The sequence below is a fragment of the Budorcas taxicolor genome, chromosome 18 (genome assembly GCF_023091745.1).
Source record: "Budorcas taxicolor isolate Tak-1 chromosome 18, Takin1.1, whole genome shotgun sequence".
In the NCBI taxonomy this organism is placed as follows: domain Eukaryota; kingdom Metazoa; phylum Chordata; class Mammalia; order Artiodactyla; family Bovidae; genus Budorcas; species Budorcas taxicolor.
Window position 1 is genome coordinate 63,743,293 of NC_068927.1, and position 71,738 is coordinate 63,815,030.

At 46.3% G+C, this 71,738-nt stretch overlaps 2 protein-coding genes across 2 annotated transcripts; both read left to right on the plus strand.

The window, feature by feature from the left end:
- The first annotated feature begins 12,000 nt into the window (after positions 1 to 12,000).
- Positions 12,001 to 17,362, plus strand: LOC128062918 (cationic amino acid transporter 3-like). The gene is given in 12 exon segments (XM_052655384.1): positions 12,001 to 12,376; positions 12,952 to 13,110; positions 14,336 to 14,522; positions 14,928 to 15,040; positions 15,212 to 15,434; positions 15,605 to 15,744; positions 15,845 to 15,947; positions 16,140 to 16,339; positions 16,539 to 16,705; positions 16,975 to 17,083; positions 17,243 to 17,327; positions 17,329 to 17,362. Coding segments are annotated over 12 exon segments (1,896 nt in total).
- Positions 17,363 to 32,547: 15,185 nt separating this feature from the next.
- On the plus strand, positions 32,548 to 38,296 carry LOC128063004 (cationic amino acid transporter 3-like). The gene is made up of 11 exons (XM_052655530.1): positions 32,548 to 32,929; positions 33,496 to 33,654; positions 34,474 to 34,660; positions 34,858 to 34,970; positions 35,124 to 35,346; positions 35,513 to 35,652; positions 35,758 to 35,860; positions 36,983 to 37,170; positions 37,367 to 37,533; positions 37,937 to 38,045; positions 38,211 to 38,296. The coding sequence occupies exons 1-11, from the start codon at positions 32,560 to 32,562 to the stop codon at positions 38,294 to 38,296; spliced, it is 1,845 nt and encodes a 614-aa protein (XP_052511490.1). The 5' UTR covers positions 32,548 to 32,559.
- The last annotated feature ends 33,442 nt before the right edge of the window (positions 38,297 to 71,738 follow it).

The following is a 71,738-nucleotide window of genomic DNA, read 5'->3' on the forward strand; positions in this document are numbered from 1 at the left end:
GGAGGGACTTGAACTTTCCTGTAGACCACACGTGACAGTCTGTGTGGATGTGCAGCAAGGCCCACACGTGAGCGTGAACGTGTGTGCACCGTCACAAAGCAGTTGTTGGTTATCTTGTTAGGTTCCTAAGGCCCCTGTTGGGTCTAATGTGTTCGGACTCACTCGTGTATATGTAAACAACCCTGCCTCTGCTGGGTGGAATCTGCATCAATGGTTTTCTTTGAAACTTCAGAGCTCCGCCTCACCTGGCTGCCTTTCCTTGTTGGAGAGGACAGAGAGAACTCCCTAAATATTGAGACTGAGAGCAGAGGACTCACTCTCCACTCAGAGAGCAGGAGAAGACAGGAAGGAGTGTGAGACCAAGACATGAAGCCTCCTGGGTGCGCTGGAAGGGCGTCATGGGGGAGAGGGAGGCATTCTTAGGGGAACAATAAGCTGCTAGATCTGGGTGGCCAGAGGGTTTGCTGGGATGGAGGGATTACATTTACCGCAGCCCACGGCCACCTCCAGGATCATCCAGTATTTTTAGAAGTGGAGACTGGGCTCTTCATCCCTCTTTCATATGTTGTCTGATCTCCCTTTCCCTCTTTGATGCTTACATATTTCAAGCCCTTCAGTCAAACCCTCGCCTATGACAGTATTTTGGTTCTAAGTTCTCACCATTCCCTCTGGTTGCTGAGGCTTTGGGTATAAAACTCGCAGAGCCTTGGGACAGGGCTTTGCGTGACGGGGGCCTGTCCTCCAGCTGCACCTCTGCTCCGACTCCTCAGCCCAGTGGGTCGGCATTGGCGCAGCATAGAATTGTTCCCAGTTCTCAGTGACCAGGCTGTGAATAATTTCCAAATGGATTTTTTCTATTATTGTTGCTACGGTTCTTTGTTTTGAAATAAAATTCTGATTGTACATATATAACATCACAGGCTTGGTTTTGTGTGTGTGTGGTGGTGGGGGTGGGGGGAACCTTCCTCTGTAACAACAAATGAGCTTTATACACCATGTGGCTGCTCAGTGCTTGTTGTAACCTAAATAAGTTTCTTATACAATAGTTTTGTACAAATGAAAATAGTCATATTCATTTATCATGTGCAGATGAAATGAAAAAGCCTTAGTGCATTGCCTTGCAGACTTAATAAATTAATGTTGCTTGCTTTCAAAAAAAAAAGAAAGAATAGTAACGATTCTCCTTATACAGGGTTTGTGATGTAAATACTGATGTCAGTCTCCTGTATAATGTTGACCCTCTGTATTGGCAGACTCCTTCTCTGTGGACGCAGGGATGATGTAAGGGTCTTGAGGACCCCCAGATTGTTACACCTCAGGGGTGACTGTATGGTGATTTATACTCACTTACCATCAGGTTTGCTCCGACCCACAACTCTGTGAAGCTGGCTCTATTATTCACCATGGCAGCAGTTTAGGAAATGGTAGTAACATACCACAGAGCGTAAAGTTTGCCATCTTAAAAACGTCTGTGTCCGTTTCAGTAATGTGGCCCATTTTGATGCAGCATCTTCTGCTCCCCTCAATCCTCTTATACTTCCAATAACTTTGAAATGTATTAAAAGTTTCATTTGTGTCTGTAGAAACCAGAGCTCGGAGACGGAGAGCTTCCCTCACAAGGCCACTGCCCTGTGGACTTGGACTTGCAGGGCCGAGGGCAGATGGCGTTCTCCATGGCTTTGTGCCTCGTTTCCTCTGCAGAATGTAACCTCCTCATCTGTGTCTAGGATGCTGCATTAGTATGTTTGACAGTTTGCCCAGAAGCTGGTGGGCAAACTGCTTCTGGTGGCCGCTGGAACCCGTAGAGGAGTCTGAAAGTCCCGAAGCTCATCTGAACACCCTTGACCTGGTGGCCTTGGGTGTGAGCAGAACCCTGGGAGCCGGCGTGTATGTCCTCACTGGTGCAGTCGCCCTGTCTGTTGCTGGACCAGCTATTGTCATCTCCTTCTTGGTGGCTGGCCTGTCATGTGATGTCTGGGCTCTGCTATGCTGAGTTTGGGGCCCAGGTACCGTGCTCTGGTACTGCGTATCTACAGCTACATCACCGTGGGTCAATTGTGCAACTTCATTCCTGACTGGAACCTCATACTGTCCTTTGCCATCAGTGAGATGATGGATCAGGGGAAGTTGTGGGTTTAAGATCAGGAAACAAAGAGGCAGGATTTAGTTCTTCACTCTTCATTCATTCATGAGAACCTTGTTATCCACCTTGGGGGTAAAGAGGATAACAGTGGCAGGAAACTCCCACAATGTCATTCTATTCACCTCTCTCCTGCTCTCTTTAAATGATGAACCAAGAACCCAGGGGTCAGGGAACTGTACGGAGTGTGTGAGAAGAAGGTATGTCCCGTGGGCTCATCCCTTCACCATTTTGAAGTCTTTGCTCAACTGCTGCCTTCATGGAATTTTCCCTTATATCTGGTTTTAAATTTTCTAGTCTCACTTTCCAGCTCTCCTGGTCCCAATTTCCTGTGATATTTTCTTGCATAACATTGATCTCCTCCTAGCACATTAAATAGCTGACCTATTTTGTGAAGGCTTTCCAGGTGGTGCAGTGGTGAAGAATCTGCCTGCCAATGCAGAAGTCAAGAAACGTGGCTTCCATCCCTAGGTGGGAAGCTTCCCTGGAGGAGGAAATGGCAGCCCACTCAAGTATTCTTGCCTGGGGAATCCCATGGACAGAGGAGCCTGGCGGGCTACAGTCCATGGGGTCGCAATGAATCAGACAAGACTGAGCACGTGCGCACTCACACACACACACACACACACACACACACACACACACACACAATTTTGTGAATATTCCTTCTGCCACTGCAGGCACCACCAGCTTAGCCCAGGCCTGGCAGCCTCATTGGGAACCACTGTAGGGAACAAGGTATAAAGAAGGTTGAGAAGTGCTTGCAAACGAGACTCTCAACCAGGGCTGAACATTCTTGCAAACGAGATGTTCTGCCCAGTGTAGGGAACTAGGTTTAAGGAAGGTTGAGAAGTGCTTGCAAACGAGACTCTCAACCTGAGCTGAACATTCTTGCAAACGAGATGTTCAGCTAAGACTCCTGTTTGTTCCCGTGGGAAAAGAACATTTCTTGCACACAAGGATGTTTCTCTGATTCCTCAAAAGGAACAGACCCTGGGACAAAACGGATTCTAAGTTGACAAGGAAGTTCCCCAAAACAAAGTCTTAGCTGCAGTAAATAAGTCAAGGTAAAGGTTATCTCGCCCTGCGCCTGCGCACTGTATAGTCTTTGAATCATAGTGCGTGGCAGCTTGCCCTGTAGGTTGTTGTGCAAGGGATATAAAATAAAGTAGCTGTAAGAAGCAAGTGTTAAAATATAAAGATTCAAACCACTCTGCAGTGTTGGTGTTTCATTCCGTCGCCAGCAAACCACATCTCTCAGGCGTTACAGGAAACTTTCTCTCCGTGTATGCCGTTTCCTGGCCAAGTACCCAGACTTTTTTACCCTGGGCCTGGTGCTGCTGGTCACTGGTGAGTCAGGGGTCTGAGACAGAATGGGAAGAGCAGAGTGTGGAGGGGGAGCTGAGGTGGGAAGGTCTTGGGCGGCAGAATGGTGGGGGATTAGGGCTGGAGTGGTCTCTGATGTGAGAGGCAGAAAAGCAAGACACAGACCATTGTTTCCCATTCTTGGCATCATTGACAGTTTGGGTTGGATCATTCATAGGTGTAGGGGTGTGCGTTTCAACTTTTTTAGAAAATCATTGTTGGATGTTGAGTAACATCTCTGACATTTACCCACTAGATACCAGTGATACCCACCTCCTAAACTGTGAAAATCAGAATATCTGGAGACATTGTCAAATGTTCCTTACAGGACAAAATCATTCCCAGGCTGAGATTCATTTACTTGGACCTATTAGTATCTCTTCTGTATTAAGACCAAATTGTGTTTTTAATTGAGGAGAAATTAGCATAGCACAAAATTAAACATTTTATTATTTTTCCTAGGTTTATTGAGATATGAATACAACACTGCACAAATTTAAAGTATACATGTGATGATTTGGTGGATGTATATACTGTGAGATGATTGTCATGTAAGAAATTGACCATCTTAAAGTGTACAATTCAGTGGTACTTAGTACATTCACAATGTTGGGCAACCACCTCCATTGAGTTCCAAATATATTTTTAAATAAAAACATTTGATTTCAAGGCCAAGCATGTTTCAAATCTGTAAGCAAGATCATCCAACTCAAAATAGCAAAAGAGTATCCCTATCAAGTGAGTTTCCAAATATTTTTATCACCTCAAAAAGAAATCCCATACCCATTGAGCAAACATTTTCATCTGTCCAGCACCAATCCCTCAGCTCTTGGTAACTGTCTATGGATTTAATTATCTTGAATGTCTCATATTCCATCTTTCCCACAGGAGTACTGGCTCTGGGAGCTCGTGAGTCAGCCCGGGTTTACAAAGTGTTCACGGGCATCAACATTTAGGTTCTCAGCTTCATCATCCTCTCTGGCTTCATTAAGGGAGACCTGCACAGCTGGAAGCTCACGGAACAGGACTATAAGCTGAATACATCTGGATCCAGAGGGACTAAAGAGACTGGGGCTGACGGATCCAGGTGATGGGGGTCCTGGAGCCCAGCACTTGTGATATGAAGGGAAGAGTATTAAGCAGAGATGGCTGAATACAACTCAACCGTGTTCTTCCTCATCCCTTCTCTCACCATAGCTTGGGCCCTCTGGGTTCTGCAGGGTGTGTGCCCTTTGGCTTTAATGGGATTCTCCATGGAGCAGTAACATGTTTCTGTGCATTTTTTGGTTTTGATTCCATTTCCACAAGCAGTAACATGGTCATTGTGTGTCCCATTGGGGGCTTGGGCACAGTTTGGGCTGCCCTTGGCTTTAGGGGTTGGGAGAAGGTTAGCCTGCTTCTGGACATGGAGGAAGGAATTTGATTTCATGCTTCCACTGTGGTGTGTTTTCCTGATCCAATACCTCCTCCCATCTCGCAGGGGAGAGGCCCTAAATCCTCAGCGGTCCATCCCCTGCAGCATCATGATCACGATGTTCATCCGCTTTGAGGCGTATTTTGGTGTCTCAGTGGCACTCACCCTCGTGGTGCCCTACTACCTGATTCATCCTGCGAGCCCCTTGCCAGAGGCTTTTCTCCGTCTTGGGTGGGGCCCTGCCAGATATGTCTTGGCTGTTGGCACTGGAGGGTCTGCTGGCTCAACGACACTCTGAGCCTCTATGGAGTGTGAATGTGGGATGCATTTACAGCCATAAATATTTTCCCAGTGGACAAAATGACTTTGACCTTGTACTTTTTTTTTTTTTTTTTTTTTGGCATAACTTTTGGGAACTTAGTTACCAGATGAGAGAATGAACCCCCGGACCACAGCAGGGAAACTGCTAAGTCCTTACCCGTGGACCTCTAGGGAATTCCCAACGCTGTACAATTTCTATGTAATCTTTTAAAAATATAATATGCATAGAGGAAAGTGCATGCTTCGGAAGTGTACAGCAAGATCAATTTTCACCAGAAAGTACCAGAGTGTAATCAACAACCAGAGGAAGAAAGAAAAATATTAGCTTGCTCATTGCATACAGTTACTCAGCCATAAAAAAGAACTAAACTCTCCACACAGCTTCAGCCACTCTTTTACATCTTGTGTGGTTGAATTTTTTTTTTAGTTTAGACTATTTTAAATGGATTATACTTCAATTTTTTTGTCAGTTAGTGTAAAAATCAACTGGAACGTCCCAGGTGGCTCAGGGGTAAAGGGTTCCCCTGCCAATGCAGGAGACGTTGATTCAGTCCCTGGGCCAGGAGGATCCCCTAGAGAAGGAAATGGCAACCCATTCCGGTATTGCTGCCTGGAGAATTCCATGAACAGAGGAGCCTGGTGGGTTACAGTCCATTGGGTCACAAAGAGTCGGACACAACACAGCTACTAAACAATAACAAAGAGTCCACTACTACATGTCAGTCCCATTTTGAAGGTCTGTGCCCAGTGTCTTAGCATGTTTGATGCAAGTCAGAATCTAGTAAACCCTTCAGCAGTACCCCCATCCACCCTTCACCCCTCCACTTCCTGCTCCAGGTTTTCCTTCGTGAGGCGCAGAGCTCCTGACCTCTGACATCAAGTATCACTTCTCTGCCTGTGAGCTCAGCTCTCCCAGCAAACAAGGAGCTCTCCAAGAGCTCCTTGGAAAAAGGACCATCACATCCTTTTCATCCTCTTCCATCCGTTTGTACAAGATTGGACACAGGCACCTTACTTATTCAATGCTTGTGTTGCTTGATTTAACATCAGAGATTTTAAGCCCCTCTTCTGCTTGGGGTCCTGCTGGGTTGGGGACCCCCACGCTGGAGAGTGGGTGTGCTCAGTTGCTTCAGTCATGCTCAGCTCTTAGTGACCCCACGAACTGTAGCCTGCCAGGCTCCTCTGTCCATGAGATTCTCCAGGCAAGAACACTGGAGTGGGCTGCTATGCCCTCTGTAGTTTCAGTTTCAGTTCAGTCGCTCAGTTGTATCCGACTCTTTGCAACCCCATGAACCACAGAATGCCAGGCCTCCCTGTCCATCACCAACTCCCAGAGTTTACGCAAACTCAACATGTCCATTGAGTCAGTGATGTCATCCAACCATCTCATCCTCTGTCATCCTCTTCTCCTCCTGCCCTCAATCTTTCCCAGAATCAGGGTCTTTTCAAATGAGTCAGCTCTTTGCATCAGGTGGCCAAAGTACTGGAGTTTCAGCTTCAGCATCGGTCCTTCCAATGAACATCCAGGACTGATCTCCTTTAGGATGGACTGATTGGAGTTCCTTCCAGTCCAAGGGACTCTCAAGAGTCTTCTCCAACGCCACAGTTCAAAAGCATCAATCCTTCTGCACTCAGCTTTCTTTATAGTCCAACTCTCACATCCATTCATGACTACTGGAAAAATCAGCCTTGACTAGACGGACCTTTGTTGACAAAGTAATGTCTCTGCTTTTTAATATGCTGTCTAGGTTGATCATAACTTTCCTTCCAAGAAGTAAGCATCTTTTATTTTCATGGCTGCAGTCACCATCTGCAGTGATTTTGGAGCCCCAAAAAATAAAGTCTGACACTGTTTCCACTGTTTCCCCATCTATCTGCCATGAAGTGACAGGACCAGATGCCATGATCTTAGTTTTCTGAATGTTGAGCTTGAAGCCAACTTTTTCACTCTCCTCTTTCACTTTCATCTAGAGACTCTTTAGTTCTCTTTGCTTTCTGCCATCACTGTGGTGTCATCTGCATATCTGAGGTTATTGATATTTCTCCCGGCAATCTTGATTTCAGCTTGTGCTTCTTCCAGCCCAGCGTTTCTCATGATGTACTCTGCATAGAAGTTAAATAAGCAGGGTGACAATATACAGCCTTGATGTCCTCCTTTTCCTATTTGGAACTAGTCTGTTGTTCCATGTCCAGTTCTAACTGTTGCTTCCCGACCTGCATACAGGTTTCTCAAGAGGCAGGTCAGGTGGTCTGGTATTCCCATCTCTTTCAGAATCTTCCAGTTTACTGTGATCCACACAAAGGCTTTGGCATAGTCAGTAAAGCAGAAGCAGATGTTTTTCTGGGACTCTCTTGCCTTTTCGATGATGCAGAGGATGTTGGCAATTTGATCTCTGTAGGGGGCAAATTAGCCAAAACGGTGTGACCAGGCTCTTTTATCACGCAGCCTCTCACTCTTGCCCCATGTTTTATAAATAATGATTACGTAACAGCTAAGAATGCCAAAGAATGTTCAAACTACCACACAATTGCACTCAACTCACATACTAGCAAAGTAATGCTAAAAGTTTTCCAAGCTAGGCTTCAACAGTATGTGAATCAAGAACTTTCTGATGTTCAAGCTGGATTTAGAAAAGGCAGAGGAACCAAGGGGCAAATTGCCAATATCCAACGGATCATAGAAAAAGCAAGAGAGTTCCAGAAAAACAACAACTTCTGCTTTATTGACTACACTAAAGCCTTTGACTGTGTGGATCACAACAAACTCTGGAAAATTCTTAAAGAACTGGGAATACCAGACCACCTTACCTGCCTCCTAAGAAATCTGTATGCAGGTCAAGAAGCAACAGTTAGAACTGGACATAGAAAAATAGACTGGTTCCAAATTGGGAAAGCAGTATGTCAAGGCTGCATATTGTCATCCTGCTTAGTTAACTTATATGCAGAGTACATCATGTGAAATGCTGGCTGGATGAAGCACAAGCTGGAATCAAGATTGCTGGGAGAAATATAAATAACCTCAAATATGCAGATGACACCACTTTTATGACAGAAAGTGAAGAGGAACTAAAGAGCCTCTTGATGAAAGTGAAAGAAGAGAATGAAAAAGTTGGCTTCAAGCTCAACATTCAAAAAACTAAGATCATGGCATCCTATCCCATCACTTCATCGCAAATAGATGGAGAAATAATGGAAACAGTGACAGACTTTATTTTCTTGGGCTTCAAAATCTTGGCAGATGGTGACTGCAGCCAAGAAATTAAAAGACACTTGCTCCTTGAAAGAGAAGCTATGACCAACCTAGACAGCATATTAAAACGCAAACACATTACTTTGCCAACAAAGGTCCGTGTAGTCAAAGCTATGGTTTTTCCAGTAGTCATGTATAGATGTGAGAGCTGGGCCACAAAGAAAGCTGAGCAGTGAAGAAGTGGTGCTTTTGAACTGTGGTGTTGGAGACAACTCTTGAGAGTCCCTTGGACAGCAAGGAGATCCAGCCAGTCCATCCTAAAGGAGATCAGTCCTGAAAGTTCATTGGAAGGACTGATGCTGACGCTGAAGCTCCAATACTTTGGCCACCTGATGCAGAGAGCTGACTCATTGGAAAAGACTCTGATGCTGGGAAAGATTGAGGGCAAGAGAAGAGGACGACAGAGGATGAGATGGTTGGATGGCATCACCAACTCGATGGACATGAGTTTGAGTAAACTCCAGGAGCTAGTGATGGACAGGGAAGCCTGGCATGCTGCAGTCCATGAGGTCGCAAAGAGTTGGACATGACTGAGTGACCTGAACAGCTGAGATCACTTATAGCATTTATATGCATCATGATGTACTCAGCTGATCGTGGGTTACTGTGTGCAGGACACCTGTAAGAGCTTCACCCTGAAAGCCCAGCATTAGCGCCACACTGCAGCAACCTCATGGTTATATTATATGAGGTTATGTTATGGCTCCATGTTACCTACGTTATGGTTATGGCTGCTGCACCAGCCAGGAGAGAGGCTGTGTTATGGCGGCCATGCCAGCCAGGAGAGAAGAAATGTGTCTGCAGTTTCTACGACTCCTCACATCTCCTTCCAGCTTCTTAGCTTGCGCCTTATCTACCGTGGGTTCAGGGGACAGTGTGAACAGTGAGACAATTGGTGTCATGAATAGGATCAGCAGTACACCCTCCTCCAGGGGATCTTGCCGACCCAGGGAACGAACCCCGAGTCTCTTGCATCTCCTGCACTGCAGGCAGATTCTTTACCACTGAGCCACCAGGGAAGACCCCCACACACACACGCTGGAGTGTTCTCAGGTCATGTGCAGACTGTGGGAAGCTGAGTGGTGTCAGAGAACTGGGAGGGAGCAGGGTTTGAGTGGCATCCCCAGATTTACAGCCCTTTCTGCCTAAGGTCTACGATGATCAAAAGAATTCAAGTATACGTGAAAATTAACAGTCTCTAGTGGGAATAGGAATGTTTTATTTGAACCGAAACAAGTATTAGAGTCTGGGGGACAGACTCAGAAATAGCTCTAACTGCTCCATTAAAGCAGGGTTTTCAGCACATTCTTATCCTCATCCAGAGAACATACATCAACATAACAGGGTACATTCCTTCAAAGTTTCAAGAGACAGACTTAGTACGTAGGGAGACTATAGGACCCTGGCGTCTGGGCAGGGAATCTTATCTTCCAGGGGGTGTTAACATGAATGCCATAAGGAAATTATCATCCTTATCTTCAAAACAGATGCTCTTTAGCTCAGTGGTTAAAGAAGATGTGCTGTGGGGGTCCGACAGGCTGTCTTAGTTCACACACAGTTCAGACTGAACCGTGTATAAGACAAATTGAGTTCCCCATACCTCAATATGTGAACATTTTCTCTATCACAAGCAGGTAAAAATCCTAGAACTATAAGATCCAGCAATTCTACTTCTGAGGCTACACCCAAGAGAATTGAAGACACACTCTGGAAGAGATATTTTTACACTCCTGTTCATAGCAGCGTTTTTCACAATAAATAAAGCATGAAAGCAGCCCAAGTGCTGACTGATCCAAAAAAAAAAAAAATGGGTAAGCCAATGTGGTATGTGCCCACAATAGAGAATTCTTAAGCATTAAAAACGAAGGGGATATGGCAAAACCAATACAGTATTGTAAAGTAAAATAAAGTAAAAATAAAAATTTTTAAAAAAAATGAAGGGGATTCTAACACATGGTACAACATGAATGAACCTGGTGAACACTCTACCAAGTAAAATCAGCCTTCCAGGAAAGGACCAATATTGATCGATTCTACTGAAATGAAGTCCCTAGAGTGGCCGGATTCATAGAGACAGAAAGTAGAAGAGTAATTACAGGAACTGGGAAAGGAGAAAGAGGGGTTGTTGCTGAATGGGCAGAATTTCAGTTTTGCCAGAAGAAGTCCTGGTTTGTTTGCACAAAAAAACTTGACTGAGAAGTGGAAGTCGCTCAGTCCTGTCTGACTCTTTGCTATCCCATGGACTATGTCCATGGAATTCTCCAGGCCAGAATACTGGAGTGGGCAGCTGTTCCCTTCTCCAGAGAATCTTGCCAACCCAGGGATTGAACCCAGGTCTCCTGCGTTGAAGGCAGATTCTTTACCAGCTCGGCCATCAGGGAAGCCCTACATGACTGATCCTCACACTTAAAATGATTAAACTAGTCAATTTCATGTTATATGTCTTTTAACAGACACGCATACACACACACACACACACACACACACACACACACACACACGCACCCACACAAACTATCTTGGAACCACTCCCTGAGGGTTACCACAGAAGAGTCAGGGCTGGTAGCAACACGGCAGATGCTCCCCGCCCACCCAGCCCCATCTCCACCCCAACAACCCAGGGGTGAGGACTGTCTTCTATGCTCAGGACTCCCCGCTTCAGTTCTTGGAGATGTCTCAGGTCCAGCCCCGCACGGCTTACCCTCAGCCTCCCTGATTGACCCAGTGCTCCAGGCTCTGCTCCAAGGATCCAGTAAGTCTCCAGTCAGCCTCTTCTGTAGGAGACTGGGCACTGAGTTCACATCCTCCTAAAGAGACCTTTGCAACCCCAGAGTGTGGGGGGTCAGCCCAGCTCCAGCCTGAGGGTGGAGAGACCCATTTTCTAGATGAAAACAGGAGCTGGAACCTGTCTGTATTTGTGGGATTTGGGGGGTTAGATCAAGTCCGCAGGCTGTGACTCTTTTTTGACTGGTGCTCAAACAATAGTGAAGATTCCCCTTATACAAGGTTTGTGATGTGAATACTGATGTCAGTCTCCTGTATACTGCTGACCCTCTGTATCTATGGGTTAAGAATCCCCAGGTTTTGGTGACTGCAGAGATGACTGTATGGTGATTTACATTAAGTTACCATCAAGTTTGCTACAACCCTCTGTGAAGTTGGCTCTATTATTTACCATGGCAGCAATTTAGGAAAACAGAAGCGAACGCCACAGAGCATAAAATTTGCCATCTTAAAATATTTTAAGCCTCCAGTTCAGTACTGTGGCACATTTTGATGCAACATATTTCCTTCCCCTCAATCCTCTTACACTTCCAGTAACTTTGAAACATATTAAAAGTCTTCCCTGAGTTTAACAATCCAAAGCTCAGACACGGAAGACTTGCTCAATGTGTCTTTTGACCAACTGCTCCTAAACACTCCATTGCTCTGTGGAATTGGACTCCCAGGGCCAGTGGCAGATGGACCCTCTTGATGGCTTCGTGTCTTACTTTCTCAGCAGATTGGAACATGTCAGCTATGTCTCGGTATGTGCGCCAGTTTAGTCAGAAGCTGGCTCACAGGCGGCCGCTGGAGGCCAGAGCAGAGTCTGAGAGTCCCGAAGCCCATCTCAACACCCTCGACCTGGTGGCCTTGGGTGTGGGCAGAACCCTGGGAGCTGGCGTGTACATCCTGGTTGGTGCAGTGGCCAAAGTGAGAGCTGGACCAGCGACTGTCATCTGCTTCCTGGTGGCCGGCCTGTCCTGTGTGTTGTCTGGGCTCTGCTATGCAGAGTTTGGGGCCCGGGTCCCAGGCTCCAGTTCTGCATATCTCTACAGCTACATTACCATGGGACAACTCTGTGCCTTCATCACTGGCTGGAACCTCATCCTGTCTTTGGTCATCGGTGAGAGGATGGATTGGAGGAGAGTATGGGGCTTAAGATCAGGTTCTAGGAGGTGGGGTTTAGGTCTTCACTCTTTCATGAGAATTTGATTATGCACCTTGTAGGGGGAAGTGGGTAATAGTGGCAGGTAAACTCCACAACTTCATTGTTCTCAGCTCTCCCCTGCTTTCCTTAAATGATGGACCAAGAGCCCACAAGGAAAGGGGACTCTAGGCAGTGGCTAAGAGGGAGGTATGACCCACAGGCTCATCCCCTCAATACTGAAGTCTCTGCTCAACTCTTTCTTTCATGGAATTTTCCTTTACATCCAGCTTTAAAATTTCAATCCACACCTTCCAGCCCTCCTGGTCCCAACTTCCTGTTACGTTTTCTTACATAACATTAATCTCCTCCTAGCATATTAAATAGTTGATCTATTTTGTGAATTGTCTGCGTATTCCCATGCCAACCCATGAAAAGAAACTCTTTGAGGTCAGGTATTTTGTTTGGGTTCCTCCAAAACAAAATATAGGCCATGGCCCGTACTAGGCATTGGTTCATGTTTGCCAGCGATGTTCCTTCTTCTGCCACTGCAGGCACCGCCTGTATAGCCCGGGGCTGGAGCTCCGCCTTAGACAGCCTGACTGGGAACCACATCTCTCAGGGGTTACAGGGAACTCTCTCTCTGCATGTGCCCTACTTCCTGCCCACCTATGCAGACTTTGTCGCCCTGGGCCTGGTGCTGCTGCTCACAGGTGAGAGCGGGTGATAGGATGTGAAGAGTGGGGTGCAGAGCAGAAGCTGGGGTGAGAAAGCCTTGGGGTGGCAAAATGATGGAGGACTGGCAAATAGGGTCTGTGATATGAAAGACAAGAAGGCAAGACATTCCATTCTTGGTACCTCTGACTGTTGGGGCTTGATCATTCATAGGTGTGGGGGCATGCAATTTGGGTTTTTTAGAAAAGCTCATCATTCACTGGATGTTGAGTAGCAACTCTGAACTTTACTCACTAGATACCAGTCACACACACCTCCTAAACTGTGAAAATCATGATGTCCCCAGACATTGTCAAATGTCACTTGGCGTACAAAGTCAACCCCAGCTGAAAATCATTTACTGAGATCTTATTGAGAGTTGAACTATAAACAAGGCTGAGTGCTGAAGAATTGATGCTTTTGAACTGTGGTGTTGGAGAAGACTCTTGAGAGTCCCTTGGACTGCAAGGAGATCCAACCAGTCCATTCTGAAGGAGATCAGTCCTGGGTGTTCATTGGAGGACTGATGTTGAAGCTGAAACTCCAATACTTTGGCCACATGATGCAAAGAGCTGACTCATTTGAAAAGACCCTGATGCTGAGAAAAATTGAAGGTGGGAGGAGAAGGGGACAACAGAGGATGAGATGGTTGGATGGCATCCCCGACTCAATGGACATGAGTTTGGGTAAACTCCGGGAGTTGGTGATGGACAGGGAGGCCTGGCGTGCTGCGGTTCATGGGGTCGCAAAGAGTCAGACACGACTGAGTGACTGAACTGAACTGAACTGATTGAGACCTTACAAAGATGTATTATTAATTGAGAAGAAAATAACATAGCATAAAATTAAACATACTATTTTCCCCAGCTTTATTGAGCTATAAATGCAACACTGTACAAATTCAAGCTGATGTTTGGTAGATTTGGATTTAACATGACAATTCGGTAGAGGTATATGTTGTGAGATGATTGTCACAGTAAGAAATTAATGACCTTAAAGTATACAGGTCAGTGGGACTTAGTACATTCACAATGTTAGCTAACAGTCACCCTCACCTGGTTCCAAATATATTTATCACCCCGAAAGGAAACGCCGTATCCACTGAGCAGTCACTGTCCATTCGTCCACCATTGCTAACTCCATAACCCCTGACAACCACTAGTCTGCTTTCTGTGACTGTGGGTTTAGCTGTTTTGGATGTCTCGTATTCCATCTTTCCCACAGGAGTACTGGTCCTGGGAGCTCGCGAGTCGACCCTGGTTTACAAAGTGTTCACGGTCATCAACCTTTTGGTTCTCAGCTTTGTCATCCTCTCTGGCTTCGTTAAAGGAGACCTGCACAATTGGGAGCTCACAGAACAGGACTACAAACTGCACACATCTGGATCCACTGACACGTATAGTTTGGAACGGTACTCTTGGCCATAGCAACAGTTGGGGGAGGTGGTGCAGAGCTGGAAATATGAAGACTAAAAGACCAGGGCTTCCCTGGTGGCGCAGTGGTAAAGAATCTGCCTGCCAATGCCAGAGACCTGAGTTCGATCCCTGGGTTGGGAAGATCCCCTGGAGAAGGAAATGGCAACCCACTCTGGTATTCTTGCCTGGGATATCCTATGGACCAAGGAGCTTAGAGGGCTACAGTCCAGGGGGGTGCAGAAGAGTCAGACACGACTTAATGACAAAACAACCACAAAGAGACCTGGGCTGATGGATCCAAGTGATGAGGGTCCAGGATTCGTGGTATTAAGGGCGGAGTCCAGTAGAGATGGCTCAACACATCTCAGCCATGTCCTTCCTCATTCCTTCTCTCACCACAGCTTGAACCCTCTGGGTTCCGGAGGGTTCATGCCCTTTGGCTTTGAAGGAATTCTCCACGGGGCAGCTACATGTTTCTACGCATTTCTTGGTTTTGATTCCATTGCCACGAGAGGTAACGTGATCACGGTGTGTACCATCAGAGGGCTGGGCACAGTTTGGGCTTCTCTTGGGTGCAGGGGTTGGTAGTAGGTTAGCCTGTTTCTTGAAGATTCAAGAGGGAATTTGATTTTGTGCTTTCATCCCAGTATGTTTTCCTGACTCGGCATTTCCGCCCTTCCTGCAGGGGGAGAAGCCCTAAATCCTCAGCATTCCATCCCCTTCAGCATCATGACTTCTCTCTTCATCTGCTTTTTGGCATATTTTGGAGTCTCAGCGGCACTCACCCTCATGGTGCCCTACTACCAGATTCAGCCCCAGAGCCCCTTGCTGCAGGCTTTTCTCCACGTAGGCTGGGGCCCTGCCAGATACTTTGTGGCTGTTGGCACCCTCTGTGCTCTTACATCCAGGTCAGTGTTGTGGTTTTCAACCCATCTACTGTCAGATGCTAGGGTATCCCAGCCCTTGGGATTGAGAGACAAGAGAGAAAGACACCTTACCCCATATAGACCAGGGAGAGGATGCCCTGGCCTCTGCTGCTTCTCCACGTTCTCTCACACGTCCCCATTTTCTCTCCCAGCCTCCTGGGTACCATGTTCACCATGCCTCGGTTGATCTGGGCAATGGCAAAGGATGGGCTCCTTTTCCGGGGACTTGCCTGGATCTATGGTCACACAGGCACCCCCGTCACGGCCATCATGGCTTCTGGAAACATTGCAGGTGAATAAAAAGAACGTACTCCTCCTCTGAATCAGCTTCCCAAACGTGCAGCAGTTACTCACTCTCTCCCCTCCCCACCTTGTCTATGTCGTCACTCCAGCGGTCATGGCATTACTGTTCGAATTCACGGATCTTGTGGATCTCGTATCTGTTGGGACCCTGCTTGCTTATTCCCTGGTGGCTTTTTCTGTGCTTGTCCTCAGGTGAGACCCCACTACACCTTGACTGGGGGCTTTGGGCTCTTGGAGATTGATGGGGAGGTAATAAATAGTCTGCTGCCTTCTTGCTGCTTTCTAAACGTCCTGGTCCACTTAGCTGGGAATAGATAGATTAGATTGTCCAGTGTTGGATGAGTGGGTGCTGCTCTTATCATTGCTATAACACCTCTAATTCAGATACCAGCCAGATCAGATCTTAAGCAAGAAGGAGAATACAGAAGACAAAATTGAGATGAAGTCTGAGGTTGAAGGAAGTCTTTTGAACTCTGAGCCTGAAGCAGGAACTGCAAACATTCTAAAGACTCTGTGGTTCCCTACCAGCACCATCCCCACCCGGAAATCTGGGCAGATTGTCTATGGATGTGCTTCCCTGCTTGGTGAGCAGCAGGATTTCTTTTTGATGGTATTCTCATATTGGCAGGGTAGGGTGGAAATGTACCTTTTTCATTGATGAGGACACTTGGAGATACGATGGCCCTTCCTGATGTGGGCAGCCTGGGGAGGGGTGTGACCCGAGGTTCTGACATCTTTGTCTTCTGGAGTCCAGCCTGTTCTCCTCCTCCTTGACCCTTGCAGTTCTCCTGCTGAGCATCCTGAGCCTGATCCTGGCCCAGTGGCCCAGCCAGGTGTTCTCTGGAGACCCCGTGCTCACAACAGTGGCTGTGCTGCTGCTGCTGCTCATCACTGGGGTCACGGTCATCATCTGGAGGCAGCCCCAGGACCCCACTTATCTTTATTTTAAAGTAGGTGACCTTATGTGCCCAAAATGTCCACCTTTAGTTTATGAAGTCTGCATGCTTTGAGGTCTAAACAACCTTCGCTGGACCAGGGAAGAAGGGGAGTTACTGAAACCACTGAACTCTTCCCTGATCCACACTCAATGCTTTACAAATCCAGTCTAAGAGGCACTGAACACATCCCCAGTAATAATGGAATCTCCCATCCACATGGGGTAAGGTCTCCCTTTCAGACGTCTGGGCTGTGTTCAGGGATGAACTGACTCTGCCCACAGGTCCCTGCTCTGCCTATCCTCCCACTGGTGAGCATCTTTGTGAACGTTTCCCTGATGATGCAGATGACCTCTGGGACCTGGGCCCTATTTGGCATCTGGGCAGCGATTGGTAAGAGGCTTCCTTGGAAAATAGGACCTCTTGAGTGACTGAACCTAATCCTTTTCCTACCACCGCTCCCTAAACTGTGCTATGATAGGAGGCCTATTGGGCATTTATAAGGGGGGAGAGCACCTACTTTTCCTTCTCATTATCTCATTTCCCTACTAGGATCTGTCATATACTTTGGATATGGGATCCGACACAGCCTGGAGGAGAACAATGAGCAACAGCCACCAGGCCCCACCTCCCAGACTTGACAAAAACATCCCTGGTGCTGGGTCATCATAACCGCAGGAAGTAGAGGCTGTATGGAATCCCTCCATGCACTGGAGGATCTGCTCTGAGCCTCTATGGAGTATGAATGTGGGATGCATTTACAGCCATGAATTTTTCGCCAACAGACAAAGCAACTTTAAATACTGCACATTTTTTTGGCTGCAAAGCATAGCTTATGGGAGCTTAGTTCCCCGACCAGAGAATGAACCCCAGGGCCACAGGACTGAAATCACCAAGTCCTAACCACTGGGCCTCTAGGGGATTCCTAAAGTCTTGCAATTTTTATGTAAGCTTTTTAAAATATCATGTGAAGTGAAGAAGTGAAGTCGCTCAGTCGTGTCCGACTCTTTGCGACCCCATGGCTGTAGCCTACCAGGCTCGTCTGTCCATGGGATTTTCCAGGCAGTAGTCCTGGAGTGGATTGCCATTTCCTTCTCCAGGGGATCTTCCCAACCCAGGGATCGAACCCAGGTCTCCTGCATTGTAGACAGACACTTTACCGTCTGAGCCACTAGGAATATCCTAAAATATCATATGTATACAGGAAAGTGCCAGCTTCCTAAGGGTGCAGCAAGATACATTTTCACCAGGAAATTATCACAATGTAATCAGCAACCAGAGGAAGAAATAAAAATACTAACCTGCACATAGGAAACAACTACTCAGCCTAAAAAAAGACCTAAACTCTCCACTACAGCATAAGCCACTCCATTACATCTTGTGTGGCTGGCTTTTTTTAAAAAAAAAAAAACTTTCAAGTATTTTACATCAACTATTTCAATTTTTTATATAGGTTAATCTAACAGTCCACCACTACATCGAAGTTGCATTATGAAGGTGTATGCCCAGTGTTTTAGCATGTGGGTCACTCGATGCAGGTCAGAATCTAGCCAGCCCTTCACCAGTACCCCCATCCCTGCTTCACCCCTCCACTTCCTGTTCCAGGTTTTCTTTCATGAGGAGCAGAGCTCCTGACCTCCTAGATCAAGTGTCATTTCTCTGCCTCTGTGCTCAGCTCTCCCAGCAAACAGAGCTCCTTGAAGAAGGGGACCAAGTCACATCCCCTTTATCCCCTTCCATCCCTTCGTGCAAGGCTGGACGCAAGCATGATGCTCATTAAATGCTTTTGTTGCTTGAATTCACATCAGAGATGGTAAGCTCCCCTTCTCCTAGTTGGGGTCTAGCTAGGGTTGGGGTCCCCCCACACTGGAGTGTCTCAGATCATGTGAAGACTGTGGGGAGTCAAGCAGTATAAGAGAGACTGGGTGGGAGCAGGGTTTGAGTGGGTTCCCCAGATTTATAGCCCTATCTTCCCAGGGTCCTTGATGATCATATGAATTGAAGTATCTGTGAAAATAATCAATATAATGGGAATGAGCAAGAGTTTTATTTGAGCCAAAATGAGGACTATAGTCTGGGAGACAGACTCTCAGATAGCTCTGGGGAACTGCTCCATTGAAGCACAGCTTCCAGCATCATCTTATACTTCATCCAAACAAAGAACACATATCAATCTGACAGAGTGTATTCCATCAAGATTTCCAAAGAGACAGACTGAGTGCATAGACAATGAGGCAACGAACTGTATGCTGATGGCTGGGAAAGGAACCTTATCTTCCAGGAAGTGTTAACACGGACGCCATGAGAAGTGAGTTGCTCATTCTTATCTTCAAAACAGATGTTCTTTACCTCAGTGGTTAAAGAAGATGAGCTGTGAGGGTCTGACAGGCTGCTTTAATTCATACAAAGTTCCAGCTGAGCCAGGCATACGTCAAACTGACTTCCTCATATTTCAATATGTCAACATTTTCTCCATCATAAGCAGGCAAAAATCTTAGATCCACATGATCCAGCAATTCTACCTTTGAGGATGAACTCAGAAAAATTGGAACCACACTATGGAAGAGGCATTTGTACACCCATGTTCATAGCAGCATTTCTCACAATAAAACACGAAAGCTAACCAAGTGCCCATTGACCAAAGCATGGCTAAGTCCATGTGATATGTGCCCACAGTAGAGTGTTATTCAGCGTTAAAAAGGAAGGGGATTCTAACACATGCTACAGCATGGATCCTAGCGGACATTCTTCTACATAAAATAAGCCTGTCCAGAAAGGACATATACTGTCTCATTCCACTGAACTGAAGAACCTGGAGTTGTCAGACTCATAGAGACAGAGAGTAGAAGGGTGACTGCCAGAAACTGGGAATGGAATTCCCAGGAGGGAATTCTGTTGAATGGGTACAGAGTTTCAGTTTTGCCAAATGGAAAAAGTCCTGGAGTTCGGTTGCGCAAAAAGTGAATGTATTTAACGTGACTGAACTGCACACTTTAAATGATTAAACTAGTCAATTTTATGTTATGTGTATTTTGCCACACAAAAAAAAATTGTGGAACCTCCCCTGAGGGTAACCACAGAGGAGTCAAGCTGATAGCAACTCTGTAGATACTCCCTATCCACCCAGCCCCATCTCCACCCCAACAACCCAGGGGTTCAGGACTGTCTTCTGTGCTCAGGACTCCCCACTTCGGTTCTTGGAGATGTCTCAGCTCCTGCCCTGCATGGCTAAACTCGGCCTCCCTGATTGACCCAGTGCTCCAGGCTCTGCTCCAAGGATCCAGTAAGTCTTGGGTCATGCTCTCCTGTAGGGGACTGGGTGCTGAGTTCACATCCTCCCAGAGAGACCTCTGCAACCCCAGAGTGCAGGGGGGTCAGCCCAGCCCCTGACTGAGGGTGGAGAGACCCGTTTTCCAGATGAAAGCAGGAGCTGGGAGCTGTGTATGTTTGTGTTGAGGGGAAACAGGTTAGGTGTGGGAGACAGGATCAGGTCTGGATGCTCTTTTTTTGTCTGGAGTTCAAACAATATCAAAGATTGCCCACATAGAGGATTTATTATATGCGGGCCACTTCACTTCAGTCTCCTGTATGCTGTCGGCATCCCATAATTAGGGGCTCCTCCTCCTTGAATATGGAGGAGACCATCAGGGACTTGAGAACCTGCAGGTTTTGGTACCCTTGGAGGAGGCCGTCATGGTGATTTATATTAAACCACCTTGCAATACATTATACCCAGCAACTCTGTGAAGCTCTCTCTATTATTTATCACTGGCAGCAATTTTGTTAAATGGTTGTGAAAATACACATGACATAAAATTTACTACATTAACCGTTTCAGAGTGTTCAGTAAAGCGTATTTACATTGTTGAGCAACCAACCTCTAGAAACCTTTTCATCTTATAAAACTGAAACTGTGTCCCCATTTAGCAATTACTCCCCATTCTCCTCTTCACCAAAGCCCCAGACCAACTACCACCCTACTTTCTGTCTCTATGAATTTGACTACTCTGGGTACTTCATAGAAGTGATATCATATAATATTTGTGTGTGTGTGTGTGTGTGACTGTCTTATGTCACTTAGCTGATGTCCTCAAGACTCCTCAGTGTTGCAGCTTGAGTCAGAATTCCCTATTATTTCTTTTCAGGCTGCACAATATGCCACTGTACATACAGACCACACTCCTTCGTGGATGAACACTTGGTTTGCTTCCGTCTTTCAGCTATGGGGAATAATGCTGCTATGAAGATATGTGTACAAATATTGCACACTGTTTTGAGATACTATTTCCATTTGTTTTGGGTATACATCCATAGAGGGAATGCTCGATAATTGCTATGTCCAGCACAGCGGGTGAGAAAGACCAGAGTTATGAAAAGACAGACACATGTAATTTGGCAAGCGGGGAGTCAGGGGCCCTGCTGCTCTCCATGGCAGGAAGACAAAATGACTCCTTTCAGCCCTCACTTTCATTGGCAGAAGTCACATGAGAGCACTTGGAAACAGGTATAACAGGGAGTTTGATCAGCGCACCATAAAGGTGGAGGCAAGGTAAGGCCCCGCTGTTATCAGGAACATCTTGGAGACAGAGGCAGGGGCAGGCAGTGACGCGGAGCAGAGAGCATGTCCCTTCGGCTTGCTTACTAGGACAATCACGGGGTGCGGTACGCTGCACCCTCCAGTCATGGGGCAGGTTCTGGTCTCTGCTCCGCCAGGCTGCAACATCGCCCCCTTTTTGTCTTGACTGCAGGGCCATCGTGATCAATAACAGATGAGTCTCAGGGGACTCTCTCATTGATCTGAGGCTGAATCTGCAGACTATGAGAAGGAGTGAAACACAAAGAGCATTAGTACTCGGGTTCCCCATAGACTTCCTCCTCCGAAGCCTTTGATTACACTTAGAGGGTTAAGTTTTTGGAAAGAATCAATTTTAGTCAGAACTTCTGAGGCTGGGGTGGCCTGAAGGTGGGCTTGACTGGTAATAGTAACCTGTGACACATTGCTCCAAGCTCCTTGGAGGTGATTTTTTTTTTTTTTTTTTTTTTTACCAAATCCCAGGTATGTGTAGCCATTATATTTAAGAGGAGTAACACAGTAATGAGTAACATTCCAGTGGAAAACAAGCTGTTGTTGGGAAGTGTAGGCTCTGTATCTGTTCTCCCATCCCATCTCCCATAGCAGTGTGTTCTTAGTAGCAGCTAACTCAGATTCAAGTCGGGTGTCAATCCTTAACTGAGTATCCCACACATGGGGAGCATTTTGTACCCAGTCATTGACAACGTGCTGTGTCCGCACGGTCTCTACCAGGGCAGTGGTTGCAACAGCAGTAGCAGTCACTAGAACGACAAGGATATAACTCCTGCAATCAGCATCCCCAGAAAGCATTTAAGTGCAACGCACCAGGGAATCAAGTGTCTGGATAATCAAATGCATGCCGGGTGTTGCCTCCCCAGGTTCAGTTAAGTTAACTGGAAGCCAGGCAGCGGGCATGCATGGAAGGACAAGCACAGAATTGCGCTGTATTACAGCATGATTTATGCAGTGATACAGTCTGCAGGATGTACATGTTACATTCCATATATTATTTTCATTTTTAATATAAGGATTCCCTGCTAAGAACACTTGTGTGAAAGGCACACGCAGTGACTCCTAAGGTCTGACTCTCGGTCACTCTAAGAGTGTAGTTATTCTTGTTTTTAGAGTAATTGCCAGCAGAAATATGGACTGGGTAGAAGAGGAGAACTATCTTTCAAATATGCACGTGTAAAGGACCCGATTGTTTTTAGTATAGTATCAATATATTATATCTTAGGAGCAGCCTTCATGCCGATCAATGGGACCGGAACTTTGAACAAATGCTTGTGTCTTACTTTGCACAGGCACAGACTGCCATTTCAGGGTTGTACAGTTGCATCCAAGGACTCAACCGTGAGGTCCCCAATCATGAAATGTAACACGAATCTGATGAGGATGACAGACCACACTGTCCTCCCAATACAGCCTCTGTTCAGATGCATCCCATACTTTGCCTGCTAATGGGTGGATCCCGGGACAGAGGCGACAGGTCGTGTGGTCCTGCCTTTTATGACACTTCCAGCCAATATCATGTATATTTGAGCTGTTTGATTATCACATGTGGGCACAAGATTTATCCAAGTTTGAGTATGGACATGAAGGCAATTGGAGCCACTGCCTACACAAAGTGCCAAGGAGGAAGTCAATCCAGAATAATTATGCAAGGCTCCTTCTTGTACTAAATCTGGAGGTGCCATTAGGATCAGGGAACCAGTGGGAATCATTGGCCCAAACTGTGAGGGAAGGGTAAATCCAGGCTAAGGGTCAGGCTGATGGAGGGTTTGGAACACAAGTCCAAAACAAATCAGCATCTGTCCTAGTTACCACCAGAGAGACTGATGCCACCATAGCCAGCAGCACGGTCTCGGGGGTCTTCAGTGTCTGTGCAGGAGCGTCTGTTCGCTCTTCTGACTGAGTCTCTTCAGTTGTCCCCAGGACACAGGAGGTGCCTGATGAGTGCGTAGCCTCTGGACTTTCTGGGTCACCCATCGCCATGCTCACTGTGGGATCCCTCATCTCCAGTGGTGCAAATGGGGGGTTCATGGTATGGCTTGAGGCACATGCTTGGTATCCAACAAGAGCCTTGACATGGTTGAGACACAACCACATCCTCACCCGATTTGGTAGAGGGGATTGGCCCTTCCCATGGAACACCTTCTGGCGCCTTCCACCAGACCTGCGGGTGTTGCACTGAAGGCGTATGTGAATGGTGTTTCTCACACGGGGTGGATTTTTGGTCATCTCTTGTGAAAAAATTTTAAGGTTAGGAGAGCCAGATGGAGACATTCAGGTGAAGAACGATGTCCCTGCTAGTCCCCCTTTTTGTTTTAAAAGTTGATTTTTAAGAGCATAATGTGCTCTTTAAACAGTAGCCTGGCCAGTCGGGTTATATGGGATGTCTGTGGCGTGACTAATAGACTCGAGAGAGCAAAAGGTTTTAAAAGCTTTATTTATGTAAGCGGGCCTGTTGTCAGTTTTAAGTTACTTTGGAATGCCCATATGAGCAAAAGCAGCTAATAAATGGCATTGGGCCTGAATGGTGGTTTCACCAGGATGAGCAGAAGCATGTGAGAATAAGTATCGCTAGAAATATGGAGGTAGCTAAGGCATCCAAACTCAGGAAAATGGGCTACACCCATCTGCCAAATTTTATTTGGAGTAAGCCCTCCGGGGTGAACTCCAGGCGGTGGAGGTTGATAAGCACTGACTTGCTGACAGGAAGGATAGGCTTGACTAACTTGTGTTGCTTGGGATTTAGTAATGTTAAACTGCTGTCTAAGGGACTGGGCAGATTGCTGAAGAAGTTGAAGAGACTGGTCAATCTGCTTAAAAATGGGCATCGTTCAAAGATCAGCCGGAGAATTGCCAAGGGAGGGGACAGTGAGCTCGACTATGTGTAATAAAGAAAGAAAGGAAAGGAAACGAAACGAATGGGAACTAATGGCTTTTTGAAGTTGGAGAAATAGGAATAACTCCTCCGAGTTAACTTGTTTAATTTTTGTAGTCTCAAAAGATTTGGTCATTCCAACAACATTGCAGAGTCACTAACAATATTAAATAGGGGTCTTATCTTTAGATACTGCTGCTGCTGCTGCTGCTAAGTCGCTCCAGTCGTGTCCAACTTTGTGCGACCCCATAGACGGCAGGCTCCCCTGTCCCTGGGATTCTCCAGGCAAGAACACTGGAGTGGGTTGCCATTTCCTTCTCCAATGCATGAAAGTGAAAAGGGAAAGTGAAGTTGCTCAGTCATGTCTGACTCTTCGAGTCCCCATGGGCTGCAGCCCACCAGGCTCCTCCGTCCATGGGATTTTCCAGGCAAGAGCACTGGAGTGGGGTGCCATTGCCTTCTCCTCTTTAGATACAAGCATTATAATTACTGCTACTAGCTCCACCCGCTGAGCCAAGGTATGGGAAGTAACTAGAGTTTCTCGTTCGTCAGGACCAGGAATGTCTCCTTTGCCATTGTTAGAGCCATCTGTAAAGTAAGTCCTTGATGACTCTGGGCCACACGAAGGAAATTAGGGAAATAAATTGTAATAATTTATGTGCAGGAGGGTGATTGTCTAAAATGCCCACAGAATCAGCAAGGGCAACCTGCCATGATAAGCAAGTTTGCCAAAGTTGCTGCTGTTGGGTTTTGTCAAATGGAACATGGAGAGTTTGAGGATTAAAGCCAGTCAACTGGCAAGCACGTTTCCTTCCTTGCATAATTAAATTAGACCCGAGGGTAATGTATGTCAACAGGATTTTGCCCTCCTGAGAATGTGGGAACAGCCATTCTGCGATGTCAAATGTGGGCTGTTCTTGGAATAGAACTCCCATAGGGGCTTCTGGAGAAGCTACAGAAATGAAGAGAATGGGATAATCATAGTGAATACAATTAAGTTGAGCATTTTGAATGGCAATCTTTACTATATCAAGTTCTTTTTTAGTTTGTGGAGTCAGAGTTTGAGGGGGAAGAAAGGGCTGAGTCTCCTTTAAGAGTCTCAGAGAGGTATTTAAGTGAGCTGGTAGGAATGTCCAAGGCAGGGAGCAACCAATTAATATCTCCTAAAAGCTTTTGAAAATCATTTAATGTTTTGTACTTTCTGGGGTGTAATGGTGGCGTTCTGAAATCCGGTAACCTAAATAGCAAAAGGGAGCTGTTTTTTGAATTTTTTCGGGGGCTACATGTAGTCCCCGTCATATAAGGTCATGTTGAACTTGGTGAAAAAGTGGGTTTAGGAGAGACTCCTCTGGGGCAGCTAAGAGTATGTCATCCATATAGTGAATGATGTAGGCGTGAGGATAGAGAGCCTGAGCTCACTCCAGAGCGCTAACCACATATGGTTGGCAGAGCATAGGACTATTCATCATCCCAAGGCAACATTTTCCACTGGGAGCTTGTTGGTTAATACTGGGTACTGAAAATGCAAATTTCTCTCTTTCTTGTGGAGCTAAGGGGATTGTATAAAAACAATCTTTAAGATCCAGAATTACAGTGGGAACCTCAGATATACAGATGACACCACCCTTATGGCAGAAAGTGAAAAAGAACTAAAGAGCTTCTTGATGAAAGTGAAAGAGGAAAGTGAAACAGATGGCTTCAAGCTCAACATTCAGAAAAATAAGATCATGGCATCTAGTCCCACCACTTCATGGCAAATAGGTGGGGAAACAGTGGAAACAGTGGCAGACTTTATTTTGGGGGGCTCCAAAATCACTGCAGATGGTGACTGCAGGCATGAAATCAAAAGACACCTACTCCTTGGAAGAAAAGTTATGACCAACCTAGATAGCATATTAAAAAGCAGACACATTACTTTGCCAACAAAGGTCTGTCTAGTCAAGGCTATAGTTTTTCCAGTGGTCATGTATGGATGTGAGAGTTGGACTATAAAGAAAGCTGAGTGCCAAAGAACTGATGCTTTTGAACTGTGGTGTTGGAGAAGACTCTTGAGGGTCCTCTGGACTGTGAGGAGCTCCAACCAGTCCATCCTAAAGAATATCAGTCCTGAAAGTTCATTAGAAGGACTGATGCTGAAGCTGAAACTCCAATACTTTGGCTACCTGATGCGAAGAGCTGACTCATTTGAAAAGACCCTGATGCTGGGAAAGATTGAAAGTGGGAGGAGAAGGGGATGACAGACGAGATGGTTAGATGGCATCACCAACTCAATGGACATGAATTTGAGTAGACTCTGGGAGTTGGTGATGGACAGGGAAGGCTGGTGTGCTGCAGTCCATGGGGTCTCAAAGAGTCAGATACGACTGAGCAACTGAACTGAACTGAACTGATCCTGGGGTATGGCCGAAGGGGATGGGAATCCAGGTGGCAAGGCCCCCGTGGCTTGCATTTCTGCATTAATAGTTCGAAGATCATGAAGCAGTCTCCATTTGCCTGATTTTTTAGGGACTGTGAATACTGGAGTATTCCAAGTATTAGTACTCTCCTCTATATGTCCTGATTGAAACTGTTCTTCTACTAAGGCTTGTAAATGCATCAGTTTCTCCTTTGTTAGAGGCCATTAACCCACCCAAACAGGTTTAGATGTAAGCCATGTTAGAGGCATGGTGTGTGGTGGCAGAGAAACTTCAATGGCCCTCATTAAAAATTTTTCTATCCTAGCCCTTTCCTGTCCAATTTGGGCTGAATAGGTAAAGCAGAAGGGTCTCCCTGGAAATTCTTTCCTAGCCCTTTCCCTGCTTGGTACCCGATTCTCACTGTCATATGATTTGTCTTTCCCTTGTTGGAGAGAACTAGGTTCCATCTGGCAAGCAGATCTCTGCCCCATAAATTACAGGGAATATCTGCAATAAAAGGTTGGAAATGGGCGAGTTGTTTATCCAGCCTAGGCAAGGAAGAACTGCTGCACTTTGAGCAAGTTGTTGGGGTTCTCCCAAGCCTGAGATTTTTCCCTGAGGTTCAGTCAAGGGCCAGTCATCTGGCCATTGATGAGAAGTAATGATGCAAATGTCAGACCCCGGTATCTGCAAGAAGGTTTCTCCTTGAATTTTAACCTTACAGGTGGGGCCCATCTGAGAGTATTTGTTGAGTAAAGCACACTACTTGATCATCTGTGATCCCCAATCCTTGTTCTCCTCCGGTGACGGGATTAGAATTGTTAGGGGCGTGGCAAGGCAAGAGAAGGAAGTGAGCAATTCCCTGAATTTCTCCTCAATAGTCTGGGTCAAAATGGCCAGGAAGGATTTGGAGGCCCTTAAGAGTAAGGCCACTTCTGCCCAGAATGAGTCCTGCAGTCCCCGGTGGAAGGGGGCCTCTGATCCCAGTAGGGATTGCTACAGGGGCGATCCGATTCATTAATCTGAAATTACTCGGACTGAGAGGTGCAACCCAGCACTTCCGCTGGTAGAGGCTGAGAGGCTGGAGACGGGCTGAAGGGTGCGCTGGAGGTCCTCACCGGGTAGTGGGGTGGCCAGGCTGGCCGGTTCCGGCGGTAAAGGGGAACCGTTTCTACGGAATTTTGATCTCCATTGACTGGCCCAATGATTGCCTTTCTGGCACCGAGGACACAGTCTTGGGGTTCTATCGTCACTGGTAGGCGGAGGTATTGTAACACCTGTTTGGGGCCGGGAACCGCAATCGTTTTTCCTATGTCCGGGCTTCCCACCTTGAAAGCATTTGGCAGGGGAAGAGCTAAAATTATTTTTAAAAGCAGCACAGATTGTGTGAGCTAGCATGGTTTGTTTGTGAGCCTGTGTACCCATATTTAACATGCTAGGAGAAAATCAGCAAGGCTGCCATTTTGACGAACAGGGTGAAGGGCGGCCTTGCAGTCTTCACTGGCATTTTCGTAGGCTAATTGTTTTAACAATTCGTCCTCCGCTGTAGGACTAGGAATTTGACGGCAGAGAGCAGATGAGAGCCGGTCTACAAATTCAGGAACGTCTTCTCCGGGTCTCTGTAATATTTTAACAAATGAGCCGGCAGGCTCGCCGGGATCTGATCCTGTCCGCCACGCCCTTCGGCAGCATTTAGCAATCTGTTCATAAGCTCCCACCAATGTACCATCAGAAGTCAACTGGGCTAGTGGACTGCTATATTGCCCTGTGCCTGTGAGCATTTCAAAAGGAAGATTATTTCCACTGGCCAAATTAATACCGGATGGCTCTTAGCACAACTCAGTATAAGAGGCAAAATCTATAAATATCGGGGACCACTGAAAGCAGCTTTGGCTAACATTTTAACATCCTAAAGAGAGCATCTCCACGCAAACAAATTTCCAATAATTCCTGTGTATGCGGGGAATTAGCCCCATTCAACCTAACACTAGATTTTAGTTCCTTTAAAACCTTAATGTCAAAAGTGTCATCGGTTGCAATAACCTGAGTGGGATTATAGGGTCTGGCCTGTAATTGATAGGGAAACCAAGATGGTCCTCAATGACCAAAGCACCCATAGGCAGGGCAGAGGCCTGCTGAAACCGAGTCAGCGGCTAATCCTCCCGAGACATTTCTGGACCCAGTGGAGGCAGCGGTGGTGGAAAATCGCCCTAAAGCTTGGATGGTGAAGGGGCGGAAGGGTTAACGCAGCCGCCTGCGAGCACACCGCCTTCTCACGTGGTTTCTCACTCTGGAAAGGGTATAGGGCCATTCGCACTAGCCCCAGGTCGCAAATACCGTCACGGGTCTGCGGTCCCCTCTCCTGTGTGCTGGTTTTAAATTTTCTCCCACTCGATTCCAACTTTCAATGTCTAGAGTGCCTTCTTCCGGAAACCAAAAGTTATATTTAACCACCTCCCTTAGCAACTGTGTCAACGGCTGCTCTTTCACCTGCGCTCCAGCAGTCCGGAGGAGGTGCCTGAAAAGCTGGAGATAAGGTTTCTCAGCTTTCTCAAATCCTTCCCCATTGTCACCCTGACTTTGTAAGACAGCAAGGGACTTCCCACCCTTAGGAGTCTGAGGGCCTGGTCGCAATCCAGGCGTCTCACTTACCGCTCGCTGTCTTCACGTTCAGCCTTTCCCTCGGGAGGAATCCTTCCCGACTTCAAGGCCCTGTTCCAGCGCCACCTGCCGCGTCCAGCACAGCGGGTGCGAAAGACCGGCCTAATTAAAGGACAGACACGTATAATTTGGCAAGCGGGGAGTCAGGGGGCCCTCCTGCTCTGCATGCAGGAAGACAAAATGACTCCTTTCAGCCCGCACTTAATAATGCCAATGATGGCAGAAGTCCCGTGAGAGCGTGAGGGAATAGCTGTACTGGGGAGTTTGATCCGCAGCACCATAAAGAGGGAGGCAAGTTAAGGCTCTGCTGTTGATCAGGAACATCTTGTTTTGTTTCCATGGAGACGGAGGCAGAGGCAGGCAGAGAAGCGGAAGCAGAGAGGTATCCTGCCCCCAAGAATGTCCCTTCAGCTTGCTTACTAGGACAATCAGGAGGGCGCAGTTTGCCACAACCTCCAGTCATGGGGGCAGGTCCACAATATGATAGTTCTCATTATCTTAGACCTAGTTTAATACAAACCTAACTGTTCTCTCTGCTTTTTCATCTTGTCATTTCTTTTTTTTTTTTAACTTCTTATTTTATATTGGGGTATAGCCTGTTAACGATGTGGTGATAGTTTCAGGAGAATGGCAAAGGGACTCAGCCACACATACACACATATCTCTTCTCCCCCAAACTCCCCTTCACTGCCTGCCCCCACCTCCATCTCCATGGAAACAAACCAAGATGTTCCTGATCAACAGCAGGGCCTTAACTTGCCTCCCTCTTTATGGCGCGCTGATCAAACTCCCCAGTATAGCTGCTTCCAGGTGCTCTCATGTGACTTCTGCCAAAACAAGTGCAGGCTGAAAGGAGTCCATCTATCCTCCTGCCATGGCGAGCAGCAGGGGCCCCTGACCCCCTCCCATCCAGGCTCCCACATAACATCAAGCACAGTTCCCCGTGCTCTACAGTAGGACCTCGCTGGATAGCCATTTTAAAATACAGCAGTGTGTACATGTCCAGCCCAAACTCCCCAGGCATCCCTTCTCCCCCCTGAGTTCATTCTCTAAGTCTGGGAGTTTCTTTGTTTTGTAAGTTCACGAGCATCATTTCTTTTTAGATTTCACGTATGTGCGATATTATCAGAGAAGGCAATGGCACCCCACCCCAGTACTCTTGCTTGGAAAATCCCATGGACGGAGGAGCCTGGTGGGCTGCAGTCCACGGGGTCGCTAAGAGTCGGACACGACTGAGCGACTTCACTTTCACTTTTCACTTTCATGCATTGGAGAAGGAAATGGCAACCCCCTCCAGTGTTCTTGCCTGGAGAATCCCAGGGACGGGGGAGCCTGGTGGGCTGCCGTCTGTGGGGTCACACAGAGTCAGACACAACTGAAGTGACTTAGCAGCAGCAGAATATGGGATATTACATGGTATTTCTCCTTCTCTGTCTGACTTACTTCACTCAGTATGATCACCTCTAGGCCCATTTATGTTGCTGCAAATGACATTATTCCATTCTCGCTAATGGCTGAGTAGTCTTCCATCGTATACATGTACCACAGACTCTTTATCCGTTCCTCTGTCAATGGACATGTAGGTTGCTTCCAGGCATTGGCTATTGCAAACAGTGCTGAAACGAACGCTGAGGTGTATGTATCCTTTCAGACCATTTTTTTCTCTGGATGTACTCCCAGGAGTGGGATTGCTGGGTCATATGGTAGCTCTGATTTCAGTTGTTTAAGGAATTTCCATGCTGTTCTCCATAGAGGCTGAACCTATTTACATTCCCACCAGCAGTGTAGGAGAGTTCCCTTCTCTCCACACCCTCTCCAGCATTTATTATTTCTGGGGTAAATCTATTTTTAATTTTTGGAGGAACACACAATACTTTATCTGCAGCAGCTGTAACAGTTTACATTCCTGCTCACAATGCACAAAGCTTCCTCAGCAGTATTTGAGCAAGAAGGAAGCACAGGTGCAGAGAAGTACATGACTTGTTCAAAGACACGGGGGTGTTTGAGGAGCCAAGATCCTAATCAGAGTTTCTTGGCCATTTGAATGCTCGCTCTGAACCAAAATGCTAAACTTGGACTTTGGAGTATCAGGGGTGGAAGCCCCCTGATGGTGTCTTGCGTTCCCTGGGTCAGCCCAGCCCTGCAGAGCAGCGTAGTGAGGGGACACCTCAGGCCCCACAGCAGCAGGAAACAGCGTCCGGTCATTTCTGAGTCAGAATGAAGGTGAGTCCCCCCTCCCCCCAGGCAGGTGGGAGGCCACTCTGGTTTGATGCTTCGACTGAGCTGGGCTTGAGTCTGTCCCTCCCTACAAATTCCATCTCCTTCTGCCCCAAAGCAGAGTCCCTATTCCATTTTCCTCTGCAAGCAATGAAACAGAAAGCTGGGAGATTTCAGGATCCTTGGTGAAGAAATACATGTAGTCTGAGCTCTCTGATCAGCAAGCGCCTAAAAGAGTCACTTCACACATACCAAGGAAGGAAGGAAATCATGATGATAATAATTTCCCTCATTTTATACAGGAAAGAAGGACAGAGACTGCATGTAGTTTGTGCAAAACCAGACAATCAGAACTGGATATGAACCAGCAGAGCTGGTCAATTTCTATTAAAAAATCAGCATTCTTCTCCACTCAAATCACCCTGTAATAAGCGTGTAATTACCAGCGTGCCAGGCACCATTAGAAGCTTTTCATTCACTGGGGGCACAGAGCTTTTCCCTGTAGGCTCTTTGCCCAGTCTAACAAGTTGACAGAAGTCAAATGAACGAGTTTAATTTGCTGCGTATTCGAGTCTGATAAAAACTCTAAGGCCCAAAGACATTCAAGCAATTGAAGCTTATATCTAAGGAGAAGGGGGTCAGGGCCTGGGGGTTCAAAGGGGAGGAAGACAAGTCACAGGATAATGGGAAGAGCAAGTGCTTGGTGAACAAATGTTTGCTGCTCCAGGTCTTTTTGAGATAAAAATTCTCTCTGGGAATAGCTCTCTTCCTGGCATAGGTCCCCTAATCTATACTCTTTTCAGCAGTTGAGAGAGAGGCAAGGAGCTTCTCCTGAGTCTGCTGGGTCTAAATTGCCTTCAGCTCAAAGCAATCCTCATGTCAAAGTGGGACATTTTGGGCAGTCATGTTCCCCTTGCCCTCACTTCTCCTGAAACATATTAAAGGTCTTCTTTACGTTTGACGAAACCAGAGCCCAGAGGCAGAGAACTTGTCTGCTATGTCCATTTACCACCAGCTCCCCATCACTCCATTGCTTCATAGAACTGAACTCCCAGGGCCAAGAGTGGACGGACATTCCCGATGGCCTCGTGTCTTGCTTCCTCAGCAGACCGGAGCCTCCTCAGCTGTGTCTAGGATGCTGCGTCGGTATGTTCACCAGTTCGGTCGGAAGCTGGTCCGCAGGCAGCCACTGGAGCCCCAGGAGAAGTCTGAGAGCCGCAGAGCTCCTCTGAACACCCTCAACCTGGTGATCTTGGGTGTGGGCAAGATCCTGAGAGCTGCCATCTACATCCTGATCGGTAAAACGGTCAAGTACATAACTGGACCAGCGATCGTCATCTGCTTCTTGGTGGCCGCCTTGTTTTCTCTCCTGTCAGGGTTCTGCTATGCCGAGTTATGGGCCCGGGTACCACACTCCGGTTCTGTGTATCTCTACAGCTATGTCACCATGGGTCAGCTGTATGCCTTTATCACTGGCTGGAACCTCATCCTGTCCTTAGTCCTTGGTGAGATAACGGGATAAGGATGGTGTGCGGCTTGAGATTAGGTAACTAGAAGTGAGGATTGGGGTGTTTGCTCATTCATGAGCACTTTGTTATTGACCTTGCAGGGGGAGGTAACAGTGGCAAGAAAACCCCACAGGTTCGTTCCACTCAGCTCTCTCCTTCGTTTCTTAAACAATTGGACCAAGAATCCAGAAAGAAAGGGACCTGTAGGGATTGGGTGAGGGGGAGGCATGGCCCGCGGGCTCATCCCTTCGCCATATTGAAGTCTTTGCTCCGTTGTTGCCTTCACGAGATGTTCTCTTACACCTCAATTTTGAAATTCAACCCTCATCTTCCAGCCCTCCATATCCTATTGCCCGGTTTTCTTTTCTTACATAACATTGATTTCCTCTTCACATAGTAAATAGTTGACCTAAACTGTGAATCATCTGGGTCCTCTCTCCCCATCCCATGGGCAGGGGGAGTGGAAAACATTTTCAGATTAGGTGTTTTGTCTGTTTCCCAAAAATTCATCTCATGGTGCATGTTAGGAGTTCAGTTAATGCCTGTTCCTTCTGCCCCTGCAGGCACCGCCGTTTTGGCCAGGGCTTGGAGCTACATCTTTGACAGCCTCATTGGGAACCACATCTCTCAGGCGTTACAAGGAACTTTCTCTCTGCACATGCCCCACTTCCTGGCCAAGTACCCAGACTTTCTGGCCTTGGCCCTGGTGCTGCTGCTCATGGGTAAGACCGGGCCCGGTGACCAGAGGGGAAGATCGTGGGGTGGAGGGGTGGGAAAGGCCAGGGGGCTGGGGAGCAGAATGGAAGGGGATTAGAACTGAAAAGCAGTGTCTAGGATGCGAGTGACCGTAAGGCAAGTCATCGGCCAATGTCTCCTACCCTTGGCGACACTGACATTTTGGGCTGGATCATTCTTGGTGTGGGGAGATGTCCTGTACATTTTAGGTTTTTTTTAAATATCATTGTCGGGTGTTGAGTAGCACCCCTGGCCTTTATTCACTAAATACAGGTGATTCCCACCCTCCAGACTGTCTCCAGACATTGCCAACAGTCCCCTGGGGAATTATTTCTTAGTGTGAATTATTATAAAGTCATCCCCTTGTGAGAATTATTTACTTAGACTGACATGTTTCTTCCTCTTTACTGAGACCAAAGACGTGTTTTTTATTGAAAGGAAGTTCATATAACATAAACTTATCCATCTATGATTCTTTACCAACTTTACTGAAACACAGTTGACGTACAACATTGATTAAGCTGTGTACAGCGTCAGGGTTTGGTAGACCTGCGTATCGTGAGATAATGGCCACAGTTAGAGATGAACCACCTGAAAGCGCACAAGTCAGGGGCGATTCAGTTTAGTACATTTTCAGTGCTGTATAAGAACCACCTCCATCTAGTTTCAAATATGTTCATCACAACAGAAAAGTCACTGTCCATCTCCCCCATCTCAGTCCCCAGCTAGCCTGGCGACCCCTGGTCTACTTTCCGTGTCTGTGGACTTAGTTACCTAGGATGTCTCATCTTCCATCTTTTCGTCAGGGCTACAGGTGCTGGGAGTTCGTGACGCAGCCCTGTTTAGCAAAGTGTTCACAGGCATCAACATTTTGGTTCAAAGCTTCATCATCCTCTCAGGCTTCATTAAGGGTGACCTGCACAACTGGCAGCTCACGGAACAGGACTACGCATCGAACACGTCTGAATCCAGTGGCACCTCTAGGGTAGGAGGGTATCTTGGACCATTCTGATGCTCGGTGTGGGGGATGGTTTATGCAGAGCTGGGACTCTGGTGGGGACTACCAGATCTGAATTGACAGACTCAATTAATGGTGTGTTGGAGCCCAGAACTCATGATATTAACCAAGGAGCTCAGAGCTGGCTGAACAACCTCCCCCATGTTCTTCCTCATTCCTTCTCTTACCGTAGGTTGGGCCCTCTGGGTTCTGGAGGGTTTGTTCCTTTTGGCTTTGATGGGGCTCTCCACGGAGCAATGCTATGTTTCTACGCATTTGTTGCCTTTGACACCATTGTCTCTAGAGGTAACCTGGGCCCTGTGTGTCCCCATCTGGGGTTTGGCCACAGCCTGGGCTGCCCTTGGGCACAGGTACCACTTGGAGGTTACAGAGGAAAGGGGACTTTGTGCTTTCACCCCAGTGCGTATCCCTGACCCAATACTTCCTCCCAACCTGCAGGCGAAGAAGCCCCAAACCCTCAGTGGTCCATCCCCTTGGGCATCACGTTCTCCATCTTCATCTGCTTTTTGGCCTATTTCAGTGTCTCAGCATCCCTCACCCTCATCCTGCCCTACTACCAGATTCACCCTGACAGCCCCTTATCTCAGACATTTCTGCACGGCGGGTGGATTTCCGCCAGATATGTCCCGAGTGTCGGCATCATTTGTGCTATTACATACAGGTCAGTATCTTGGCTTTCTCCCCGTCTCCTGTCAGATGCCAATCCCATCCCTTGGGATTGAGAAACCAGATGGAAAGGCACCTTACCCCATGCAGACCAGGGAACAGACACCCCGGTCTTCCCTGCTTCTGCACCGTCTCACACACGCTCCCACTTTCTCTTCCAGACTCCACAGTGCCATGTTCCCCATGTCTCAGGTGATCTACGCGATGGCAGAGGATGGGCTTCTTTTCCAGGGACTTGCCCAGGTCCGTGCCCGCACAGGCGCCCCCATCGTGGCCATCATGTCTTCCGGAAACCTCCCAGGTGAATAAACAAAACCCACTCCTTCCTTGATCGACTTTTTTAACGTGGATATTTCCGGTGGTTTCTTGCTCCCTCCTTCCATCTTGATTGTGCCCTCCATTCCAGGGGTCCTGGCTTTGCTTTTCAAGCTCAGTGATCTTGTGGACTTCTTGTCAGTTGTGACCCTGCTTGCTTACACTCTCATGGCATTTTCAGTCCTTGTCCTCAGGTAAGACTCCACTACACCTTGACCGGGGGCCTTGGACTCATGGAAATGAATCACCTTCTGCCTTCATGCTGCTTCCTAAAGGCCTTCTAGATTTAAGCTAAGAAAGTGGTGGCATAGGCTATGTAATGTTGGCTGAGTAGGGGCTGCTGTTAATATTACCTTGTTCAGTCACTACGTCTTCGCCAACTCTTTGCCACCCCATGGACTGCATCACGCCAGGCTTCTCTGTCCTTCACTATCTCCTGGAGCTTGCTCAGATTCATGTCCATCAAGTCAGTGATGCCATCCAATCGTCTCATCCTCTGTTACCCACTTCTCCTCCTGCCCTCAATCTTTCCCAGCATCATGGTCTTTTCCATTGAGTCAGCTCTTCACATCGGGTGGCCAAAGTATTAGAGCTTCAGCTTCAGCATCAGTCCTTCCAGTGAATATTCAGGGTTAATTTCCTTTAGGATTGACTGGTTGGACCTCCTTGCAGTCCAAGTGACTCTCAACAGTCTTCTCCAGCACCACAGTTCAAAAGCATCAGTTCTTCAGCGCTCAGCCTTCTTTATGGTCCACCTATCACATCCATATGCGACTACTGAAAACACCATAGCTTTGACTATATGTACCTTTGTTAGCAAAGTGATGTCTCTGCTTTTTAATATACTGTCGAGGTTTGTCATAGCTATTTTTCCAAGGAGCAAATGTCTTTTAATTTCGTGGCTGCAGTCACTGGCCACATTGATTTTGGAGCCCAAGAAAATGAAATCTGACACTATTTCCACTGTTTCCCCATCTATTTGTCATGAAGTGATGGGACCAGATGCCAGAATCTTGGTTTTTTGAATGTTGAGCTCTAAGCCAACTTTTTCACTCTCCTCTTTCACTTTCATCAGGAAGCCCTTTATCTCCTCTTCACTTTCTGCCATTAAAATAGTATCATCTGCATATCTGAGGTTGTCGATATTTCTCTGGGCAATCTTGATTCCAGCTTGTGATTCATTGAGCCTGTCATTTCTCATGATGTTCTCTGCATAGAAGTTAAATAAGCAGGGTGACAATATACAGCCTTGATGTACTCCTTTCCCAATTTTGAACCAGTCCCTTGTTAATATTGCCTTAATATCTCATATTCAGGTACCAGTCACACTTGAAGGAGAAAACAGGGAAGGAAATTGAGATGGAGCCTGAAGCTGAAGGCAGTCCTTTGGACTCTGTACCTGAAGTAGGAACCTCAAACATCCTGAAAAGTCTGTGGTTCCCTACCAGCACCACCCCCACAGAGAAATCTGGCCAGATTGTCTATGGATGTGCCTTCATGCTTGGTGAGCAGTGGAATTTCTCCTTGGTCATATTCTGATATTGACGGGATGAGTGGGAGTGTTGTATTTCATCAGTTGAGGAGTCTTGGAGATATGATGGCCCTTCATGAGGTGGGCAGGCCTGGGAAGGGATGTGACCCGAGGTCCTGACGTCTGTCTTCTGGGTCCAGCCTGTTCTCCTCCACCTTGACCCTTGCAGTTCTCCTGCTGACCATCCTGAGCCTGGTCCTGGCCCAGTGGCCTAGCCAGGTGTTCTCTGGAGACCCCGTGCTCACAACCATGGCTGTCCTGCTGCTGCTGCTCATCACTGGGGTCATGGCCATCATCTGGAGGCAGCCCCAGGACCCCTCTCCTTTGTATTTTAAGGTAGGTGATCTTGGGAGCTCCTTGGTGGTCCAGTGGTTAGGACTCTGTGCTTTCACTGCCCTGGGCCCAGGCTCAATCCCTGGTCAGGGAACTAAGATCCCACAAGCCATATGACATGCCCCCCCCCAAAAAAAGTAGGTTATTATATGTCCCCAAACTGTCCACCTTGAGTGAATGAAGTCTGCAGGCTTTGAGGTCTGAACACTCTATGCTGGACCAGGGAAGGGAGAGGGCTTGCTAAAGCAGCAGACTCTTCCCTGATCCACGCTCAGTGCTTTACAAACCCCCTCGCAGTAGACACTGAGCGCACAGCCTGGCTAGGACTGTCTTCCTCCCCACTGGGGTAGGGTGTCCCTCTCAGACGTCTGGGCTGTGCTCAGGGATGACCTGACTCTGCCCACAGGTCCCTGCTCTGCCTGTCCTCCCACTGGTCAGCATCTTCGTGAACATTTACTCTATGATGAGGATGACCACTGGGACCTGGGCGCTATTTGGTATCTGGATGGTGGTTGGTAAGTGATTTTCTGGGCTAAAGAGGCTCCTTGAGGGGTTAAACCCAGTCCTCTTCCTACTGCCTCTGCCCTAAACTGTCAGACACCATAACAGGAAGCCTACTGGGCATTTTTAAGTGGGGTGAGCACTTTCTTTCCCTTCTCATTGTCTCATTTCCCTGCTAGGATTTGTCATATACTTTGGGTATGGGACCCAACACGGCTTGGAGAACAACGAGCCACAGCCACCAGCCTCCACTCTTCAGACTTGAGAAAAACATCCCTGGTGCTGAGTCATCTTAGCCACAGGAAACAGATGCTGTTGGAATCCCTCCATGCACTGGAGGGTCTGCTGGTTCAAGGGGCACTGTGAGCCTCAGTGGAGCATGAGGGTGAAATGCATTTGGAGCCACGTATTCATTGCCAGCAGACAAAATGACTTCTTTGTTGTATAAGTTTTAAGTAGACTTTTAAAACCATAACATACACACAGGAAAGTGCATGCTTCATAAGTGTGCAGCAAGATGGATTTTCACAAAGTACCACAGTGTAACCAGCAACCAGAGGAAGAAATAAAATATTAACCTGGCACATGAGAAACAACTCCTTGTACCCATTTCCAGCAAGAACACAGAGGTGGGCACACGAGAAGGAAACACAGGTAACTGTGTATTGTGTCAAGAGTTGCCCTTTAAATATTAGGTCACCAATAAGTTGGAAAGGGCTGCTCTGGTGGCTCAGATGGTAAAGAATCTGCCTGCAATGCAGGAGACCCAGCTTCGATCCCTGGTTTGGGAACATCCCCTGAAGAAGGGCATGGCAACCCACTCCAGTGTTCTTGGCTGGAGAATTCCATGGACAGAGGAGCCTGGCAGGCTATGGTCCATGGGCTTGCAAAGAGTCAGACACTAATGAGCTATTAACACTAATTAACTAACTAATAAGTTGAAAGTAAAAGGAAGGGAACAGATGCATTGTACAGAGTAAAACAAGAAAGCTACGGTAGCTATATTAATATCAAAGTAGATTTTGAGAAAAAGAATAAAAAGAGATAAAGTGGAACATTTAATCAGGATTAAAGAAAATAATCATTTTATCTTTTCCCCAGGTTTACTGAGATTTAGTTTAACACGGTTTAAATGATCATTTTTCTTTACTTTTCTGTGATCACAGACCCTTACAGTCACACAATAGAGTTGATGACAAAAAGTCCTTAATTGGAAAAAAAAGAAAAAGAAAACTCCTGCATTGCCAGAGGTGAGGGAAGGGAGGAGGAAGTAATGGTTTATAGATAAATGGTTACAGTTTGGTAGAACTAAAAGATATAAAGGGACTTTATATATAGATATATAGGACTTCCCTGTGGTGTTAGAGAAGACTCTTGAGAGTCCCTTGGACTGCATGGAGATCCAACCAGTCCATCCAGGAGATCAGTCCCGGGTGTTCATTGGAAGGACTGATGCTGAAGCTGAAACTCCAATACTTTGGCCACCTCATGCGAAGAGCTGACTCATTGGAAAAGACCCTGATGCTGGGAGGGATTGGGGGCAGGAGGAGAAGGGGACGACCGAGGATGAGATGGCTGGATGGCATCACCAACTCGATGGACATGAGTTTGGGTAAACTCTGGGAGTTGGTGATGGACAGGGAGGCCTGGAGTGCTGAGATTCATGGGGTCGCAAAGAGTCGGACACGACTGAGTGACTGAACTGACTGAGGGCTTCCCTGGTGGCTCAGATGGTAAAGCATCTGCCTGTAATGCAGGAGACCTGGGTTCAATCCCTGTGTCGGGAAGATCCCCTGGAGAAGGAAAGGGCAACCCACTCCAGTATTCTTGCCTGGAAAATCCCATGGACAGAGGAGCCTGCTAGGCTACAGTTGTAGCCTGGTAGGCTCACAAAGAGTTGGACACGACTGGGCGACTTTACTTAGGGGCTTCCCTGGAGGTCCAGTGGTTAAAACTCTGTGCTTCCACTGCTGGGGGCACAGGTTTGATCCCTGGTTGGGGAACTAAGATCCCACATGCTACACAATGTGGCCAAAATAAAGTTAAACCAGAAAGATAAAAAGTTGTTGCTGCAGAACAGAATGCGCGAAATCAACCTTATAGACACTGAAGATGTTGGTAATAACGAAATATTGTTTCTGAGAATGCACAGCAACACTAGAGTGAAGGGGGTATGGCAGGCAAGAAACGACAGCAAAGCTATCAGATGAATTAAAAAGTAGATGGAGGAGGATTAGCAGAACTCGTTGCAAGTTCTATTGAAATTACAGGGTTCAGTTCAGTTGCTCAGTCGTGTCCAACTCTGCAACCATGGACCCCAGGCTTCCCTGTCCATCAACAACTCCTGGAACTTGCTCAAACTCATGTCCATCGAGTCAGTGATGCCATCCAGCCATCTCCTCCTCTGTCGTCCCCTTCTCCTCCTGCCTTCAATCTTTCCCAGCATCAGAGTCTTTTCCAATGAGTCAGTTCTTCACATCAGGTGGCCAAAGTCTTGGAGCTTCAGCTTCAGCATCCCCAGGGGCTCAGACAGGAAAGACTCTGCCAGCAATGCAGCAGATCCAGGCTCCCTGAGTTGGGAAGATCCCCCGGAGGAGGAAAGGGCAACCCACTCCAGTATTCTTACCTGGAGAACTCCGTGGACAGTCCAGAGGAGCCTGGTGGGCTACAGTTCATAGACCTGCAAAGAGTTGGACGAAATTATAGGGTTAGGACATGATGAATGGAGACTGGAACTGTTAGGTGAAACTTAGGAGGAACAGGTTGACATCACCTGATTATCATTCCTCCCTTACTGATGTGAGACAACTGGATATCCTGGGCCGTTAATACCCAGTGTGCTGTGATAGCCAATGCAGAACACTGCCCATGAAAGAGACTTGATAAAAGCTGAACCAGAATGTACTCAAGTTTCTAGATCAACGATAGCTCATGGCAGACGTGAGGGATAGATTCAGATTTCAACTGAGAACGCAGTCAGCCAAAACCAGAGTGTGGGGAAAACGGTGCACTCTTTATAACAATTAAATAATATGACCCAAAGTGAAGAGTTAATACAGGCGTACCCTGGAGATATCACTGGTTTGATTCCAGACCACTGCAATAAACAGAATATGGAAATAAAGGGAGTCACATACAAATTTTTTTGGTTTCACAGTGCACATAAAAGTACAAAGTACATAAAAGGCACTGCAGTCTATTCAGTGTACTGGGACATTGTTTTAAAAAACAATTTACATCCCTTCATTTAAAAAGACTTGATTGCTGGGAAGTCCCTGGCAGTCCACTGGTTAGGATTCAGTGCTGTCACAGCCAGGGCCAGGTTCTATTCCCGGTCAGGGAACTAAGATCCCACAAGCTGAACAGCCAAAAACATACTTTATTGCTAAAAATGTTAACCATCATCTGACAACCCAGTGTTACTGTGAAACTTCAATTTGCAAAAAACTGCTGCGTGTGCAGCGCAGAAATAAATGACATACGCCTGTAAGGGTGTATTGTGTATACATGTTAAAATATACGTGTAATTAATACACATAAAATCTGTAACCTATAAAATATTATGTATAAAAATATATTTTTTAAAGTTCATCGTTAATCTGCAATTTGCTATATGTAGGTGTCTTTTCTTTTTCTTGGACAATGGCTTGAATTTTATTCTTGTCCCTATTTCAGCCCCAGCCAGCCAGATAGCTTTCCTGAAAACAACAGAAATTTCAGGGGCTTCCCTGGTGGTGCAGTGGTTAAGACTTCACACTCCCAGTGCAGGGGGCCCATGTTTCATCCCTGGTCAGAGAACCAGATCCCACCTGCTGCAACGAAGATTGCATGCTGAAACTAAACAGCCTGCGTGCTGCAACTCAGACCCCATGCAGCCTATTAAGTTTAAAAATTTAAATTAAAAAAAATACAGAAAATTTAAGTTTTTATATATAACCTGGATAAACAACAATGTCCTATTCTATAGCGCAGAGGACTATATTCAATATCCTATGACAGGACTTCCCTGGTGGCGCAGTGATAAAGAATCTCCTTGCAATGCAGGAGACATGTGTTCGATCCCTGGTGCAGGAAGATCCCACATGCTGCAGGGCAGCTACGCCCCTGGGCCACAACTACGGAGCCTGCGCTCTAGAGCCCGGGAGCTGCAACTACACAGCCCACGTGCTGCAACTGCTGAAGCCACGTGCCCTAGGGCCGGTGCTCCACAACAAGAGAAGCCACCGCAGGGAAAAGCCCAGGCGCCGCCACGAAGAGTAGCCCCCGCTCACTGCAACTAGAGAGAGCTTGGGCAGCAACAAAGACTCAGCGCTGTCAAAAATAAATACGTACATTTTTAAAATATATATCCTATGACAAACCGTACGGGGAAAGAACATTAAGAGAATGTTTTGCTATAGCAGAAATTAACACATTGTAAATCAATTATACTTTCATTTTTAAAAAAAAGAAAAGAAAAATTACAAAATATAATAAAGTCATTCTTTCATGGCTCTGGAGGCCAGAAGTCCAAAGCCAGGGTCGCCGGGCTGAAACCAAGGTGTTGGCGGGACCACACACCCCCCTGGAGCTTCTGGGAGAAAAACTGGTCCTTGGTTTTTCCAGCTGCTGCAAGCTTCTGGCTAGAGGCCGCTTCCTCCATCCTCGCAGCCAGCAGTGCAGCATCTTCCAGTCTGTCTCGGTCCCATTTTCTCAGGTGCCTTGTATTTGCATTTCCTGCCTCTCACACCCCTTGGTGTCTGTACGTACTGTCTGCATTCCAGCCTCCTCTTCTTATGAGGACCTATTCATCGTGGGTTAGTACCACCGTGAAAATCACAAAATCTTGTAGGTGGGTGTCTCCAGGTAAGTTACGAAGGATTTTTCAAAATGATTATTATTGGTCTGGATTGATTGGGGGATAAAAGAGTTGCGAAAGCAGGAGACGGAGCACATCATGAACCTGTTATTCCACCGGAATTCCTAAAATGGGTGGTTGCCACAGGTAGCCAGGGGTCAGCGAATGTTGGTGAGCAGGGCAACAAGGTGAAGTAGGCGTCTGGGGAGGTGATTAAGCATCTGCTGTCTTCCCAGGGACAATGATGCAAATGGAAAGGAATTGATTTCTTACCTCTGTTTTCTTCCCCAGTACCTCCAGAGGGTTCCCCGTGGCTCACGCCTCAGGGACCCAGAAAACTTTGAAAACTTCTAATTATCCCTAAGGGACTGATGAACTCAATTTCCTTCAAACTCTACTCAAGGGAATGCGCGTAGGGCTAAAGTTGTGGGGAGAGTTGCCTTTTTCCCACCCTTGTCGCTTTTCCCCCCAAGAATGGAATATGGGGACTTCCCTGGTGGTCAAGAGGCTAAGACTCTGTGGATCCCAGTGCAGGAGGCCCGGGTTCAACCCCTGATCAGGGAACTAGATCCTACATGCCACAGCGAAAGTTCTCCCATGCCGTACCTAGGACCTGGCAAAAAGAATGGAATGTGACCAGTCTCCATAATTTAATTTTCTATTCTCCCACTTGTTTTTCAGTAGAATGATGAGTCCAAAATAAACAAATAAACGAACAAAATCACTGGACCTAGGGAATTGGTGTTTGTTTATTCCTCTTGCATGTCCAAATTTTAGCTCTGTAATAATCACCAGAGTGAGAGTCTGTGGATAGCATTAAAATCCCCTAGAGTGAGTGTGCATAAATTTTCAGCCACCAAGCTACATCTCTTTTTTTCTAAAAATATCTCAATCAAGGGAATGCGTATAGGGGCTAAAGGACTTACTTGGTGAAAAAAAAAAATTTAAGTGATTAGTCAGTGGTAGAACTGCCCTGGCATCCAGTGGTTAGGGCTTCACACTTAATGCGGAGGGCTCGGGTTCAACACTTGGTCAGGGAACTAAGATCCCACATGCCGTAAGGCATGGCCAAACAACTGAAAATGTCTTTTAAAAAGGACTTCCTTGGTGATCCAGTAGTTAAGACCCTGGTCAGGGAAATTCCACTTGCCATGCCGTACAGCAAAATATGTATATGTGTGTGAAAGTATGCTAGTCATTTAGTCGTGTCCAACTGTTTGCAACCCTATGAACTGCAGCCCACCAGGCTCTATCCATGGAATTCTCCAGGTGAGAATACTGGAGTGGGTTGCCATTCTCTTCTCCAGATCTTTCCCACCGAGGGATCAAACCTGGGTCTCCTGCATTGCAGGCAAATTCTTTACTGTCTGAGTCACCAGGGAAGCCCTATACATATACATATAAAATCTCAATCAATCGTCATTTGGGGGAGTTGATTCTTACCAATATATTACAGAGACTGAGGGCAGTCCTCTACCTATTTGCTTCCTGAAAATGTTCTATCTTAGGTGGGTACATGGCTATTTAGAATAAAGACTACATTTCCCAGCACCCTTTGCAGGTGGGTATGGCCACTGGAACAGGCTCTAGCCAATCAGGTGTGGGCTGCAGTGTCTTGCCTGCTTCAAGTTCATCCCTTAAAAAGAAAGCTTCTTCCCTTATTCCTATGTCTTCCACTTTCCTGATTGGAATATGGTCATATTTGGTGAGCCATCCTGAATCACACTGCCCACATTCTCTTCTTCACCTCCCGTTTAGAACTCACTCTATGGTGTCTGGTAAGAAATCAAAAGTGTAAGCCTAAGGGAAAATATTCAAGAGTTTGAAATGGACTGAAAATATGACTGAGTGTCTTCAGTGAAAACAAGCACATCCATTTGGCTTATTTGATCCTTTGGGATGTCTGGGACTTTCTAAATCTTTGAGCTATTTCCACCCTTTCTTTGTATTTATTTATTTACTGTTGATTGTGTTGGGTCAGGTCTTACTTGCCCAGTGGCCCGTGGGATCTTAGTTCCCTGACCAGGGATCAAACCTGCTCCCCCTGCGTTGGAAGGCTTGTTCTTCACCACTGGACTACCAGGGAAGTCCCACACTTTATCTATCCATCTACAAAGGACATTTCAGTTGCTTCCATGTCTTTATGGCCACTCATACTTGAACCTCATATTTACATGCGTTGAGTAACAACATGCATCCCAGTTTTAGAAATGCTGAAGTTGAAAAAAATTATGCCTGCAGAAAAATTTTCCATCCAGTTAGTGTTAGGAAAAATTTAACGATTCAAAGTGAGTACTTAAGATTCAGGATCAGTGCTAGCCCTCCTGATAACTCTGTAATGTCTCAAACCTGAAGGTACTCAGATTTGATGAAACACGAGGGAAGTTAGGAGTCAGCTTTTATATAAGAGCAGATAGAGGCTTTAGTTACCTAGCGAATATTACCTGCAAATCAGAAAGAATTTTACCTAATTGCCTAACAGTCGATTAGGGAAAGAGAAATTTATTTAATTTTGAGATTTCTAGGATGGGGGTAATCAAATTTTGAATTATTTTCCACGGGGACTATGAAGACTGCCCGTTTTAATTTTATACAGGGACCTCTGACCTCAGGGCACCGAGCCAGGACAGGCCCGAGACTGCAGAGGAGTTCTGTCACCACGAGAGGGCGCTCCGACACAACAGGTGCGGACACAGCCAGGCTTGCATCATGAGGAAGGGAAATTAACCAGGTGTTTCCTGTAATTTTTTTTAACTGAAGTATAGTTGATTTACAAGGCGTCCCTGGTGGCCTTTTTTTGAGTTTTATAGTGGGACCTGTGGCCGCTGTCTCAGGACGCCGAGCCAGGCCTGGCCTGAGACGGCAGAGAACTCCTGTCGCCACCAGAGGGCGCGCCAACACTACAGATGTCAGCAAAGCCAGCCTTAGGCCAAGAGGAGGGGAAACTAACGCCTGTTGCCAATATACTTCCTTTTTTAACTGAAATATAGTTGATACCCAATACTGAGGCCTGGCGTGCTGCGATTCATGGGGTCGCAAAGAGTCGGACACGACTGAGCGACTGAACTGAACTGAACTGAACTGAATACTGTGGTATTTCAGGTGACAGCAGGTTAATTCACATTTACGTGTTTACATATATGTATTCTTTCATATTTTCTTCTTTTTAATTATAGGATTATTAAAAGATATTAAACACAGGCCACTGTGCTATACAGGAAACTCTTCACCTCCATGTTATGTACAGTAGTGTGTATCTGCTAATCCCAGATTCCTAATTTGTCCCTCCCTCCATTTCCACCTTTGGTAACCATATGTTGTTTTCTGTGTTTGTGACTCTGTTTTGTACAGAGATTATTTGCATTATTTTCTAGATCACACATATACGTGATACCAATATAATATTTGTCTTTCCATTTCTGCCTTACTTCACTTACTATGAAAATCTCTAGGTCCATCCACGTTGCTGCGGATGGCAATGTTTTGTTCTTTTCAGTGGCTGAGGACTATTCCACTGGACATATATACCACACTTATCTGTTCATCCGTGAAGGACATTTCAGTTGCTTCCATGTCTTTATGGCCACTTCTTGAACCCCAATAGTAAGATGCCTTCTGTGACAACATGCAACCCAATTTCGGAAACGCTAAAGTTGAGAAAGATTGCGCATGTAGACTAACTGCCCATCCAGCTAGTTTTAGGAGAAATTCTACTTTTCAAAGTGAGTACTTTAGAGCCTTCCTGTTCAAAGTGAGTACTTAAGAGCCTTGGGACCCGTGCTAGCCCTCCTGGTAACCCACTAACGCCCCACACCTGAAAGTACTCAAGAGATCTGATGAAACACGAGGGAATCTAAGAGTCAGCTTTTGCATATGAGCAGTGGAGGGTTAACTTACCTAGTTAAAGTACCTGCAAGTCCGAAAGAATTGTATCTTCGTTGCCCAGTTCTCGATTAAGCAAGGGAATTTTTTTTCAATTTGGAGCTTCCATAGATGGTGCTAATAAAATTTTTAATTATTTTCCACGGGGACTATGAAGACTGCCCCTGTTTTAATTTTATACAGGGACCTCTGACTTGTCTCAGGGCACCGAGCCAGGACAGGCTCGAGACTGCAGAGGACTTCTATCACCACGGGAGGGCGCTCCGACACAACAGGCGCGGACACAGCCCGGCTTGCGCCCTGAGGAAGGGAAATTAACCAGGTGCTTCCTGTAATTTTTTTTAATTGAAGTATAGTTGATTTATAGGGCTTCCCTGGCGGCTCAGCTGGTAAAGAATCCGCCTGCAATGTGGGAGACCTGGGTTTAATCCCTGGGTTGGGAAGATCCCCTGGAGGAGGGAAAGGCTACCCATTCCAGTATTCTGGCCTGGAGAATTCCAAGGACTGTATAGTCCATGGGGTTGCAAAGAGTCGGACACGACTGAGAGACTGAGCGACTGAGCTGATTTACAACATTATGTTAGTTTCTGGTATTCAGCAAAGTGATTCCAATATAAATATACCTATTCCTTTCTTCTGTTCTTTTTTCATTATAGGTTACTGTTATGCTATATAGTAAATCCCAATTTTATATATATATATATGACTGTATCTGTTAATCCCAAACAATGATTTTCTCCCTTCATCTGTGTTTGTGACTCTGTTTTGTACAGAGATTCGCATTATTTTTTAGATCACACATATATGTGATACCAATATAATATTTATCTTTCCATTTCTGCCTTACTTCGCTTTCTGTGAGAAAAATCTCAAGGTCCAACCATGTTGCTGCAAATGACAATCGTTCTTTTTAGTGGCTGAGGACTATTCCACTGGACATACATACCACACTTATCTGTTCATCCATGAAGGACATTTCAGTTGCTTCCATGTCTTTATGGCCACTTCTTGAACCCCAGTAGTAAGATGCCTTCTGTGACAACATGCAACCCAATTTTGGAAACGCTGAAGTTGAGAAAGAATGCTCATGTAGACAAACTGCCCATCCAGCTAGTTTTAGGAGAAATTCTACTGTTCAAAGTGAGTACTTATGAGCCTTGGGACCCGTGCTAGCCCTCCTGATACCCCTCTAACGCCCCCACACCTGAAAGTACTCAAAAGAGTTGATGAAACACGAGGGAATCTAAGCTTCAGCTTTTGCATATGAGCAGAGGAGGGTTGTTACCTAGTTAAAAGTACCGGCAAGTCTGAAAGAATTGTATCATCATTGCCCAGCAGCTGATTGAGACAAGAGAAATTTTTTTCAATTTGGATCTTCCATGGATGGTGGTAATCGTATTTTGAATGATTTTCCAAGGGGACTATGAAGAGTGCCTCTGTAAAATTTTAATTTTATAGGGGGACCTCAGTCTCCGGGCGCCAAGCCAGGACTCGTGGCAAACGGCAGAGGATTGTTAGACCACCAGAGGGCGCTCCGGCACCGCAGGAGCGGGAACAGCCAGTCTTGCGGCCGAAGTGAAACCGATCAAGTGTTGCCAGTAATCAGACGGTAAAGCGTCTGACTGCGACGCGGGAGACCCGCGTTCAGTCCTGGGTTGGGAAGCTCTCCTGGAGAAGGAAATGGCAACCCATTCCAGTACTCTTGCCTGGAAAATCCCATGGACGAAGGAGCCTGGTAGGCTACAGTCCACGGGGTCGCAAAGAGTCGGACACGACTGAGCGACTTCACTTTTCACTTTCTGAGTCAAGCTGAGTGAGAGCAAATAGAAACAATCTGAACGGACAGTGGCTTTTCCCCGCCAGGCAGCAGAGTAGAGAAGTTCGGATATCTTAGTAACACATTGAGAAATACAAGTGTAACGACTGCATTATTCTCTTAGCAGAAGGGAGAAAAAAAAAAAAAAAAACCCTCTGAATTGCGAAAACCCAGCCATAACCAGTTAGAGGGTAAAGCAAGTTCACAGTTCACAGGGTCGGGTGTTAGTTTGGAAATTAAGATGGTCACGTGTCTAAGATCCTCCGCGGGAATTCTATACCCATTAGCCAGGTTTTTGTGTAGCGTTTTCAATGCTGATGAATACAATGTGTAAATTAAAGGCAAGGCAAGCAAATAGCGTCTTAGTTTGGAAGGAGGGAGGGGGAAACAGAAACACCAGCTAAAAAGGGTCCATTCTTCTTTTACAAAACCATACTCACAGAAAACTAGGACCACAGCCTTGTCTAACTCAATGAAACTGAGCCATGCCCGCGGGGCAACCCAAGACGGGCGGGTCATGGTGGAGAGGTCTGACAGAATGTGGTCCACTGGAGAAGGGAATGGCAAACCACTTCAGTATTCTTGCCTTGAGAACCCCATGAACTGTATGAAAAGGCAAAATGATAGGATACTGAAAGAGGAACTCCCAGGTCAGTAGGTGCCCCATATGCTACTGGAGATCAGTGGAGAAATAACTCCAGAAAGAATGAAGGGAAGGAGCCAAAGCAAAACAAATACCCAGCTGTGGATGTGACTGGTGATAGAAGCAAGGTCCGATGCTGTAAAGAGCAGTATTGCATAGGAACCTGGAATGTCAGGTCCATGAATCAAGGCAAATTGGAAGTGGTCAAACAAGAGATGGCAAGGGTGAACGTTGACATTCTAGGAATCAGCAAACTAGAATGGACTGGAATGGGTGAATTTAACTCAGATGACCATTGTATCTACTACTGCGGGCAGGAATCCCTCAGAAGAAATGGAGTAGCCGTCATGGTCAACAAAAGAGTCTGAAATGCAGTACTTGGATGCAATCTCAAAAACGACAGAATGATCTCTGTTCATCTCCAAGGCAAACCATTCAATATCACAGTGATCCAAGTCTATGCCCCAACCAGTAACGCTGAAGAAGCTGAAGTTGAACGGTTCTATGAAGACCTACAAGACCTTTTAGAACTAACACCCAAAACAGATGTCCTTTTCATTATAGGGGACTGGAATGCAAAACTAGGAAGTCAAGAAACACCTGGAGTAACAGGCAAATTTGGCCTTGGAGTGCAGAAAGAAGCAGGGCAGAGACTAATAGAGTTTTGCCAATAAAATGCACTGGTCATAGCAAACACCCTCTTCCAACAACACAAGAGAAGACTCTACACATGGACATCACCAGATGGTCAACACCGAAATCAGACTGATTATATTCTTTGCAGCCAAAGATGGAGAAGCTCTATACAGTCAACAAAAACAAGACCAGGAGCTGACTGTGGCTCAGATCATGAGCTCCTTATTGCCAAATTCAGACTCAAATTGAAGAAAGCAGGGAAAACTGCTAGACCATTCACGTATGACCTAAATCAAATCCCTTATGATTATACAGTGGAAGTGAGAAATAGATTTAAGGGCCTAGATCTGATAGATAGAATGCCTGATGAACTATGGAATGAGGTTCGTGACATTGTACAGGAGACAGGGATCAAGACCATCCCCATGGAAAAGAAATGCAAAAAAGCAAAACGGCTGTCTGGGGAGGCCTTACAAATAGCTGTGAAAAGAAGAGAAGCAAAAAGCAAAGGAGAAAAGGAAAGATATAAGCATCTGAATGCAGAGTTCCAAAGAATAGCAAGAAGAGATAAGAAAGGATTCTTCAGTGATCAATGCAAAGAAATAGAGGAAAACAACAGAATGGGAAAGACTAGAGATCTCTTCAAGAAAATTAGAGATACCAAGGGAACATTTCATGCAAAGATGGGCTCGATAAAGAACAGAAATGGTATGGACCTAACAGAAGCAGAAGATATTATGAAGAGGTGGCAAGAATACACAGAAGAACTGTACAAAAAAAGATCTTCATGACCCGAATACTCACGATGGTGTGATCACTCATCTAGAGCCAGACATCCTGAAATGTGAAGTCAAGTGGGCCTTAGAAAGCATCACTACGAACAAAGCTAGTGGAGGTGATGGAATTCCAGTTGAGCTGTTTCAAATCCTGGAAGATGATGCTGTGAAAGTGCTGCACTCAATATGCCAGCAAATTTCGAAAACTCAGCAGTGGCCACAGGACTGGAAAAGGTCAGTTTTCATTCCAATTCCAAAAAAAGGCAATGCCAAAGAATGCTCAAACTACCGCACAATTGCACTCATCTCACATGCTAGGAAAGTAATGCTCAAAATTCTCCAAGCCAGGCTTCAGTAATTACGTGAACCATGAACTTCCTGATGTTCAAGCTGGTTTTAGAAAAGGCAGAGGAACCAGAGATCAAATTGCCAACATCCGCTGGATCATGGAAAAAGCAAGAGAGTTCCAGAAAAACATCTATTTCTGCTTTATTGACTATGCCAAAGTCTTTGACTGTGTGGATCACAATAAACTGTGGAAAATTCTGAAAGAGATGGGACTACCAGACCACCTGACCTGCCTCTTGAGAAATCTGTATGCAGGCCAGGAAGCAACAGTTAGAACCGGACATGGAACAACAGACTGGTTCCAAATAGGAAAAGTAGTACGTCAAGGCTGTATATTGTCACCCTGCTTATTTAACTTAAATGCAGAGTACATCATGAGAAATGCTGGACTGGAAAAAACACAAGCTGGAATCAAGATTGCCAGGAGAAATATCAATAACCTCAGATATGCAGATGACACAACCCTTATGGCAGAAAGTGAAGAGGAACTAAGAAGCCTCTTGATGAAAGTGAAAGAGGAGAGTGAAAAAGTTGGCTTAAAGCTCAACATTCAGAAAACGAAGATCATGGCATCTGGTCCCATCACTTCATGGGAAATAGATGGGGAAACAGTGTCAGACTTTATTTTTTGGGGCTCCAAAATCACTGCAGATGGTGACTGCAGCCATGAAATTAAAAGATGCTTACTCCTTGAAAGAAAAGTTATGACCAACCTAGATAGCATATTCCAAAGCAGAGACATTACTTTGCCAACAAAGGTCCGTCTAGTCAAGGCTATGGTTTTTCTTGTGGTCATGTATGGATGTGAGAGTTGGACTGTGAAGAAGGCTGAGTGCCGAAGAATTGATGCTTTTGAACTGTGGTGTTGGAGAAGACTCTTGAGAGTCCCTTGGACTGCAAGGAGATCCAACCAGTCCATTCTGAAGGAGATCAACCCTGGGATTTCTTGGAAGGAAAGATGCTGAAGCTGAAGCTCCAGTACTTTGGCCACCTCATGTGAAGAGTTGACTCACTGGAAAAGACTCTGATGCTGGGAGGGATTGGGGGCAGGAGGAGAAGGGGACGACAGAGGATGAGATGGCTGGATGGCATCACGGACTTGATGGACGTGGGTCTGAGTGAACTCCGGGAGTTGGTGATGGACAGGGAGGCCTGGCGTGCTGCGATTCATGGGGTCGCAAAGAGTCGGACACGACTGAGCGACTGAACTGCACTGAACCAACTGAACTTCTTTTACGAGCTCACGGCCGGATCAAACAGCTCACTGTGCTACCTGGAGATCACCACCCCGGTGTGTGAGCCGGGGGCGGGGTTTCCTCAGACAATCCCGATGGGAGTCCGTTAGGAAGAAGAGTCAGAGCTTTGCATCCCGCTAGGAGACAAAACGGATTGTGGCAGTGTCGCCACCAACCTGACCACAGCATCCTCTTCTATTCCAGCTCACCGTGTTAGCGCCTGTGCCTGCAAGAATGCCTTAAAAACTGTGGCTAGGCTTAGGACCTTTGCAAATGCAGGTGCTGAGTCACTTAAAACTGAATTCCTTTCACCTGTCGGCTCTACGGTGTGTTGCTGCCCAGTCGCTCCGTCGTGTCCGACTCTCTGCGGCCGCACGGACTGCAGCGCGCCAGGCCTCCCTGTCCATCACCAGCTCCCGGAGCTTGCTCAAACTCATGTCCATCGAGTCGGTGGTGCCATCCAACCATCTCATCCTCTGTCGTCCCCTTCTCCTCCCACCTTCAATCTTTCCCAGCATCAGGGTCTTTTCCAATGACTCACCTCTTCGCATCAGGGGGCCAAAGTATTAGAACTCCATGGTACTCGGAACAATCTCAAGGCAGGTGAGCGAGATCTCATTAGATTTTCACAAAATAGAAAATGTGTTTTTCTGTGGTATATAGCAATGAAGATAGCGGGCATTCTTGTTTCGTCCTTGATTTAAATTTAGACTCTAGTGTTGTTTGTATTACAGCCTCTGATATTTGCTCGTTGGGATCCTGAATTGGAGGTTATCTATCAGTATTTTAAAGAACTATCACTTCCTATTTGGTTATGTGTTAAAATGAATAAATACTAAATTGTGTCAAGCGTATCCGGGAATGATGATGTGATTTTTTTTTTTTCTTAGCTCTGTTAAGATGATAAGTTTCATTCATGATTTCCTCATTTTGGCCATCTCTGCATTCCTAGGATAAACCCCAGTTGGTCAAGATCTTTTTTTTTTTTAACTTTTGGCTGCTCCACATGACATGTGAGATCTTAGTTCCTCAGCCAAGGATCAAACCCACAGATTTTTGGCCACTCCATGAGGCGTATGAAGTTTTTTTAATACACTGATAAATATCATACAATTTTTAGGCACTCCCTCCTGAAACACAGTACTGTGGTAAAAAATGTGATGCTAACCTGATTTCCTTTCCCTTCTAAATTAACTCAGTCTGTTGCTCGGATGTGCAAATAATTATTTTCCCCTACAAACACAAATGAGTAGTTTTCCTAGACTGTGTATTACTGACGAGTCTTCTTGGCCAATTTCCTCCTTACGTACTTGGCTCTTCAATTTCAAATTCTTTCTTTCAGGAAAGCTGGTTAGATTATGGCTTGTATTACTTGCTCTGTCCCACTGTTTGGGTTTTCCTCTTCAGCTATTTCTATTGTGGTATTTGGGGTCTTCTCTGTGTCTCACTCACCCCTGTAACTTTCCATCTCCATTCAAACCAGACTTTTTTCTTCTTTCCATCATCAGTTTCTCTTGCTCTGTTTTCTGTGAGTCTGTCCATTCTTACAGCTTAGCTGGCATTTTGTAAATGCCTTTTTTTTTTAAGTTTCTAATCCTTTTTTGACCCTTGTCAGCTCTTTACATGTCATCTTTTCCCTCATTCATCTCTTTTCTGAGATTTCCTAACTTTAGATGTTGGTTGATTGGTTGGTTTGTCTTTTTTTTTGGCTGTATGCAGCCTGTGGAATTTTAGTTCCCCAACCAGGGATCAAACCTGCGCTCCCCCCCTCCCCCGAAATAGCAGAGTCCTAGCGCCTGGACCACCAGAGAAGTCCCTGTTTGTTGTTTGTTCATAACAGCTTTTGTTTTATTACTGATTTAGAATAAGAAATATGTGTTTGGTTGAGCCCATCTGGTTGTATTCTAGGGTTCCCTGGGATTCACGTAGTTTTACCAAGAATATTGTCTGTAGGTATTTTTCGTTGCTGTATTTGCTGGGTGGACTCTCTTGTGGGGAGAGTGAGGGTGTTTTGTTTGGGTTTGGTTTTAAATAAAGGAATTAAGGAAATTCTAAAAGAAGTCATCCTTACTTTTTAATTTTTTTAATTTTTTTAAATTATCGAAATATGGTTCATTTATAATATTGTATTAATTTTTGCTGTACAGCAAAGTGATTGAGTTATACATTCTTTTTCATATTATTGTCCAGTATAGTTTATCACAGGATATTGAATGTGGTCCCCTGTGCTGTACAGTAAGACCTTATTGTTCATCCGTTCTGTACATAATAGCGGACATTTCCTCATCCCAAACTCCCAATGCGTCCCACCCCTTGGCAACCACCAAGTCTGTCCTCTGTGTCTGTGAGTGTGTTTACGTTTCATAGATAAGTCCATTTGTGTCTTGTTTTAGATTCCACATATACGTGATATCATATTTGTCTTTTGTCTGACTTACTTCATGGAGTCGTATCTCTAAGGGGACTTCCCTGGTAAGAGACTCTCGCTCTCAATGCAGGGGGGACCAGGTTCCAATCCCTGGTCAGGGAACTAGATCCGACAGGCCACAGCTAAGACCCGGAGCAGCCATGACAATATTTTAAAAAAATGAATATTTTTAAAAGAATAACCTCAAAAAATAAAAAAATAAAAATAAATAAAAATAAAAAAGAATAACCTCTATGTCCATCCATGTTGCTCCAAGTGTCATTGAAAGTCACTCCTACCTCTCTCTAAATGTATTCATTATTCCTCAGAAATGTATTCATGATTTCCATTCATCCGTTCAGCTGTTTATTTATCAAATGTCCATGCGCCTACCACACGCACAGACGTTCGTATAGACACGTACGATTCGATCGACAGGCATTCGTGTAGACACGTGTGATCTGATCGACAAGTCTGTATCAGACGCTAACAAGACCCAGCAAGGAGCTTGGAACGCACAGCAGATGCTGCCTGTACATTGCCGAGCGAAACAGTTGCTCATGTTTTCTCATCAAACCAAAGGCCCGGGAAGGGGAGTATAAACAGTTGGCACGTGGTTCCGCTCTTTCTAGAGCTTTTCTCACAGTGCATTTTGAACATCTGGGTGTTGAGTCAGCCAGTTATACCAGATTATATGGCTCCCTCCAAAGTCCATCCCATTTGTATCCACCCCCGTCTTCCGTTGCAAGGTCTGGAACAAGAAAAACTACTGAACCAGGAAGCTGTTTAATTAATCCACTGTTAACTGGGGGAAATAAGGCTTTGCATTTTGCTCTGAACCAGGGTTTCTCGGCTTCCCAGGTGGCTCATTGGTGAAGAATCCGCCTGCCAATGCAGGAGACGTGGGTTCGATCCCTGGATCAGAAAGATCCCCTGGAGGAGGAAATGGCAACCCACTCCAGTATTCGGCCCTGGAGAGTCCCATGGACGGAGAACCCTGGCGGGCTACAGTCCATGGGGTCCAAAGAGTCGGACACAACTTAGAGCCTAAACAACAAAATCTCCTCAGGCTGCCTGCCCTGCTCCCTCCCACAGAAACCACAGTGAGGACTCTCCCCCTCATCTTGTCCTCACTCCTCCCTGCCTCCTGGCTGAGCTGGTGCTGCCTTGGGGCGTGGTGGGCTCCCTCCTCTTGGGATCTGAGAATGTAACCCTGCTGTTTTTCCTGCTGGCATTTCTGACACCAAACATGTGTTGTTTTTTTCCCACACCAACAGCCAGTTCTCCAGTCCTCCAGACCCCTAATGAGTGCCCCCAGCCACCCATCATCTTACCATCATTAACATACAGAAAGGCATTCTCAGGACTCTGGAGATGCCAGGGTTTTCTGAGCTGTCTTGGATGAAGGCCAAATACTGAAACAAATGATGCTCTTCTCACTTCCGTCACTCAGGAAATGACCAGGGTTTCAGAAACTCTGTGTCAGGAACTGGAGACAAAGATCAAATACATATTTCTTACTGTATAATAAACGTACTATAATAATAAACTATGTTTTCAATGGCGGCGGTCCCCTGGTGGCTTCACCATACCTGGATAATAGCAAAGCCTGTATTTTAAAACAAGGAGCAAGGACTTCCCTGGTGGAGCAATGGATAGGAAGCCACCTGCCAATGCAGGGGACACAGGTTCGATTCCTGGTCCGGGAAGATCCCACATGCCGCAGAGGAGCTAAACCCAAGCAGCACAGCGACTTACCCACACATCTAGAGCCCGTGCTCCGCAGCAAGGGAAGCGCCAGTGAGAAGCCCGCAAATCTCAAGGAAGATGCTCCGCAGCAAGAGAAGCGCCAGTGAGAAGCCTGCAAATCGCAAGGAAGAGTAGCCCCACTTGCTGCAGCTGGAGAAAGCCCAAGCAAAGCAGCAAAGACACAGCACAGCCAAAAATAAATTAATTGAAGGAAGTTGCTAAGAGAGCAGATATTTAAAAGAAAGGGGAGGGGGGGGACAAAATTATCCTCAGTTGAAAAACCATTGTTCTAAATTTGCCTGTCAAAGTCATTTACTTATTTTAAACACAGAATAACTTTGCAAGGAAGAACGACATTATATATGTTCCAAATTCTAAAATAATCTATGCAATCTTCCATCCTGATACCTGTTAGAGTCATTTATTTATTTTATGCACAAGGTAACTTAGCAGGGAGGTGTGACTTTATATTTGTTCCAAATTCTAAGATAATCTATGCAGGCTTCTATACCAGTTAAGATACTTATAACTACATCAGCAGGGTTACATAACAATCAGTGGTTCATCATCACAAGCTTGTTTAGCAAACTTTTCTCCGTTTCAAAAACATGGTTCGCAGCTTTCCATCAGCAGAATTTTTCACCACAAACATACTCACATAGTTGCCTGGTACTAACAGTCATCATTTCAAGTTTATAAACCTCAAAACTATTTAAAATAATTTAAAGATGTTGTAAAAGTGTTATCGTTTTGATGGCGGTTTATGGAGGAAATGTGTTTGGACTCTAATTTTAAGACACTGAGTGTGTAAATATTTGCTGACTTTTTTTCTTTGCTATCTATGCAAATGACTAGCCCAGTGCTCATGTGGGTCAGCCATTTCTGTACTTGGAAACTGTCTGCCAAATGGGGAAAGAATCTGGAAAACAATGGATGTATTACTCTGGGTATGGCCATGAAGGTGTTTCTGGGGGAGATGAACATTTGAACCAGTAGCTTGAGAAAAGCGGATTGCCCTCTGTAGGGTGGGCCCTGTCCAATCAGGTGAGGGCCTGACTAGACCAAGGCTAAGTAAGAAAGAATTCCTTCTGCCTGACTGCCTTTGAGCCAGGACATTGGTGTTTTTTCCCTGCCTCTGAACTCAGATTAAAACATTGGCTGTTCCTTGGTCTTGAGCCTGCCAGCCTCTGAACAGCCTCTGGGGGCTTCCCTGTGGCTCGGATGATAAAGAATCTGCCTGCAGTGCCAGAGACCCAGGTTCAATCCCTGGGTTGGGAAGATCCCCTGGAGAAGGGAGCAGCTACTCACTCCAGTATTCTTGCCTGGGAAGTCCCATGGACGAGGAGCCTGGCGGGATATTGTCCATGGGGTTGCAGAAGAGTCTGACGCGACTGAGTGACTAACACTTTGACTTCACATCATCAGCCCTCAGGTCTCCAGCTTGCTGAAGGCAGATCTAGGGACTCACCAGTCTCCATAACTGCGTGAGTCAATTCCTTACAATGAAATCACTCTCGATTCAGATATAGATATACACACAAACAACCATGCTTATGGGGCTTCCCTGGCGGCTCAGTGGTAAAGAACCTGCCTGCAGTGCAGGAGAGATGGGTTTGATCCCTGGATTGGGAAGATCCACCAGAGAAGAAAATGGCGACCCACTCCGATATTCTCGCCTGGGAAATCCCAAGGATAGAGGAGCCTGGACGGCTACAGGCTATGGGATCGCAACAGACTGGACACAACTGAGCCACTGACTAAACAACAACAACAAGCCGTGTTAACGTCATCCTAAGAGCTATGCCCGCTGGATGAGCAGCCTTTCAAGCGCAGCAGCACAAACTCCCAAATGAGTTCGTCTGCTTCCCAGAACACCTCTAGCCCAGACACCCTGGCTGTGTGCACTGGCTCTCCAGAAGAGCCACAGATGAGCCCGTGCCGGGAGCCACCACGGGAGACCCCACCCATGACAAGGTCGTGTGGAAGAGAACTGTTGAGCAAGGCTTCAGAGCTCAACGGGCTCCCTAGGCTTTCTCGAGCATCTACCCCAAAGCCAGAATCTGTCTGTTTTACTATTTCATGACTTTCACCAACTCCTCTGACATTAACAGGGGGCTATCCCTGACCACCTTTCTCTAGAGAAAACCACCTTAGGGCTGTAGCTAATAAGTCTCCTGGACATGAGAGGAATATTTCAAATCAAACCCCCTCTGTTAGCATTCTAGCTTGCTTGGCAGGTCTATCCAGACTCTTGCAGCTACGCATGTGATTATTTACAGCCTCCCAACTGTGAGAGGCATGGGAAGCCTAAAACATAGAGCCTTTTAAAGAGTTAAAAGTTATTAGAGTAGTGCTGGTGTAAGATTTCATTATTGGGCCAATGCTTGCTGCTAAGTTCCCGTATCTCTTATCCACCGTGCACCTGGGAGTGCATTAGTTAACATAGTTGGAAAGTAAGAGAAACAAGTGTAGCCTTGAAATTAACCACATCAGACTTTTGAGCTAATTGGTTCTTTCTTGTAACTCACTGCACCTCTGCTCGGTGAGAAATGTAACTTGTTTAATACTTTCTGAGGCTGACATAGATTAGAAATATAAAGAAAAAACATTTCAAGAAAAAAACAAGTTTTCTGGTTGAACAGCCTTTATCAAAAGAGGGTCATAAAATGTTCACAGGCTTCCAAGGCAAGAAGATAATGTACACAATATTGTTTATGGGAAAGGTTTGCAGAAAAAATCCTGGTCTCGATAAAGACAAAACAGATGTAATGTTTGGGCTGACTCTGTATGACTTTGCATCTTTCATTTCCCTCTATGTATAAGACAAGGTATAAAAGTACCTTTTAAAAATTAAACTATTGGGCCTCGCTCGAAGAAGCTTGGTCACCCCGTGTGTTTTTTTTCTCTTTTTTTCTCTCTTACTTTCTTTTTCAGGCTGATCCCTTGGAACACAGAGGCTCTCTGCATTCACTTTCCTGCCTGGGCTTCTAAGACTTTACTAGCTTTCTATGTAAACCAAGGAATATCAGCCTCTTTCTATTTTCTTATCTACAACATTCTTTCCTTATCTCTCTCTAAATCATCCGCTGACGCTGTTTTTCCTTTAGGTTCCCCTGGATCCTGCGGGGGGTGGACCCCGGCAAGCCCATCTTCCTTTAAAGTCTATATCTGCATGCCTCCATAACAACAGTTTAATAACCCTGAGAAGAACAGTGCCTTTCTTCTAACCTTTTTCTTATGTTCCAGGCATTCTTCCAAACCTTTCAGAGGCTGAGTTCTGACCTCTGAGTGAATGGCCCTATCACTCCCAGTCTGGAGTGCAGAGTGTCTGAGTCCACGCCCACCGGGAAAACCTCTCCGAGATTGTGTCGATCCCTTTCTCAAGGGCATATTGACCGGGCCCAGGATTCTAAGACAGTATAAATGAGTAAGTCAACCTGTTCCTGTTTCAAGGATGCTGATGAGAGATAAGAGACTCCTGGGTCAGAGACAAAAAGACGTATCGCTCACACCACAGCAGGCGGCAGGCACACCATGTTCACGTCCGTTCTTCTCGTCCCCACATCCCACCTGGGCGACACAGAGGGGCCCACCGGGATTCCGCACACGCAGTCGCTTGTGTCACAGCTGAAGGACACTGAGCTCAGGGAACTCCACCTCTGTTCAAGCACCCTGCTCTTTGTTTGAGAAGGAGACGTTCTCTCATTCTCTGAGGTTGCTTGAGGCAAAATCCAGCCAAGGAAACGGCCAGGTAATGGGAGGCAAGTCCTTGGATTCCTGACATACCCAAAGGCAACACGCGGGGATGTTCAGGTTCACGACGGATTGCTCTTGGGAGAGCAGTGGAACAACACTGTCTTCCGTGTGTGTGTGTATGTGTGTGTGTGTGTGTCTGTGTCTGTGTCTGTGTTTGTGTGTGTGTGTGTGTGTGTGTAGAGTTGGAGAACTCAGGTTTCTTACACCGGCAGGCCCGGAGGAATTAACACTCCAAGCTCTGAGCCCCGAACAAAGGGATTACAGAGTTTTTATAGGCAAGACTGTAGTGGGCAACACTAGCTGTTAATAGGCTGGTTTAAACTAAGGGGTTTCATGCGAGGAAACAGCAGTCAAGATAGGGAGGGGGATGTCTGACCTGGACAGGCCTGATTAGGCAGGTTTTCAGGGGCTGGGTGATTGCAGAGAGCAGGACAAGGGTGAGTAAGATAAACTCCAATTCCTACACTTTTTGAGACTACGTAACCTACATGACCTAGACTTTGCAAAGGGCAAGCCGAGTCACACAGGCAGAAGGAGAAGGAGGTCACGTAAAATTTTACCTTTCGGTGTCTGACTCTTTGCATTCCCATGGACTCTGGCCCACCAGGCTCCTCTATCCATGGGATTCTCCAGGCAAGAATACTGGAGTGGGCTGTCATTTCCTCCCCCGGGGGATCTTCCCGACCCAGGGGTTGAACCCTTGTCTCTTTTGAGTGTTTCACCTGAGAAGATTGTTTTATCTTTCCTCGTCACCATGTCTTTGCTGATTGTCCCAGGCTCTCATTTCCTTTGTGGTTTTACGTGCAGAGCCCATCACAGGACACAACAGACTCAATAAATATGGGGGGAGTAAAAGAATCTCCTGTCAGCTCTCCGTCCCCTGCAACCATCCAACAATATCTTTCCCCAAGACCCGAAAGCCTTTCCCCCATTTCTGCTCTGACTCCTTACCTGGCTTCCAAGCTTCAGCATCACTGTCTTTTCTCCAACCAGAAAGACTCGCAGAGCACAGAAATCCGATGATTTCATTTCCAGTTTTAAAAGCATCTAATCGCTTCCCCTTCCTCTCTGAACAAAAGCCAGAGTCTTCCTCACGTTCTGAAAAGGGCTCGGGTCATCTGGCTCCTGCCAGCCCGGGATGCTTCATTTCCTGCATCCTGGTCCATTGTCCCTCCAAATCCTTGACCCTAGCCTTGGGGCTGTTTTTCATATACTTAGGTCGCCTGCCTTTTAGTTTGGGTTGTGGCTGTGTTTAGTCACTCAATCAGGTCCGGCTCTTTGCAACCCCATGGACCATAGCCCACCAGGCTCCTCTGTCCATGGGATTCCCCAGGCAAGAGTACTGGAGTGAGTTGCCATTTCCTCCCCCGGGATCTTCCCAACCCAAGGGCTGAACCTGCATCTCCTGCGTCTCCTGCATTGGCGGGCGGGTTCTTTACCACTGAACCACCCTCTTATGTAGGGTCCTCATGCTGATTCTCCCCTGTGTTTTGAATGTCCAGACTCGCTTAGGATCTGTAGCAGGACTGGCTCCCCCTCTTCCTTCAGTTCTCAGCTCAGATTCACTGTCTCAGACGGGGCTGGTGCCTAACCTGGTCAGTCTAAAGAGGGGCTTCCCCCAGCTCCCCAGACCCCCCATGCATCCTTACATTTATTGAACTTCTCATACTTGAGAGCATTTTATTCATGTCTTTGCTTATGTATTGTCTGTCTGTCTCCTTGGAATGCAGCCCTTGATGGACTGTGTCTTTTTTTTTTTTTTTTTTTTTTTGTCCTTCTAGTTCTATTGAGATATAGTTAACACACAGCACTGTGTAAGTTCAAGGTGAACAGTATCATGGTTTGACTTCCTTACGCCGTGAAGTGATTATCGCAATAAGCTTAGGGAACATCCACTGTCTCTCATAAATGCAAAATTAAAGAAATAGAAAATAATTTTCCCCCTTTAGTGAGAACCCTTAAGATTTACTCTCTTAACAACTTTCTTTTTTATTTATTTATTTACTTTTGGGGGGCTGTGATGGGTCTTAGACATTGCCATTTATAGAAGGAAATGGCAACCCACGCCAGTATTCTTGCCTGGAGAGTCCCATGGACGGAGGAGCTTGGTGGGCTATAGTCCACAGGTCGCAAAGAGTCGGACACGACTGAGCGACTTCACTTCACTTCTTCACTTCTTTATTTGAAAATGAAAGTCGCTCAGTTGTGTCCCGCGGACTATACAGTCAGTCCATGGAATTCTCCAGGCCAGAATACTGGAATCGGTAGTGATTCCCTTCTCCAGGGGATCTTCCCAACCCAGGGATGGAACCCAGGTCTCCCACATTGCAGGCGGATTCTTTACCAGCTGAGCCACCAGGGAAGCTCAAGTTAATATCCACCATCTCCTATAAATACAAAATGAAAGAAATAGAAAATATTATCTTTTCCCTTTAGTGAGGACCCTTGGGGTTGACTCTTGACAACTTTCCTTTTATTTATTTACTTTTCTTTGGCTGTGATGGGTCTTAGTTTTGGCACTCGACGTCTCCACTGTGTCAGGTGGGATCTCTCCTTGCGACACACGGACTCTCTAGTTGGGGCTCACGGGCCCAGTAATTGCAGTGCCGGGGCCCAGCTGCTCCACGGCACGTGAGGTCTTAGTTCTCCGACCAGGGATCGAACCCGAGTCCCTTGCACTGGAATGGAAAGTGGTAACCACTGGACCACCAGGGAAGTGCCTCCTAATGACTGAGACACATAATATAGAGCAGGGTTGATCATACCCACCATGTTGTACGTGACCTCCTACTACTTGCTTAGGAATGGAAATTTGTGCCTTTTGAGGCTCCTCGGCCCACCCCAACCGCTGGTGACCACACACCTGATCGCTTATCCTCTGAGTTCGTGTTTTGAAGTATAACTGACCTACAACACTATGTGAGTTCCTGTTACTCAACATAGTGATTCAATATTTCTATATACTTCAAAATGATCACAGTCTAGTCACAATATGTTACCGTACAAAGATATCACATAGTCACAAACTGTATTCCCCACACCATACTTTCCATAGTCACGATTCATTTCTTTCTGGCCAAGCCACGCAGCATATGAGATCTTAGTTCCCCAAGCACGGATCAAACCCTTGCCCCCTGGAGTGGAAGCTCAGAGTCTTAGCCACTGGACCACCGTGTAATTCAAAGAAGATTGCTGTTGTTCAGTTGCTAAGTCGTGTCCAACTTTTGTGACTCCGTGGACTACAGAACACCAGACTTCCCTGTCCTTCAGGATCTCCCTGAGTTTGCTCAAACTCATGTCCATTGACTTGGTGATGCCATTCAACCTTCTCATCCTCTGTCGCCCCCTTCTCCTGCCTTCAGTCTTTCCCAGCATCAGGGTCTTTTCCAGTGAGCCAGTTCTTTGCATCAGGTGGCCAAAGCATTAGAGTTTCAGCTTCAACATCAGTCCTTCCAGTGAATATTCAGGGTTGATTTCCTTTAGGATGGACTGGTTGGATCTCCTTGCAGTCCAAGGGCCTCTCAAGAGTCTTCTCCAGCACCACAGTTTGAAAGCATCAGTTATTCAGTGCTCAGCCTTTTTATGGTCCAACTCTCACATCCACACATGACTACTGGAAAAACCATAGCTTTGACTAGATGAACCTTCCATCAGCAAAGTGATATTTCTGCTCTTTAATGTGCTGTCTAGGTTGGTCATAGCTTTTCTTCCAAGGAGCAAACGTCTTTTAATTTCATAGTTGCCATCACTGTCTGCAGTGATTTTGGAGCCCAAGGAAATAACATCTGCAGGTTTCCATTTTCCTGCATCTATTTCCACTTTTTCTGCATCTCTTCACGCCTCTTCATCGCCCCCATCTGCTTCTTTCCACCGTAGCCCTTTTCCTCTGGCGACCCCTTGGTGGTTCTCTGTATCTATAACTTCTGTGTTTGTATTTGTTCATTTGTTCTGTCTTTCTTTTCAGATTCCACACATATGTGAAATTATACAGCATCTGTCTTTCTCTGTCTGACTTATTTCACTAAGTGCCATACTCCTGAGGTCCACCCATGTTGCCACAAGTGGCAGTATATCATTCTTTTTTATGGCCGAGTGATATTCCGTGATGTATGGGACCGTGTCTGTCCGATCCCCTGCCGTCTCCCCCGTACCTATGACCCTTATGCACAGTCAGTAAATCGCTGCTGGAGGAAAGAATTGTTATCATTTTTATCAGCGCTTGGTTGCCTCAGTCATGTCTGACTCTCTGCGACCCCATGGACTGTAGCCCGCCAGGCTCCTCTGTCCATGGGATTCTTCAGGCAAGAAGACTGGAGAGGGTTGCCATTTCCGCCTCCAGGGGATCTTCCCGACCCAGGGATCGAACCCACATGCTCTTAGACCTCCTGCAGGGCAGGTGGGTTCTTTACTACTAAATCCATTTTTCCATCACTAGAGGGCGATCTCGGCATGCGAGAGCCCGCACAGGTCTCGGATTTGCATAGAAAACTTGGCAAGACCCTGTAAGTTTCTGTCCTGAAACTGCCTGCCCCAGACTTCCACCCAGGAATAGACTGAGAGCGACCCCAGGGTGAGAGCCCCAGCGGCCAGCACAGACTCACTCTCCAGTTCATCTGGGAAATGACACTTCATTCTGGAAACCTCCAAGGATCCTCATTTCAGGAGAGGAACTGGGCCTGGTGGCAGCCCTGCATCAGCTCCTGACCCGCCAGTGCGGGTGCAGCCTGATTTAGACGCCAGACCCCAGCGAGAGACGCCAGAGGACCCAAGTCTGGAGATAAGGACCCTTGGCGTCAAGCTCTGGCCTTCCTTCCTGCTGCCTGTTTGACAGGTCAGCAATCACTGATTGATTGTTATCGCGAACTCTATCTTCGCAGCGAGGCTCATGTTTCCTCCCCAGGGACAAGCTCGCTAAGTCTCCTCGCAGACTCCAGGTTACGGTGCATCTGCCTTCATTTCCAGTCGTAAGGCTCCCGGCTGCGTGGTGTGCTCGGGCGCTCAGTTGTGTCCGATTCTCCGTGACCCCATGGACCCCAAGCTCCTCTGTCCATGGGATGCTGCAGGCAAGAATACTGGAGTGGGTTGTCATTTCCTCCTCCGGGACATCTTCCCCACCCAGGGATCGAGCCTGCATCTCCTTCATCTCCTGCATTACAGGTGGATTCTTTACCACTGAGCCACCCGGCAAGCCCAAGGCTCCCTGCTAGCCAGATGAAATTATATACCCAGCTTCTGACTCGGTAATAATTTACATGGTAGCCTGCAAAGGAAAAAGGACAAAATGGTGGCCATATCAGGAAAAAAGGCTGCAAATTGGTACCAGCTTCTAGTTATAAAATAAGTCAGTCCTATAAAATATTGCATCTGTGTAAGGAGGTATGGGGCTTCCCTGGTGGCTCAGTGGCAAAGAACCCACCTGCCAGTGCAGGAGATTGCTGGTTTGAGCCCTGGGTGGAAAAGATCCCTGGAAAAGGAAGCGGCATCCCACTCCAGTACTCTCGCCCAGGAAATCCCATGGACAGAGGAGCCTGGTGGGCTGCAGTCCATGGGGTCACAAAGAGTCAGACTCGACTTGGAGTCTAAACAACAAAAAATGACCCATGGTAACTTATATGCAGAGGACATCATCAGAAATGCTGGACTGGAAGAAACACAAGCTGGAATCAAGATTGCCGGGAGAAATAGCAATAACCTCAGATATGCAGATGACACCACCCTTATGGCAGAAAGTGAAGAGGAACTAAAAAGCCTCATGATGAAAGTGAAAGAGGAGAGTGAAAAAGTTGGTTTAAAGCTCAACATTCAGAAAACGAAGATCATGGCATCCGGTCCCATCACTTCATGGGAAATAGATGGGGAAACAGTGGAAACAGTGTCAGACTTTATTTTGGGGGGCTCCAAAATCACTGCAGATGGTGACTACAGCCATGAAATTAAAAGATGCTTACTCCTTAGAAGAAAAGTTATGACCAACCTAGATAGTATATTCAAAAGCAGAGACATTACTTTGCCAACTAAGGTCCATCTAGTCGAGGCTATGGTTTTTCCAGTGGTCGTGTATGGATGTGAGAGTTGGACTGTGAAGAAGGCTGAGCGCTGAGGAATTGATGCTTTTGAACTGTGGTGTTGGAGAAGACTCTTGAGAGTCCCTTGGACTGCAAGGAGATCGAACCAGTCCATTCTGAAGGAGATCAACCCTGGGATTTCTTTGGAAGGAATGATGCTAAAGCTGAAGCTCCAATACTTTGGCCACCTCATGTGAAGAGTTGACTCATTGGAAAAGACTCTGATGCTGGGAGGGATTGGGGGCAGGAGGAGAAGGGGACGACTGAGGATGAGATGGCTGGATGGCATCACTGACTCGATGGACGTGAGTCTGAGTGAACTCCGGGCGATGGTGATGGACAGGGAGGCCTGGCGTGCTGCGATTTCATGGGGTCGCAAAGAGTCGGACACGACTGAGCGACTGAACTGAACTGAACTGAACCATAGTCAATGATACCATCTTAGATATTTGAAAGTTGCTAACAGAGTAGATCTTAAAAGTTCTCATCACAAGAAAGAAAGAACAAAACTGTAATGAGTTCACTGATAGTCTGACGATTAGGACTTGGCGCTTTCACAGCCGTGGCCTGGGTTCAGTCCTAGCTGCAGAGCTAAGATTCCCCCAAGGCACCCAGTGCGGCCAAAAATAGATAATTTTTTTAATAAGTTTTTAAAAAATTGTAATGATATGGTGATGAATGTTGACTAGACTTATTATAGTGACCATTTTGCAATATATACAACTATGAAATCATTACATCATACACCTGAAACTAACATAATGTAGTCTGTCAATTATACCTGAATTTTAAAAAAAAAAAAAAAACAGAGAGAGGGAATTCCCCGGTGGTCCAGTGGTTAGGCTTCCATGTTTTCACTCCCAAGGACCCAGGTTCAATCCCTGATCAGGGAACTAAGATCCCACAGGTCCCTCAGGGTGCCCCACCCCGTCGCCAGGAAAAGAAAAGAAAAAAGATTTCAACAACAGGGGTAGCCCCTGAGGGCATTATGCTAAGGGCGATGAATCAGATGGAGAACGACTGTAGACCATCACTCGTGTGTGGAATCTCAGAAGCTGGAAGTCGTGAAAACCAAGCAGAGAAGCGTGGCTCCCAGGGCAGAGGGGTGGGGAACACCACCACCACCACCACAAGGAACACCCCAAGAATATGAGAAGGAACACCTTTTCAAAGGTCTCGTCTCTGCCGCTACACCTAAATACTTGGTCTCTCTTTCTTCCTTAGACGCCACCACTGGATGGCTTCTTGGGCACGCTTCCAGTGTTTGTGCAAAAGCCCAGACAACAGGAACGTCCATTCCTCTGTCCCAACCTTTCCTCAGACGAAGGGTGTCGCAGCTCCTAAGCCACTCTGCACCTCGTGGTTTCACTGAGCAATAGATCCGGGATGTTTTCCTAGGCTCTGGTCACACCTCTGTAAACAGAGTCTCCTCCAGTTACCCACTGGAGCTGGCTGTCTCCTGACTAGAAGGGAGACTAGTGGGCCCCCCTGGTGGCTCAGTGGGAAGGAATCCGCCCATCAGCACAGGAGACTCGGGTGCAATCACCGGTCCAGGAAGGTCCCACACGCCTCGGGGCAACAAGCCCGTGCGCCACCACTACTGAGCCTGTGCTTTAGAGCCCAGGAGCCAAAACCACTGAGTCCACGGGCTGCGGTTGCAGAAACCCTGGCTGCCCTAGGGCCTGTGCTCCACAACGAGAGCAGCCATCACAGTGAGAAGTCCAGGCATCCTAACTAGAGGGTGGCCCCTGCTAACTGCATCAAGAGAGAGCCAGGGCGCAGCAACAAAGACCCAGCCCAGCCAAAAATAAGTACATTTTAAAGGAATTTTTTAAATGGCTGATTGGTACGTTGGGACATCTGGAAGCCACACAACCTGGGTGGCCTACACACACCCTGGAAGCCAGGGGCCTGGTGTTTTCTCAGGGATGATAAGGCCAAGAGGCTGTGCAGAGGGTCTGGACGTGAGAGGTCATTTTTAACTCACAGTTGCCACACCCACATTCCTGTCAGCACTAGTCTCAATCCCTACACTCCCCTGAGGTTCTCCAGACGTACCCAGGGTCCCCCTAACAGACGCTCCACGTTTTCCTTTGGGAGAGACTCAATTTCCAGCACCCACTCCACTGTCATGGGAACCTGGGGGTAAACTGCCATTCATGAACAGGTTCCAGAGAGAAAGTGGGTTCTACTTGTATCATTTCCCACGTCTCCTTCAGAGACTCCTTTGTGCCACAGTTCAGTTCAGTCACTCAGGCATGTCTGATTCTTTGTGACCCCATGGACTGCAGCACACCAGGCTTCCCTGTCCATCACCGACTCCCGGAATTTATGCAAACTTATGTCCATTGAGTGGGTGATGCCATCCAACCATCTCATCCTCTGTCATCCCCTTCTCCTCCTGCCTTCAATTTTTCCCGGTGAAAGGCTGTTGCTCAGCTGTGAAAGATACCAGGATTCTTTTGGCCGCTGGAGGAGAGGAATTCAACCCGGGGCCAGTGACGAGGCTTGATCACTCCGAGCTTTTGTGTGATAAAGATTGATTAAAGTATAAAAGAGACAGAGAAAGCTTCTGACACAGACATCGGAAGGGGGCAGAAAGAGTGCCCCCCTGCTAGTCTTTAGCCAGGTGATTCCTGTCTGTTAGAAAGCTATTAATCAGATAAAAGAGACACCTCAAGGCTGAGGGAGTTTCACCAGCCCCCCCCCCCCCCCACACACACACACACAATATGGATTTTTGAGATAGGATGGAACGAGGTGTGTCATCCCCCAGCCATACAACAAGTGATACGAATGCTGGTTTGTTGAGCTGTTATCAGCCCAAGGTTTGAGAAAAGTAAAAAAGTCAGTCTTAGGTGGAACCATTTTGAAGAAAGGCAAATTCCAAAGCAGATACATAGTTTCATTAACATAGCTTAAGAAAAGCATTTCCATAAGAGAAGCGCACTGGTGAGCTCAAGGCTTAAGAAAAGTTGAATTCAGGTGGAACCAGGTGTCATCACTGCAACGCAGAATCTTAAGAGGAACCTCCTTTTAACTTTGTATAGAGAAGGAAAAAAAAATCTGACACTTGTAATTTGTTTCCTCCTGCCACTTAAGGGAGAGATAAAAATGTCTGACCCTTGTAGCCTATTTCCTCTGTTTGGAGATCCCTGGCCTTCCTGCCTGTTATCCTCTCACCAGGATCAGGGTCTTTTCAAATGAGTCAGTTCTTTGCATCAGGTGCCAAAGTATTGGAGCTTCAGCTTCAGCATCAGTCCTTCCAGTGAATATTCAGGACTGATTTCCTTTCAGATGGACTGGTTGGATCTCCTTGTAGTCCAAGGGACTCTCAAGAGTCTTCTCCCAACACCATGGTTCAAAAGCATTTGAACTGTGACTTTGTGCCACAGTGATCATCAAACGTGACATCACTCAGCCAGAAGAAGGAATAAAATCGGGTCATTTGTAGACATGTAGATGGACCTAGAGACTGAAACAGAGAGAAGTAAATCAGAAAAAGGAAAAGAAATATTGCGTATTAACACATATATGTGGAATCTAGAAAAAATGGTAAAGATCTTATTTGTAAAACAGAAATAGACACACAGACGTAGAGAGCAAATATATGGACACCAAGGGAGGAAGGAGGTAGCGGGGGATGAACTGGGAGCTTGGGACTGATACAGATGTCGGGGAGTTTGTAACGGCCTCAGTTCTATCTCGTCACAACGAAACTTTGAAGCGACGGATGGACCAGCATTGCAGCCCTCGGACGGACCAGTGTTACAGCTCCATGTTACAGCTGTTTTATTTAGAAAGTAAAGGAAAATAACATCCTTGAGGCATGAAGGAATGCCATGAAGAGAAGAGGCCCCCAGCCCAATTTTGGTTCCTCTTTTTATATGCTTTTTCTCCTCCCCCTGGGCCTGCCCTGTGTAAATAGGGCTAGCCAGGAGTGCTGTCTGTTTTACCTGAGGTCACCACTACAGATCTCAGACCTTCCTTTGTTCTATTTTCGAGGGCTTTTCACTTCCTTGTCTTTTTGCCACTGACATTCTGGATTCCTTTTCCCTATTCTAACTACCTAACGTATATATATATATACACACATATATATACACTATTGATATTGATAGTATGTGTGAAATGGATGACTGGTGAGAGCCTACTGTATAGTTCAGGGAACTCGCTCTACTTAGAGCTCTGTTGTGACCTAACTGGGAAGGAAATCCAGAAAAAAGAGGGGCTGGCTATATGTATATATATAGCTGGTTCACTTTGCTGTACAGCAGAAAGTAACACAATATTGTAAAGCAATTATATGCCAACAAAAATCAACTAAAAAATAAAAAACCAAGGAAGTGACTTGGGGTGAACAGATGTCTTATTTCATTTGTGCTACTGCAATCGAATACCACCGAGTGGGTAACTTACAAACAAGACATTTATTTCTTACGGTTCTAGAGGAGGGAAGACCAAGATCAAGGCAGCAGCAGTTTGGTGACGGGCGAGGGTTTGCTCACTGGCTCACAGATGACTCTTTTCCCGCTGTGCTCTCACATGGCATAGGGTCTGGAGGATGCGCTGATGGGTCTCTCTTTTTTTTTTTTAATTGGAGTATAGTTGATACACAATGTTGTGTTCGTTTCAGGTGTACAGCCAAGTGAATTAGTTATACATAAACATACAGCAGTAGTGTAGTGAAAGTCACTCAGTCGTGCCCAACTCTTTTCAACCCCATGGACGGTAGCCTGCCAGACTCCTCTATCCAGGAAATTCTCCAGGCAAGAATACAGGAGTGTGTTGCCATTCCGGATCTTCCTGACCCAGGGATCAAATCTAGGTCTCCTGCATTGCAGGCAGACGCTTTACCGTCTCAGCCACCAGGAAAGAGCCCACCAGGTAAGTAGATATATACATACATATATATATATATATCCATTCTTTTTAGATTCTTTTCCCACAGAGGTCATTACAGAGCACTGAATAGAGTTCCCTGTGCTAGTCGTAGGTTCTTATTAGTTATCTATTTTATACACAGTAGTGTGAAGGGATCCTTTATCATGACATCCACCCCATTTACAAGAGCTCCACTTTTATGACCTAGTGACCTCCCAAAAGCCCCCACTTCCAAATACTTATGTTAGGAGTCAGGATTTCAAAACACGAATTTCAAAGACCATAGACAGACATTCAACCTATAGCGACAGAAGTTCCAGTTCAGTTTCCCACTTTTCATTTGTACACGATGATTCTGTGTCCTGTTTAAGAAGTTGTTGCCAATTTCAGTACGCAAAGAGGTCTTCTTCTTGAACATGCTCTATTTATCTTCCTCAATTAGACCTAAGAAGCGTCTGGAAATTTATTTGGGGATATGGTAAGAGGGGGCTTCCCAGGTGGCATTGGTGGCAAAGAACCCATCTGCCAACGCAGCAGACACAAGAGATGGGAATTCGATCCCTAGGTCAGGAAGATCCCCTGGAGTAGGAAATGACAACCCACTCCAGTATTCTGGCCTGGAGAATCCCAGGGACAAAGGACCCTGGTAGGCTACAGTCCACAGGGTGGCAAA

What these genes read in the sequence shown, in the direction of transcription:
- LOC128063004 (XM_052655530.1), top strand. Translation starts at nt 32,560, where the DNA reads ATGCTGCGTCGGTATGTTCACCAGTTCGGTCGGAAGCTGGTCCGCAGG. An exon ending in CCTGGTGCTGCTGCTCATGG is followed by an intron (nt 33,655 to 34,473) that starts GTAAGACCGGGC and finishes TCTTTTCGTCAG; the next exon opens with GGCTACAGGTGCTGGGAGTT. An exon ending in ATTTGTGCTATTACATACAG is followed by an intron (nt 35,347 to 35,512) that starts GTCAGTATCTTG and finishes TTTCTCTTCCAG; the next exon opens with ACTCCACAGTGCCATGTTCC.